Below are 72,089 nucleotides of genomic sequence, written 5' to 3'. Positions count from 1 at the left end.
TGCATGCATTTATAATGGTATCTATTTTTTTCTTATTTACTTATTCTGCAACAAACACCCTCCTGGCACTTGGAAAACTCACAAGAACACTCAGTAGTGCTGGGACATATTTTCACTTCATTTATAGAGTCATGGTTTGCAAGATCTGCTGTATCATCTATTCTGAGTAGACGTACTTTTGGCTCTGTTTAGGAACATTCCACTTGTAAACTCCATCAGATTGTGCTCAACTTGTATTTATTTAGAACACCTGAGATGGTCACCAGCACCTGCACCTGGTCAGAACCACCTGTCCCTGTGGCCATGTCTGTCTAGACTCCCTCGATCCAGCCAGTGGAGAGTGAGGCTCCAGCTTCACATGGCCACACCCCAGCAGGTATGTTCATAGTGATCACCGCCATGAAAAAAACAGAGCCTCAGCTAGCTTCCTGAGTGGATGATGCATTGCTCCACAAGCTACCTTGGTATATTGAAAAGTGATCCACCTAAGTCAGTGACCGGTACTAAATCCCAGCACTGTACCCAACCCAGAAAAGCATATGATGAGATGAGGAATTTGGAATCAGATTTTGCAAAAGGGCAAGGGAAGATGCCCAAGAGCAGTTGGACATCTCCTGCAGTGTTACCAGGTCGCAGCTGTGGCTGGGGAGGCAGGGTTCCACACTAGAGGCTGCAAAGCTTAGGGGCTCAGCTTCCAGGGCATGGTTTTTTGTTTTTATTCCCCCAGACATCACTGATCTTCATGAACTCTCTTCCTGGATTGCTTGGTGAATACAATAAAGCTGTAAATGGAAGACACTTGCAGTTGGAGGAGCAAATGAGTGAATAAAGAGAAGTAATTGGCACCAAGAAAGTGCCCACAAAGTATCTCCCCAAGGCCTGGGGTAAATCCAGGGGAGTCAGGGCCTGCCCTGCACAGAGCAAGTACACTCAACCCACCTCTACCTGTGATTCTTCGTGCCAGCCCACCACTGCCCTCTCCCTAGGCTTCCCTGTCCTGAGCCCCCAAGATATGAAGCCAGAATGAAGGTTGTCACCAAACAAGAGTAGGGGCTCCTGGAAGGGCTTTGCTCTCAGGACTTCTGGTGGCTAGAACCTCTGATGCAGGATGACTGGCTCAGGGAGATGGAGGAGGATTGACTGTCTGGTTTGCTGCTTGTGCATAGTCACAGCTAGACGCCTTGTTCCGTGCTGAATGCTTCACGTATGTTCCTTTTTTTTAAAATTTTTTTAAATGTTTATTTATTTATGATAGTCGAGAGAGAGAGAGAGAGAGAGAGAGAGAGAGGCGCAGAGACACAGGCAGAGGGAGAAGCAGGCTCCATGCACCGGGAGCCCGATGTGGGATTCGATCCCGGGTCTCCAGGATCGCGCCCTGGGCCAAAGGCAGGCGCCAAACCGCTGCGCCCCCCAGGGATCCCTTCACGTATGTTCCTGCATCAGATCCTCACAGCAACACCAGAAAGCAGGCACTATTCTCATCCCGAGTTTACAGGGGAAAACTCAGGTACGAGGAGGTTAAGAAGCTGTCCTGAGTGTGCTTCCCAAGTGCAACAGTCATGCCTGTGCTTTGATTCATCATAGTCACTGCCTCCCAAAATGACATGGAAATTCTGAACCCCCAGCGTCTCAGATCTCCTTGATCTGATAATGTGAGGAGGTTGTTCAGTTGACAGGAGTACCTGGATAATTTGAGAGGTGTAGACATGCTCAGTCACAATAAGTTGTCCTATAATTACTGTCTCCTCAGATCTTCATGCAGCCCAGTGGGCAGAGAGCTGGGGTGAGGAGTCCATGGGGGGCTGGGGTCACCCTAGCTGGGCTGCAAAGGCTGCTCCCCCACTCAACCAGGTGTGTGAATGCAGGCCAGGTCACTTCTCTGAGCCTCTCTTCTCTCCTGGGTAAAGTGGGATAGCGTTTCTGAGAACCTCGTGGTTTGTTAGGAGAAGCCAGTAAGTTGGTGTAGAACAGTGGCTGGCATCCAGAAAGTGCCCGCAAATGTCAGCCGCTGGGGCTGTTTTTGTTGGCTTATCATTACTGCTATTATTCCTTGTGCAACCAACAGTGACCATTACCATTAGCCATTTAAATGGTGTCAGAAGGCCACAAAATATCCCAGCATCCACATCTAGCCCTGCGGTTACTATTTTCTCTTTTTTAGGATTCTTAAAGAAGCACACATTGTTGCAGGTGGAAATCGGGGAGGGAACTTCATTACTCACTTTTTGGGACCAGGAGAAATGAGTGTACCTGGTTAGCCCTTCGCTATTCCCTGCTAGGTGCCAGGCCAGGGGGCTGAGAGATGCAGGAGCAATGCCTGGAGTCTGATGAGGGGCAGGGGAAAGGGCGGGGGCTGGGATGCCAAACAGGAAAGAGCCACTTAGGAGAATGACACCAGAAGCACGTCTGCCAGCACAAGGATGGCGGGAGCATGGGCACTGTGCCCACACTTCCTTTGTATCAGTGCTTCTCAGACTTTATTTACATTGATGTCACCTGCAGGGCTTGTTAAGGTCACCGCTTGCTGGTTTCCACCTGTTTCTGATACTTAGGTCTGGGTAGGGCCCAAGATTTCGCCTGTCTGGCAAATTCCCAGGCGGTGCTGGTGTTGCCGATCTGGGAATGTACCTGGAGAACTACTGCTTCAAACCAATGATCTTCAAATGTTTTAAAGCCAGGGAACCCTTTGATCAAATGAAATCTCTTAGGTGCAAAAATAAGGAGCAAGGTGATGGCATGGGGTCAGGGGTGCCCTGCTAGACACTTTCTAAGGCACGATTCAAACCGACTAGAAATACTCAAATTCACGTTTGGCTTTAGACCAGCCACCAGAGAAGGACCAGTCCAGGCCTCGCGTTGTGAACCCTGAAAATAGCTGGTTACAAATTGCATGGTGCTTGGGGTTGGCTGTCCCAACAACCCTGTGTTTTAACAGCCTTCCAGATGCTTCTGAACTTGTGGAAGTTTGAGAACCACTGGCCCACACCACTTGTGGTGACGTTAGTTACTTGGGGATGGCTCTACCTCTGCGTCATTCTAGAGAAGAGACGCAGCTGTCCTGAGCTCCCTGTCTGCTGCTCCTCCACTTGCCCCTCCCAGAATACTGAAAACACATCCAAACGTATGTCCGAACCCACCACCCTCTCCCCCAGCCTGTCTGCTTCCTGCGCTCCCTACTTTGGGAGCAACATGGTCATATTGATTGCTCACCATGTGCCCAGCTCAGACAGGAGCTCTATGCACATTAACTCCAAACCAAGGTAGATATTAGATTTCTCACTTTATAAGTAAGAAAATAAAGATTCCAGGAAGTGAAGCATCTCACCCAAGGTCACCCAGCCAGCATGAGATTCAAACCTATGTCTGGAGCTGGCATAGCAATCGTTTTACACCACCACACCACCTGTTCTTTTCTGCCAAAACCAATCACCCAGCAGACAAAACTAGACACTCACATCAGGACGCTTTACAAAGGTTTTGGCCTTGATTTATTTTAGTGGGCATTTGACCTCTTTAGAGAAAAGACTTACAGCTTTTATCAGCTGTGAGACAAAAAAAGATCACAAAGGAATTCCAAAATCCCATAACAATGAACATAAAAAAAGAGTAATATTCCACAAGCCTATTTTCTAAACTAAGACTTTAGGAGAGGCTCAAATGTGTCTTGGTCAGCTCAGCTTTGCAGAAAGGGAGCATCTTCATCCCTTCCAAGGGCAGCTCCTTTCTTAAATTCAGCTGTGCCTGACAGGCCCCTCACTGCTGTCCCTTCATTCCTGAGTGTGCAGTGACCCCACGTGGCCATTTCCCAGTGCAACCACTTGCTGATAGTTCATGATTTTAAAAAATCATCAGATTGATGTCTTTTGTTGGAGAAGGCAGGCAAAACAAGCAGCTCTGAGTGATAGGCTGAACTTGTGGGAAAAAATGTCCTTCCAGCCAGCTGACCACAAGATCCTTAGAGCTCAGGAAGTGGGCTCGAGCGTCCCCTTAAGGCAGTATTTGAGGGACAGCAACACAGTGATACAGTGATCAGGACAGCTAACCTCAAGGTCCATTTCCAACCTCTCTGAACCCGCCCCTGGCTCCTTCCTCCACAGCACCACCAGCCCTCTCCTGCTCCCCAGGCCAACCTGCTGCATCCTAGAGGAAGATGAAAGCAGGCAGGCACAACCAGGAAACTGCTCTGGCGTAACCTCCTGACTTAGGAAGTGGAGATGGGGGCCTATGATGTGAGAGTTGGGAAGGCCCGTGGGGGGGATCTAAGCTCCCCTTTATTTAATAAATAAAAGTAAGGGCCAGAAGTCTTAGAAAGTCTCTCCTTAAAGGCACCCAGCAAGGATTTGCATATTGCTGCTACTAACACAGATCAAGTCATGGTGATTTAAAGAAGGTAGGGGTTGTTTTCTCTCATATTGAGGCAGGGAAACAGAAAGGGACTCCATTTTTAGAAAGGCTCAATCTCTGCTGTTTTTCTGCTGGGCCCTATTTACTCATGTTCTATGTTTTGTATCTGAATAAACCAAAGAAGCCATGTTCCCATTTCAAGGGGGAAGCAAGCAAGTTAATCACTTTCTGAGTTTTGTCCTAGGCCCTTCAACATTTGATAACATCTAAGAAGAGCTGGATCCCAAACATTTTCCAGGATACCAGTTTCAAACAAAACTTGGCTGATACTGGCACCCATACCCCCTGCCTTCGATGATTTGTGAAATAACACCTATCATTCACCTGTCACTTGCCTTTGATGGGACCCTACCCTGGATTCCTGAAGGAACACATATCCTGGACCGCTTTCCAAAGTAAACCCCTAACCAGTGACCAGGAGACTCATTCTTCTGAGTCTCCTAGACATTATGTCTGATATATCTTATCACCAAACAATAAATTCTGTTTTCACTTTCTCCAACTTACATCTCATTTCTATCCTGTGCAAAGCCAAGACCCTCTTGGCTGGTCCTTCAGGAACCCCCTCTGGGTCTTCAGACTCAGCCTAAGTCAATATTAACTAAAGTCCCTCTGAGGTAGGTGGCCCAGATGCTATATCATCTGAGACCACAGCTCTTCTACCCTCTGCTTCATCAGCCCTGAAGAATAAATTCCATCCACAAGGTTACATCATGATCACAATATGGTTGCTAGAGACTCACCTGTTGATTCTGAGTTCCATGCAGAAAAAAGAAAAGAGCAAGAGCAAAATCTCTCTTGCCAGAGTTAAAAAGCTCCTTTTAAATAGCTTTTCCCATTTTCCAATAACTTCCCTTATTTCTTATTTGGCCATCCCTCTCTGTAAAAAGAGGTTTGGAATTGTAGTTTTGTAAGCTGGGCACATTGCTAAGAAAGAAAGGGCAGAGGTGCCTGGTGGCTCAGTCAGTTAAGCACCTGACTCTTGATTTCTGTCATGATCCCCGGGTCCTGGGATCCAGTTCTGTGTTGGGCTCCACACTCAGCATGGAGTCGCTTAAGGATTATCCCTCTCCCTCTGCTCCTCCACCTGGTCACTCTCTCTCTTTTTCTATAATAAATAAATAAATCTTTAAGAAAAAAAAAAGGACAGGGAGAATGAAGACACAGACAACTAGAAGCTTCCTCTGTAACTAGTGGTGATTATAATGCCTACTATTTCTTTAGTGTCTACTGCGTTTACACGCACTGTCTCATTTACCCGCAGAATAACCTGCCAGAATCTGTTATTCTACTTCACAGGGGAGAAAATCGAAGCTGAGCGAGGTTGTCACCTGCACTACAGCCAGTGAGAGATGGGACAAAATCTGAACCTGGATCTTACTCCAAATTTCACACTGTTGAAACTGTGCGTCATAGGGTTGATGAGATTGAAACCAGCACAAAGTTTAAAGCTTGTTTTTCAGAGAATTGTTCCCCCTGATCAGCTACATTGTCTTTCCAGACCCCACTAACAAGTCCGCCAGCTGTCTCTGCAGAATCCTAGACTCAAGGTCAGCTGATAATGGTTCCAGCCTGGCAACAGGCAAGGCCCCCGTGTTCCTTACCCAAGATAACAAGCCCAGGATCCCATCGAGGCTATACTGGTCCTTGGAGAATGCCCATGACCTCTGTGCTTGTTCTAAGAGAACCTCTTGATGTCAGCAGTTGAATTCCACCTTATTCTGACTCAAGTCTCCACCCCAAAGTGAACATGGGATGTATGTTGACTATATGTTTGCTCAATGCGCATGCTCCATCCTTCCTCGTGATTAATCATAAGCTTTCCCGTTCTTCTCATCAATACCTATTCAATCTCCTACCCTGAATTTCCCCTTTAAAAAAGCCCACTCCTTAACCCAGAACCCAAGAGATGGTCTTTGGACATCAGTCCGCCATCTCCCCAGTTTGCTGGGCTCCTGAATAAAGCAATTTTCCTCTCAACCAACACTTGTCTCTGGAGTATTGGTTTTAGAGCAGTGAGCAGCTGAACTCGGGTTTCGGTAACAGTCCTAACATTACAGCACCAGGCACAGGGGAAGAACCGCAAGCCTCCCCCAGGTATTTTCCCATAAGGGCTCCATTCCAAAGCTGCTCCCTGAGCATTTATCACTGATCTATGCTTGGGAGTTATCATTGGTCCCTCATGGTAAGTGGTGAGAAACTACACTAAAACATTCTTTTTCAGGAGTAGGACCTTTCTGCGCCACCACCCCTGTTGTAAAGGGCAGAGCATTCAATGCAACAGTCTGGTCTAAATAAACAAGTTTGCCCACATGCATTACTCCCAGACCCTTCCTCTGTTTTCTGCCTGCCTGCTGACCTTGTAATCGCAGTGAAATCTTCCACAGGTCTCTTGGCTATTTCGGTTTGAAGTCTGTCATCTTTTACTATTTGCGTACTTGAGTCCAGAATTGTAAAAAAATCATTTAAATGTAGAAAATAGACCAATCCTTTTGGTTGTAAAAAAAGGCTCTTGGCTTCAGAACAGAACTCCTTCCAGGGTTCCTTTAACTGGAGGTCTCCCGTATTTTTGAGTATACAATATTTTTAGGTATTAACTAGCTGGCAAAATCGCCTACAGAGAAACTTAAAACGAGATTGTGTGACACACTGCCAAGTAACGATCATACGGGAATCACGAGACAGCACAGTATAGATCAGTGGGAAAATGGAGTTGCATTTATAACCAGAATTTTCCCACTAGTCTCTCCTATAAAGCAAAGTCCAACTCTGCCTAGGATTTCTGATAATGAAGAGAAATGTTGACAGTCGGGCCTCTGGAAGCACTCTGCTCCACGATCAATTGCCTGGGCAATGGTGTTTGTGCTTTGTTCTCCTAAAGCCATTTGTCATGGGATCCCACTTTAGACTTTTATTATTTGGGTGAAGTTCTTTGGAAAACCATTAGACACAGGCAGCAGGCCCGTTGGGAATCCCTGCGGGCAGCACACTCAAGCCTTGGCAGGACCGCAGCACGTCCAGCAGATGGCGCAAAACATCTCTTGTCCTTCCGAGGGGATGGTTCCTGAACCTGGCTGCTTCCTCCCTCCTTCCCTCCCTCCTGTTTTCTCCCTCCCTTCTCTGTCCCTCCCTTTCTCCTTTTATTCATTGAGTCATCAAATATCTATGAAAGCTTAAAGCTGGGCTCTGTGCAAGATAGTGGGGAAATGAATTAGGACAAGGTCCTTGTCTTTGAGGAGCCCAGGGCATATGAAGAAAAATACAACAGACAATTGAGGCTGACAGGTTGCTAAGGGAGTAGCGTCATCCTTGAGATTAGCTTATAGGTTTTGCAGTTAGACCTGCCTTGTCTGTCTTCAAGTCCCAACTGCATGCTTACTGTGACTTTGTGCAAGTGCCTTAATCTCTCAAAGCCTCAGTCTCCTTCTCCACAGAATGGGGACACAGTAGATCACCCCATGAGGTTTCCATACCGTTGAAGTACATGAGTTGATATGAAACACTTAACACATAAAAATCCTCAAAATGTTATTTAACACATGTAACTCATTCTTTCATGCACGCATTTATTCCATAGGCATTTGTCATACGTAGCCACATTAAAAAGACCATCCTTGTTTTGAGAGGCACGTTATAGATTGAAGGAACCCTTCGTGCCCTGGGGAGTTGTGCTTATGTGGATACTTGTTCAACATATTTCTGAATTCCTTCCCCAGTGAAAGAGTAAAAATCTGCCAAAACTAAAATTGTAAAATCAGCTTACTGTAAAGAGAAAAAAGCAGCCCCGATGTTAGCTAGGCTGGGAGGACAGACTCAGAGCCAGTGGCAGGGTTCCAGGAAACAGCACTTCTCCCAAAGGTCAGGCTGCAGCAGGAAAATACCACCATGACCGCCTCTTTGAGTGACCAGTGCCTTCTAACCCCTGATGTCACAGACCCATTTTGCTCCTTTTCTCCTTTACTAGGGACACCAAAACACAGAACCACTGTCGCTTGGGAGGGCACCGTACATTGAGCTAACCTAGTCCATATCTCCTCCTCCCGCCCCAGAAGCAGCAGCCAGCGCACCACTGACCCATTTCCAGGAGTATCCTTGGGCTAGTAATTGTGTTTGCTCACAGATGGTGGCACAGATCCCTCAGGCCAGCCCCCATTCCCCCTTCCCTTAGGTTGATGACTATTCCCTCTAGGCCCAGAGACGGTAGGGCAATCCACCAGGGGAATGGGCTCTGGGGCAGATGATACCTGTGCAGTCTTAAACATGGGTTTGAGGGCATGCCAATGTTCCATTTTTGGGACCTGGGCCAACTAGTGAGTCTGGCCCTTTGCAGCCTGTGGGACTGCTAATTCTGGCTCAGTGGCTGGTGGCTCAGTTGTTTGGCCAGGCAGTGCTAACTGCCCTTCTGAGCCACAGAGTGTGTCCCAGTGCCATATTAGGGCATAATGGTCTATGGGATACCAGGGCGCTCAGTCTCCTTGAGTCCACACGGGTGAGAGATGCGGCCCCTTCCTGGCCAGGCAGAACATTGGGGCCTCTGTCTCATCCTCTAGAAGTGAAGCACAGCATGCATGGTGCTGGGGTGAGAGCCCCTACTTCAAGACTAGGAGAAGAAGAAAAGTGGGTCCCAAGAAAGGAAATCTGGCATGAGTATCCAGGAGGACAAGTTGTGAGTGTGATGAAATGTGTGGGCCCCCCACGTGCACAGCCCTGCCCCTCTCCTCCTCCTCCAGGCCTGGCACCGTGTAGACTCCTGAGTGACATCCCTCCCCTGCTGTCCACCCCATTTATTGAGTGCCAACCATATGCCAGGCGCTCATTCCACAGATTCTGTTCTTAGTCTCCTAGATCCTGCCCTGCATGGCATAGCTGGTGCTCCAGCCTTTGGAGACCATGCTTTCTGGCTCTGTGTTAAGAGCAGGGGCTGATGTCAAGTTAATCAGATGAAGTGATCTTGCTGAAACTGAGGTCAGGCCAGAGGCAAGGATCTGGGAGGACTGAATTAGCCTGTGGCCATAGCATTTCACTGTACTACTCTGGGTTGAAGTGTGAGGTTGGGCTCCAGCAAGGAGTTCCAAATATTGAGTTGTAGCTCTCCCCTAGCCATTCAGAACTACCTTTCACATGACAACCTATGCCATGCTGAGAACTATAGCCGAACGTGTTCTTACTGTGTGCAGTGAGTTCTGCAGTTTTCTATTTTATTTCGTTGCTTCGAAATGATGTTCACAACCCACTAAATTGACATCACAACACACTAACGACCCTGGGCTACCTGTCGGTGATGCTCCACAGTGAACTGATGCCTGCCTTGTGCCAATGGCTCCACGTTTCCATTAGCTAAAGTGCCCCAGATCCAATGGAGCTCTAGGAGGGGCATTTTTGGTTACACAGGGGCTTAGGATCCCTTTCTTCCCACTAATCTGGGTGTGGTAATTTCCAGGGAAAAATCAGAATCCTCAAGTGGTTTCAAGAGAGCACTGAGCTGGGGGGCTTTCTGCCCAGCCTAAGGCCTTCTTCCCACCCGCAGGAAATGGGGACCTAGACACTACTGGACCTGGGTTAGTCACTTAGCTGGGGTGAACACCTAAGAGTGACTTGTCCCTGAGCTCCTTTTCCTCTTGGCTTTACTGATGCATCTTGCCCTGACTGGGGTTGAGGCATCACAGTGCGCTTTGCTAGCTCATCTCCTGTGGGCTCTGCAGCTCTCCCCTCACTAATATGCACAGAAATGGCTCAATATGGCACACGTTAAGGAATAGTCCAGTAACATAATTTATTTGGGTGCTATATTTTGCTTTTATGTAACTTGATTCATGTGTTGACTTCAATTGCAGCAGCTACCTAGGGCCTGGGGGCCTCTCAGGGCCTGTTCTCCTGTAAACAGTGGCTAGGGATGGGCAGGGGTCCTACTTTGTCTGGAGGTGGGCTGCAGGAAGAGAGCACCATAGAGCCAGCTCTGGGTACAAACCAGGTATCCCCAATCTAAGTCCCCCCTCCCTTCCTGTAGCTCCAAGGCCTTGACTCCAGTCACATTGGTTGTACTCTTCTGGAAAACAAAACACACACACACACACACACACACACACACACACACAATTACATTCCCCAGCAGCAATCTAATGGCCCTGGGTTGTGAGCTGAGCTTTTAAGGGTCTGCTGTTTCTTTCCAGGGCTTGTTTATGCTAATTGCTAGGCTCTGCTCCTCAGGCTCGTACTGGAAATAAGAACTTTTCACAAAAATGCATTTCTGAAAGTCCTGAAGTGGTGAAGAAGCAAAGGAAGAGTGATCTGGAAACAGAGCCTGGACCTGCTCTCCTGTGCTGCCACTCCTGTGTTGGTTCCATCCCTGGGAAGCCCAAGCATTTAGCATCTACCCATAGCTTTATCATCTGTCTGAGAGGAGTTGCGGACACTGTTGCTGCAAGGGGAAGAAATCTGCTGCCTGTTTCTGTTTCCTGCTCAAGCCTCTCCATTTCTTTTTTTCCCCTTCTTTCTGAAACAATGAACTGTTTGTTTTTTCCAAAGTCAGCTTCTAAGGTTTCATAAGGAATACAGAGCTCCGACAATGCCAGGCAGTGCATCTCTGGGGCAGTCCTAGGTTTGAAGAGCCAAGGAAGTATGAAGTCTCTTTTTCTTTGACAGAGCTGTCTCACCCTTCCTGCAAAAAGGATTGGCAAAGGGGGTGGGCCAGGCACTGGAAAGAGCCATTCTGGAGTATATGGGTTTCCTGCTGCTGGTGGCACAAATGACCACAAGTTAGTTATCTTTTGGTTCTGGAGGTCAAAATCTGACACAGGTCTCACTGGGCCCATATCGAGGTGTCCTCAGGGTTGCCTTCATTCTGGAGCATCTGGGGGGGAAAATCCATTTTTCCAACTTCAGGTTTGCCCTTGCCAGGCTGCCCACATTCTGTGCCTCGATTCTCTTTCATTTTCAACGCCCACAACTTCATCACTCTGACTTCTGCTTCTGTCATCCCATCTCCTCCTGACTTTCCTGCCTCCCTCTCTCACACTTTCAAGGACCCTTATGATTATATTGGGCCCGCTCAGATAAGCCAGATAGTCTCCTATCAGAATCCTTAATTCATTCAAGTCTGCAAAGTCCCTTAGGTATGTAAGTTAACATATGCACGGGTCTTGAAATGAGGACCTGGACATCTACAGGGGCTCATTATTTTGCCTACCTCATGGGGTCTCAACAGCCTGTGGGTACTTAGCCAGGCACTGCCTCTCAGGGTGCCACCAATGAGGAGCATGGGAACCTGAGTAAGGCTTTCTTGCATGGCTCAGTCTGGGTTTGGAGGAATTGTTGTTACCAAGAGAAGTCAATCCAGTCCTTGCCTTGTGCCCTTATTCAGTCCCTCTCTGCTGACAGCCCCATACTTCTGATTTGGTCACAGACACAGGCTTTTGTCCTTAACACATTCTGCAGCCAGTGTGTTTCCCTGTTGGGAGTAATGCTGCAGGCTGGGTTCTGGGAAACAGACTCCAGATGGGCTGTGGTGTGCAGAACGTTTATTAAGGAATGCACCTGGAGTCAACACCTGTGGAAGCAAAGGAAAGCAGACCGAAGTGGGCAGAGAAAAAAGCTGAACCACAGCACAAACCCAATGACAGCCTGGGCTGACTCCCCAAGGAGCCGGAATGATCCTTGAGAGATGTCTAAGTCTAGCAGAGAGGGCCAGGCCTTTGCACCTCCATATTGGTCAGTCATGGGATGTAGGCTCCTTGGGAAGTCTCTGCACCTGAGACAATTCTGGAAGGGTCAGAGGGCTGTAGGCCACATGCTGCCAATGTGCTCAGCCACTACAGTGACTAGTCTCCACAGAAAGGGGTCTGGGCAGCACATCACAGTGCTCACTACAGCCCACACCTAGTGCCTCTCAGACATATTGTGTATGGGAAGCAGATCCTTCAGGATTCTGGTGGGCCTCTTTTCCTGGAGGAAACTTCAAACAAGATCAGTAGGATGCTCTCCAGCTCCTGCCTCTGTTGCTGGTCTCAGGCCTCAGCTGATGAGCACCATCTCCCCACTGCACCATTCATTCCATTCTCCCTCATCTCAGTGAGCACCTCTGCTGGTCTCAGTGTCTTAACCAGACCCTCATCTCTGAGAAGTATGCGCCCCTGCTCTACACACCCTTCTTAGGCTTGGGTTGCTGCACTTTTTCCATCTTCAATTGAAACTGAGCAAAGGAGTGCCAAGGGGCACCTACATGGATCACCCAGGTTTCACACACAGTCCTCCCTTCCCCAGTGTGCAACAGACTTGGCTCCTCCTTCCGAGGTCAACTACCCCCAACAGGATGGGGACTCTCTTCCTACTTGCTAGTCACTTTGACGTGTCTAGATGCAACTGCAGCTTGTAATCCAGCGAGTCTGATCATGTTCCCAGGCAGAAATCTGCCTTTGGGAACCAATATATCTGAACCTACAGAGCTCACAACGAGGCTATGGGAAGTACAGATGCTCCAGGTGGCTCACTGGGAGTCACGGTAAGCAGCCCTTGGTTCCCAGACCTCTGTATTCTTCCTACTGGGAACACAGTCCTGCATAAGGGGGCTGGATCCAATGTGTATCCTGCATCCTGGGGGATGGCATCCCGTTCTTGTAAAGCAGGGCCTCTGAGGTGGCACTATTCCTGTAACAGGCCATAGCAAGTCACCATCAGGGGCTCAGTATGTGATAGGAAACCATGGCCACAGGCCACTCCTGCCTTTTTGCCATGAAGAGGATCTCTTGAGCTTCCATGATATGTGACTACCTATGCTGTGAATCAAACACTCCCTACACACGTTAATAGTGGTTCTGTTAGTGGGAAAGGTAAATTGATACCCAGAGTGTCTATTTCTGTCAGAGAAAATTACTGACCCTTTCAGGGTAAAAGGGGTCTGATGTAGTCAGCGTGCTGCCAAGTCTCCTGGAGGGATGAGGACATGTCACAGACTCGGCTTGTGTCTTGGCTTGTGTCTCTGTAGATGGCAGATTGGACATTTGGTAGCAGCAGTAGCTACATCAGCTTTGATAAGTGGAAGCCCATGCTGCCAGGCCTGTCCACAGCCTCCATCCCTGCCACCGTGTCAGCACTAGGATGATCAGTGTCAGAGCCTGGCTGCATCACTTTGTCCCCCCTGGAAGCTCAGAGCTTCTACTGGGTGAATGCTCTGCAGTTAACAGGTGACATGAGTCTCCTCACCCTCTGCCCACCTTCCCCATATGCCCACCCACATGCCTCTAGCAGACCCTGTCCCACACCTTCCAATCGTCTTCCTTCCAGGATCTTGAAGCGAGACAAGCCACTTGTCACTGCCTGTTGAGTCCATATATATTCCAATTTTGGCCCACTTTTCTTTTCACCCAAAATGGACAACCAGGTGCCCTGCCCCAAATTCTGCCCATTGAGAGGGTTTCCCCTCCCTATGCTTTTTTTTTTCTTAAAGATTTTATTTATTTAATTCATAATGGACAGAGAGAGAGAGAGAGAGAGAGAGAGAGAGAGAGAGAGAGGCAGAGACACAGGCAGAGAGAGAAGAAGGCTCCATGCCAGGAACCCAACATGGGACTCGATCCTGGGACTCCAGGATCGTGCCCTGGGCCAAAGGCAGGCACTAAACCACTGAGCCACCCAGGGATCCCCTCCTCCCTATGCTTTTGAGACCACCCTTGGTTGAGGCTGTAGACAGCTGCCACCTCTCTTCTGCTTATACACCCATATCAAGCCTACCTGACCATGAACTAAGGTTGGACTTTTTCTTTCTCCTTCATCCAGCCAAACCGAATCCCCAAGGCAGATGTAGGTAGGAGCTGTGAAGGTGCACTGATGCAAGACTGGTGGATGGGGAAGAGATCTCAGCTACTGGCTGTCATCTGCTGTGCCCTCTGCTCTTGCTTGTGACTGTAGGTATACCACTTCCATCTTAAAATGGATTCTTGCCAGTGGGCACCTGGATGGCTGAAATGGTTAAGTGTTTGCCTTTGGCTCAGGTCATGATCCCAGGATCCTGGGATAGAGCCCTGCATCAGGCTCCCTACTCAGTGGGGAGCCTACTTCTCCCTCTCCTGCTACCCTTGCTTGTGCTTTCTAATGAATAAATAAAATCTTTTTAAAAAATGGATTCTTGCCAGCCCACCCAACCTTATGATGTGGGTCTGTCAGAACCCAGCTCATTGTGGGCACTTGTGGCTGCATGGTCACCTTATACCCCATGGTAAAGAGTTCTGTCTCTGCCAGGGCCCACTAGCATACCAGGAATGTCTTTTAAAGATACATAAACTGGAAATGGCACAGTCTTGCTCTCCAGAGGCCAAAGGGGTGAATGTGCTACAATTCTCCTACTGTAGTCTGCCATAAATTCTGCTCAACATCTTGCCCACCAATGGTCTATCTGCTGGTTATATGGTCTCAATGTTAGGGATCCTTGCAGGAGCCTTCCCTGTCCCCTTGGGCCCCATCCAAAGCTAGCAGCTCTTGACTCACCTTGCATGTGGGTTAGATATGCAACATGGTGCCTCTAAAATCTAAAGAGGCTTTCAAGATGCCATGCTTTTTTCTTCACTGTGGGAGGTGCAATGATTTGTCCTTTACTTTGGATAGGATATCCTGTATGCTTCTCATTACTGAACTCCCTCCAAATTCCACTGATGTGGCAAGCCCTGAGTCTTTGTAGAGCTTCTTTCTCATGTTTTGGAGTGCATGTGTTTTACCTGGGCCTTCCATGGGCTAGCCACTTCTTGCTCATCCAGTTTGACTGGCATCAGCTCAGTAGTTCAGTGGACTGTTCTGCAGAACTGGATGGTCCAGATCTCCTCAGACTATTATGACAAAGAGCAGAAGGTCAACACTGGTCCAGAGGAAAGACTGTAAATGTATACATGTGAATGCAAAGTGCCTCTTTTCTGATAGGAAACGCATTTGCCGAATCAGTATCTATATACCATTTGCCTCAGCACAAGTCAATATGTCCTAGCAAAGACAGACATCTGGCATCGCAAGCTGCAGTCAGGGCTAATCCTAAATTGAGTTTAGAGGAGTCTGCTCTCATTTGCCAGGCTCCACCAGGATTTTTCAAGGGCTAGACTAGTAAGTTAAATGGAGAAATGATGGAACCACTATCTCTGTATCCTTTTGATATTTAATAGTGGCACAAATTTCTGCCATCCTGCTGGGACTGGATATTGTTTTCATTTGCTATCTTGGCTGAGGGAGTGGGGGAATAGTTTCAGAGGCTTTCGCTTGCCCCTCCTTACTAGGATAGCTCTCACCTCATAGGACAAGGACACTAAAGTGTGTCTATTCTGTTTATACACTCAGCCACCAGAGAAATGGCCACTGGCGGAGGGTGGGGGTGTCTGTGAAGCAACCGACCCACAGTGACTTGGATCCTGACCCACACTGCATTTACTCCTGCTGGTCTTCATATGCTTCACTCCAGAAGGGGTACCACAATGGTGCCTTGTGGACTTGGATAACAATATGGACTTGCATCCTCTGTCCAAGAGTCCTTGATATGTGAACTATTTCTCTTCCCCTGGTGCGTTGTGGGCTGAACGAATGTCCAAAGGTGTCTTTGGAGAAAGGCCAGGAGAGATTTACCAAGGTGTTATAGTCCCCTTCCAATGTGGAGAGCTGGTTATCTTCTTCAATCAATAGATTCCGGGTCTGAAACGGACTCAGATACGGAAGTTGGGCAAAGGACTGTGAATTTGTATTGGGGCAACTCTCCTTCACCTCTGGACTTCTTAATATATATTCTCAGCAGTAGACTGAATAGCTCCCTCATTGGCTATTCATCTATTTTGCCCCGGGATACCTTGTTTTAATATCCATCCTTGTGTGTATGGTCAACAGCATCTCTCCCTTTACAGCTGGGGCATTGCTACACAGTACAATAACTATTCACCTGGCTTCTGGCAGTTCTATGCTGCCATGTTGCTGCTATTGCTTTGGAAGTCCAAAATCCGAAAAACCATCAGTGGACTGGGTTCTGTAACACCCTTCCCCTATCATCAGCTCTGGCTGGATTTTAGGGCTGCTGGGACTCCTTTCACTGGGGGCATTCTCCCATCTCTTGGGGTCCTTGTTAGCATGTTAAAGAAATCCTGAGTCCTAGGAGGCTGCTTCCAAATTGATCAGTTCTCTTTTAAGCAGGTTATATTCCAATCGTGTTGAGAACATCCCAAAATCCTACCCCACAAAGTCTCCTGCCTTCTGCTGGTACAAATGGGGTAGGTCTATTCCTTTGGGATACAATACTCTCCCCAACCCCTTTATCAGGCTCAGAATATCCCCAGGAGAATTTCACTGTGATTTAACCCTATTATAGGCTTAGTAACCAGGAGGATAGGTGGGGTAGATCCTGAGGGGTACAAAGTGTTAGCCCCTATAGGAAAGAGCCTTTGCATTATCTCTATGCTACTTCTGTGGATAGGTCATGTAATTAAAAAATAAATCTTTGCCATTTGAAGACCATGAGATAGAGAGGATGCTTGTTACTGTAGCATCATATAGCCTATCCTGACTGATACATCTGATTGCATTCTGAAAGAAGGGAAAGACATCTTTCAAGTCTCAAGGACATAAAAAGGAACGTTTTTCCCAGAATAGTATGCCTTTTCTTTTTAAAAACATGTTGATTCAATAATCATTCTGAGCACTTGTAAGTAGATGAGACAGACAATTTTTTTCGTATCTCCATGTCCTTGGTTAGTTTCACCAAATTCACTGGCTTGGGCCCTGATTTGCTAACATGGTCACTGGGCCTGGAGGGAATCCCAGAAGAGGGTACTGAGGTGGGCCACAGGGCTGGGAGTGAGCAGATTTCTGGGCAAAAAGCCAAATTTAAAACTGAGTTAAATAAAAAAATTAGCTTCTCAGCCACATCAAGACACAGCTTAAGTGCTTAACAGCCACCTATGGGTACTGGTGACCATACTGGACTGCACAAACAGACATTCCCATCATTTCAGATAATTCTGTGATGTAGGGCTAAAGGATTTAAGGTTAGGCACTCCATAAAATACCTTGAAAATGCTCATGTATAAAAGAATACCAGTTTAGGTTTTCCCAAATTTAGCAACAATCCTCATAAATGGTAAAACCAACAACTTGTGGAAACTAAAAGAAACTTCTAAATCATAAAGTTCTTTCAACAACCACAAAAGAGAAGTAGAATTTAAATATCATTCTCTCTTGAGAAACTAATACAAAATTATCATAGGAAGAGGCGATCAAAGTGAATGCAACCAAAAAAAAAAAAAAAAAAGAGGAGGAAATGTATCATAAAGGTGTCAGGCTATTAATAAAAATAGTTTTTAGTATCTTGCAATGAGTGTGGTATATCCATTTTCAAAATTTTTAACTTATTCCTTTTAAAATTCTAAATATACATTTTTATAACCTAACTCTGTATTTACAATTTTATATTCCTTTTCTCATGAAGTCCTACTCCACTCACTTATTCCCCAAAAACTGCGTAAGCCTCAGTTCTTATAAAATCTTATATGCCTTGGATAAAACTATTCTTAAAAAGTAATTTTTGTTTTTAAGGCAAAGCCACTGACAGCCTCTTCCCTTATTTTTCTAATACTGAATTAAGCTGGAATAGTTCTACATCTGTACTGGGTTAAATGGTGTTCCTCCAAAATTCATATCCAACTAGAACTGTGAATATGACTTTCTTTGGGGATAGTTTTTGCAGAGGTAATCACGATCATGCTGGATTAGGGTGGGCTCTAAATCCAATGACTGGTGTTCTTACACAGGAGGAGGGAGACATGGACACACACAGGGAAGAAGGCCACGTGATGACAGAGACAGATTTGCTGTTAAGTTGCCACAAGCCAAGGACTGCTGGCAACCACCATGAGGTAGAAGAGCCAGGGAAGAATTCTTCTTAGGGCCTTTGGAGGAAGTGTAGCCATGCTGATGCCGTGATTTGGGGCTTCTAATCTCCAGAGCTGTGAAAGAATAGATGTCTGTTGCTTTAAGCCACTAAGTTCGTGGTAATTGGTTGGAGCAGCCATAGGAAATGAACACAATATTCTATGCATTAAACTGATCTAAATTCCAGTCGTTGTACCCTATTATTTGGGTGCAATTATTTATTAAAGAGCATTTACAACACTGTATGTTTTATTTACTCCAAATATCACATCTTAGATATAGAATTCCAATGAATGAAAATGAACAGTACAAGAATACATGAAGTAAATACTGCAACGTTTAAGACTGGCCTCACTTAAGCAACAGGAAATGCCAAATACTTATTACATCTTTAACCCTGACTTGATCTTAAAAAATAGAAGGCCAGAATAATCTACATTAATGAATGTGATAACACATTGCCTATCTCTAAACAGATAAAAGCATAATTTTTAAGTTTATCTACTTTGACTTAATAGTTCAAACCTGCTCTTCTAATTAAGAAAAAAATACACGTTAAATTTTTAACTGGTAAAATCATTTCACAGCTATAAAAGATGCTAATGACACCATCCTCTACTAGCAAAGAACAATATACAAATAGAGCTTTCCGACCTATTAACAATTTTTTTCCAGAGTTCAGTGGAAAACTGTGTGTATGGGTTGGGGGGATAGAGGGTGAGTAGTATGAGAGGTAAGATAAGCCAGTCACTGATCAAACTGTTAGCTTACAAAACTTGACCAAACCATTCAAGCTAAAAGACAAATAAATGACAAAGGTCCCAATGCAACGTTTCAAATGATCTCAAGAGTAAAAGGTTAGAGATAATCCATGTTGCAAATGCTGTTTTTGTCCTCAAGAGCGACACAGACCAACTCAGCTTTATGACTTGGGCAGACTCCCTCAATGGATTCTGTTGTTACCTGGGCTCACGCTCTTTCCCCGGGGACTGTCTTACGCTGAGAGGCCTCCCTGCTCTGCAGAGCTACCCCTCTGCCGCACAACTACAACAGTGGTTCTGCTGCTGAGCTCTGCACACACGAAGGCCTGTACCCATGGGCCCAGGCCCCACTTCTGTAGAGAAATGCCTACTCGTCGGAGAATACATCTACCTCTCTTTTACGGGGACTGTAGTCAGAAATGCTAGTAGAGCTTCTTTAACCATTTTTTAAAAGATTTTGTGACATTTCAGCAATGTGGGGGCCTCCCTGATTATGAAGAAACTGCTCTTCCTGGTCTGGCCAATTCTTAGAGACAACAAAAGACCCACCACTGAGCACACCCTTCCTATGAAAACCAGCCAATCCACAGCCCACACTCTCAGCTGCTTTCTCTATCTGGCTCTTATGCTTTGGAAGGCAATATTCCTCTGCCCTAATCACCCAGAGTCAGCACCATACAAATAGAGGTCAATCTGGCTTATAGCCCAGAGCCCTCTGACATTATCCAAGCTAGCCAATCCTAAGATGTTCCTCTGCCCTGCCTGGCCTTTCCTGCAAAAACACTCCATTCTTTCCCAGCCCTCCTGCTTCTTCGTCCTCAGTGGCTCTGGTGTGTTTTCCTGTGGCTTTTGGCATGGCATTAGCTTTTCCATGTTGTCACTCAGTTGCCTCCATAAATAAAATCCTCTGGGTATATTTTAACACAACTGATGCAGCAAGAAGGCTGACAGTTTTGTCAGAGGGGCAAGCCTCTTCACTGCTCCTGACTTGCTATATAGATTCACTAAGTAGCCTGCACTGCCTATGAAAGCACAGCCAGCTGTTGGCATGCTTGTACTCTGGCAGCTACACTTATGCTGCACCTGCCATATGGTGACATAGTGTTCCAGCCTAACTTGTAGGAAGACCTCAAAGGCGTGTGTGTCTATGGTCCTCATTTACTCTTAAGTGCTGTAGCCTAGGCTGATGGGAATCCAAGTTCCCTACCGGGATAAATAACTGGACTCATGGCTCCCACATGATTGCTTACCCTGATATGCCTAATTTCTGGACTAATGACCCTCATGGACTAGGATAACTGGAAAACACACAAGGCACACGTGGACTTGCTGTAGCTGTGACACCTATGTCTGAGCTACTGGCATTTGCAGAGCTCCCATAGGCAAGAGGCTTTTCCCGACCAGGACCGAGAGTGGCTTCCTCTAACAGACTGTTGAGATGTAAGCCTGACTGACTAAGCCAGCAATGCCAAAGCCAGTCAGGCCTGCTCAACTGAGTTAGCTCTCTCCTCATTCTGTGACCAACTTATCCCATCACACTGATGCCAACTTCCTCCAGAATACATTCCTTTTAGAAAGTGTCTCTGGCAGAAGTCCAAGTGTTAGTCCCCAGGACACTACAGGGATCCATCAGTAACATGATGTGAGAGCCCTCCTCATGGAAATCACGGATCCCAAAAGGCTTAACATGTTGCTTCAAGGGGTGCCTGGGTGGCTCAGTTGGTTAAGGCTTTGACTCTTGGCTTTAGGTCAGGTCATGATCTCTGGGTCATGACATCAAGCCCCGCTTTGTGCTTTGCCTGGGTCCTCTGTAGCAAAGGCTGTAAATGTCCATTGCTGGGGGGCCCTGCTCTCCTTTCTCTGTGGGATACAATCCCTCTGAGGGGATCCCTCTTGGTACTGAGCTCCCCTGGCCTGAGGGTTGGGGCTAATGTGCCTCAGGACCCAGGATGATGGCAGTTCTGCATGCAACCCATCCCTGGAGCACAGCTCCACTGAGGATCAGTGTACAGACTTGGTGCCAGCAGGGATGCTCTCAGCTAGAACTTCCTCCCATGGACAACAAAGGAGAACAAGAACACCTCAGCACCTTCACCACCAAGGACTGCAGTAGCCCTAGTCAATTACTGCCACCAGCAAGCCCTCCATCGTTTGGGCCACCAAAGATCTCCACAGACTTTACTGACACTGAGCTCATCTAACAGGCCTGCGTGGAAACTGTGTCACTGTACTCTCCCCACAAGAAATGTACCCTACTCAGACAGTGCCCTCACAGCCCACCTTGAGATAAAAGTCTTTCTCCATTAAAGCCAGTCTGAAAAGGCTGGAGGTGGTAAATTCTCCCTCAAATGCTCAGACATCAATATAAACCCACTAGAAACACACAAAAAAGCAAGGACACATGACATGACAAAAGGGAACACAATAACTTCCAGCAACTGACCCCAAAGAATTGGAACTCTGTTTGAGTTACCCGAAAAAGAATTCAAAATAATTATTTCAAGGAAGCTCAGTGAAATTTAAGAAAACACAAGTCAGTGAATTCAGGAAAATAATGCATGAATAAAACAAAAAATTCAGCAAAAAAAATTAGAAATCATAAAAAGAACCACACAGAGGGATCCCTGGGTGGCGCAGTGGTTTGGTGCCTGCCTTTGGCCCAGGGCGCGATCCTGGAGCCCCGGGATCGAATCCCACGTCGGGCTCCCGGTGCATGGAGCCTGCTTCTCCCTCTGCCTATGTCTCTCTCTCTCTCTCTCTCTCTCTCTCTGTGTGTGACTATCATAAATAAATAAAAATTTTAAAAAAAAAGAACCACACAGAAATGCTAGAGGTGAAAAATACAATAAATTAGATGAAAAATGCAACAAAAAGTTTCAGTGAAGCTGGCTCAACAAGCTGAAGAAAGAATCTTCATGGGGTAGGTGAACGTAAAGACAGAGAACTGGTATTATCTAATCAGAGGCCAAAAAAGAAAAAGAGTGGAGAAAACCTATGTGAGTTACTGGACACCAGCAAGCAAAAAAATATTCATATCATGAATGTCATAGAAGGAGAAGAGAGAGAGAGAGATAGAAAACCAATTAAAGAAATAATGGAAGAAAATCCCCAAACTGGGGAGAGATATGGATCATCCAGGCATATGAAGCTCAAAGTTTCCCAAACAGATTCATCTTGGACAGATCTTCACCAAGACACAGTATAGGGAAACTCTCAAAACTCAAAGACAAAGATGGGATCCTGGGTAGCTCTGTCAGTTAAGCATCTGACTCCTGATTTCGGCTCAGGTCATGATCTCAGGGTTGTAAGACTGAGCCCCATGTCACAATCCATGCTCAGCAGGGAGTTCCCTTAAGATTCTCTCTCCTGGGGTGCCAGGGTGGCTCAGCTGGTTATACCTCCAACTCATGATTTCAGCTCAGGTCATGATCTCATGGGTCCTAAAATGAAGCTCCATGTGGGGCTCCACATTCAGTGGGGAGTTTTCTTGAGATTCTCTCTCTCTGCTCCTCCCCAACACCCGTGCATGTGTACATGCTCTAAAATAAATAAATCTTAACAAAAAAAATATTTTCTCTCCCTTTCCTCCATACCTCTTGCTCTCTTTCCCTCTCTAAAACAACCAATCAATCAATCAAAACGAGAAGTTTGAAAACAGCCAAAGAGAAAAAAGACATCACATACAAGGAAACCTCAGAAGCCTATCAGCACATTTCTCTGCAGAAACCCTGCAGACCAGGAGAAAATGGGATGAAGAAAAAAAACTGCCAACCAAAAATGTTTTGCCCAGCAAAGTTGTCCTTCCGAAGGAAATAAGAAATAAAGACTTTCCCAGATACACAAAAGCTGAGGGAATTAATCACCACTAGACATGCCTTACAAGAAATGCTAAAAGAAGTTCAAACTAAAACTAAAGGATGCTAATTAGTAAATTAAAGCATAGAATATAAAATTCACTGGTAAAGATAAATATATAGTCAAATTCAAAATACTCTAATCAAATAGCTTTGAACTCTAGCATCTAGGTTAAAAGACAAAAGTGTTAAAAAGAACTATAGCTACAATATTTTGTTAATGGACACACAATATAAAAACAGGGAAACTGACAGCAGCAACATAAAATGTATGGGACAAGTAAATGTGTAGAACTTTTAATGCAAATTAAAGTTAACTTGTTATTAGCTTAAATAGACTATTAAAACTGTAAGATAGGGATCCCTGGGTGGCGCAGCAGTTTAGCACCTGCCTTTGGCCCAGGGTGCGATCCTGGAGACCTGGGATCGAATCCCATGTCAGGCTCCCGGTGCATGGAGCCTGCTTCTCCCTCTGCCTGTGTCTCTGCCTCTCTCTCTCTCTGTGTGACTATCATAAAGAAATAAAAATTTAAAAAACAAAACAAAAAAAAACTGTAAGATATGTTATGAAAGACTCATGGAAATCATACAGCAAAAACCTATTAACAGATATATCTATGATAAAGAGAAAAAAATTCAAAGCATACCACTATAAAAACTCACTAATTCAGAAAGACAGACAGTAATAGAAAAAAAAAAGGAACACATTAACTATAAAATAATAATAATTCACAAAATGGTGATAGTTACTGCCTATTAATAATTACTCTAAGGTAAATGGTTTAAATTCTTCAATTAAATGACATAAAGTGGCTAAGGATAAAAAAAATTAAGACTCAACTATATGCTGCCCACGGGGACTCAATTAAGCTTTAATGACATTCGCGGGCTAAAAGTAAAGACACAGAACAAGATATTCCATGCAAATGAAAACCAAAAGAAAGCAGAGGTAGCTATACTTAATGTCAGATAAAACAGACTTTTAGTCAAAAGCTGTAACAAGAGGGCACCCAGTTGGCTCAGTGGTTTAGCGCCGCCTTCAGCCCAGGATGTAATCCTGGAGACCCAGGATTGACTCCCATGTTGGGCTCCCTGCATGGAGCCTGCTTCTCCCTCTGCCTCTTTCTCTCTCTCTCTCTCTCCCCCCCTTCTCTATCTCTGTCATGAATAAATAAATAAACAAATAAATAATCTTAAAAAAAAAGCTGTAACAAGAGACAAGGTCATTATACAAAGACAAAGGGATCATCAATTCATCAAGAGGATATAACAACTGTATATATAGATACCACATATCAGGTACCACATACCTGAATATTTAAAAAAATTATTACCAGATCTGAAACTAGAAACAGACAGCAATGCAAGAGGGGACTCTAATCCCATTTTCAGCAAAGATTTCATCTAGAGGAAAATCAACTAGAAAATAATGGGCTTGAACTATACTTTATACCAAATGGGTCTAACAGACATACTGAATATTCTACCCAACATCAGCATAACATACTTTCTTCTCAAGTGTATATGAAATATTTTCCAGGACAGATCATGTATAGGTCACAAAACCAGTCTTAAGAAACTTAAAAGATGAAATGTTATGAATTATCTTTTCCTAACACAATGATAGGAAGCTAGAAATCAATAACAGGAAGAAAGTTACAATATTCACAAATATGGAGAAATTAACATACTTTTGAACAATCAATGTATCAAAAAAGAAATCAAAAAGGTTTATCTTGAGACAAATGAAATGGAAACATAGCATATTAAAACTTACAGAATGTAGCAAAAGCAGTTCTAAAATGGAAGTTTATAGCAATAAATGCCTACATTAAGAATAAAGAAAGATATCAAATAAACCTAATCTTAAACTTTAAAGAACTAGGAAAAGAAGAAACTATGTCCAAAGTTTTCAGAAGGAAGGAAATAATAAAAATAAGAGAAGTAAATGAAATAGACACTAGAAAGACAATGGAAAGGATCAATTAATAGTTGTTTTTTTTTTAAAGATAAAACTGACAATTCATTAACCAGATTAAGAAAAAAGTGAGAAGATTCAAGTAGGTGATAAACGAAAGAGGAAACACCATATATAATACTACAGACATACAAAGGACCGTAGGGGAGACTACTGTGCTGTGAGCATTTATGTCAAATGACAGGACTTAGAAGAAATGGATAAATTCAAAGAAATATACAAATTACCAATACCAAATCATGAAGTAATAGAAAATCTGAGTATGTCAATAACAAACAAGGAGATTAAACATGTAATCAAAAATTTCCTAAAAGGAAAAGCCTAGAATCAGATGGCTTCACTTGCAAATTATATCAATTATTTAAATAATACCAATCCTTCTCAAACCATCTCAAAGAAATGGAAAAGTGCATATTTCCAAACTTACTTTACAAGGTCATTATTGCCCTGATACAAAACCAGGTAATGGACACTACAAGAAAAGAAAATTACAGACCAATATCCCTGATGAAGATAGACTTACAAAATCCTCAACTAAATACCAGTCAGCCAAATTCAAGAGCATATAGAAAAGATTTACCCATTATTTACATCATAATTTACATCATGATCAAGAGGGATTTACCCTTGGGATGCAAGGAAGGTTCAACATATGCAAATCAACCAATATAACATCCACATTATCAGAATGAGCTTTTCAATAATGAAGAAAAATATATGACAAAATTCAACAACTTTTCATGATAAAAACTCTCAATAAGTTAAGTGTAGAATGAATGTTAATGTCATAAAGGCTATGTATGATAAGCCCATAGCTAACATCATACTTAACAGTAATAAGTTAAAAGTCTTTCCTCTAAGGTCATGAGTAAGACAAAGATGTCCACATTCACCACTTTTATTAAAGATGGTACTGGAAATCCTAGCCACAGCAATGGAGCAATAAAAAGAAATAAAAAGCATTCAAACGGGACAAGAAGTCAAATTATCTCTTATAAATAGAAAACCCCAAAGGTCCCACCAAAAAACTGTTAGAACTAATCAATGAATTCAGTAATGATACATGATACAAAATCAATTGTATTTCTATACACTAACAACAAATTATCAGAAAGAGGAATTAAGAAAACAATCCCATTTACAATTGCATCAAAAAACAATAAAATACATAGAAATAAGTTTATTCCAGGAGATGAAAGACCTGTACATTGAAAACTATGAGACACGAATGAAAGAAAATGAAGACACAAATAAATGGAAAGATATCTTATGTTCTTAGATTGGAAGAATTGATATTGTTACAATGCCTGTATTACCCAAAGTAATCTACAGATTCAATGTGATCTCTATCAAGATTCCAATGGAATTTTTCACAGAAATAGAAAAAAGTCCTAAAATTCTTATGGAAGCACAAAAGACCCTAATAGCAAAAGCAATATTAAGAAAGATGAATAAAGTTGGTAGCATCACATTTCCTGATTTCAAACAAAATTATCAAGTTCCAGTAATTAAAACAGTGTCATGCTGGCATAAATAGACACACAGACCAGTAGAACAGAACAGACAGCACCAAAATAAACCCATGCAGATATGGTCAAGTAACCCTGACAAGGGAGCCAAGAAAACACAATGGGAAAAAGATAGTCTCTTCAATAAATGGTATTAGGAAAGCTGGGTATCCACATGCAAAAGAATGAAAATGGACATCTATCTTATACCTATAAAAATTAACTCAAAATTGGTTGAAGACTTAAATGTAAGACTTGAAACTGTAAAACTCCTAGAAGAAAATGAAGAAAGGAAACTCCTTGATACTGGTATTAGCAATGATTTCTTTTGGGGTAAGATGCCCAAAGCACGGGCAAGAAAAGCTAAAATAAACAAGGAGGACCACAAAGTACTAAAGTACTTTTGTACAACAAAGAAAATGATTAATAAATTGAAAAGGCAATCTATAGAATGGGAAAAAATATTTGAACCATACAGGAAATGAAATGAACTCATATAAGGAATGAAATTAGGATTTCGAAATCTCTGCACCCTCTGTTCACTGCAGCTTCTTCACAATAGTCAAGATAGGGAAATCTTAAGGTGTTTCAATGGATGACTGGATAAAGAAAATCTCTCTCTCTCTCTCTCTCTCTCTCTCTCTCACAGTGGAATATTATTCTGTCTTAAAAAGAAGGAAATCTTATCATTTGTGACAACAGGGATAAATTATGCTAAGTGAAGTAAGCCAGACACAGAAAGACAAATACCATATGGTAACACTACATACGGAATCTTTAAAAAAAAAAAAAAGCTGATTTGATAGAAATAAGGAATAGAATGGTGGTTGCTAGGGGCTGGACAGAGGGGAAAATGGGAGATGTAGGTCAGAAGGTACAAACTTTCAGTTATAAGAAGAGTTGGTTCTGAGGATCTAATGCACAGCATAGGAACTAGAGTTAATTATAGAGTATCATGTTCTTAAAAGCTGCTGAGAATAGATTTTATACATTCTCATTACACATACACTGTAAAGTGACGGCTGCGTTATCTCAATGTACATGTACATCAAATCATCATGTTGTACACTTTGAATATACATAATTATATTCATTCATTTTTAATAAAGCTGGGGAGAAATTTCTGATTGCACTTTCCTCTATTTAAAGGGAGATATGTGTTCAGATGGCTAACAGATACATGAAAAGATGCTCAACATCACCCATCAGGGAAATACAAATCAAAATCATGATGAGATACCATCTCACACCTGTAAAGATGGCTAAAATTAACAACACAAGAAATAACAGGTGTTGGTGAAGATGTGGAGAAAGGGAATCCTCCTGTATTGTTGGTGGGAATGCAAACTGGTGCAGCTACTCCGAAGAACAGTACCGAGGTGCCTCAAAATGTTAAAAATAGAAACTACACTACAATCCAGCAATTACACTATTAGGATTTACCCAAAGGATATAAAAATACAGATTTGTAGGGGTACATGCACCCCAGTGTTTATAGCAGCATTATCTACAATAGCCAAACTATCTATGGAGAGAGTCTAAATGTCCATCAACTGATGAATGGATAAGAAAGATGTGATATACACACACACACATACAGGATGGATATTATTCAGCCATCAAAAAGAATGAAACCTGTCATTTGCAATGACATGGATGGAGCTAGAGTGTATTATGCCAAGTGAAATAAGTCACTCAGAGAAAGACAAATACCATATGATTTCACTGATGTGAAATTTAATAACTAAAACAGATGAATATATGGGAAGGGGGAAAAGAAAAAAGGAGAGAGGAAAACAAGCTATAAGAAACTCTTAATGATAGAATAAACTGAGGGTTGATGGAAGGAGGTGGGTAGAGGATGGGCTAGATGGGTGATAGGGTAACAAGGAGGTCACTTGTGGGGATGAGCACTGGGTATTGTATATAAGTGATGAATCACTGAATTCTATTCCAGAAACCAATATCACACTATATGTTAGGTACCTAAAATTTAAATAAAAAAATAAAGGGGGGTATGTTGCCCTCATGTACATTAAAAATTCATTACATGTTAGGCCCTTTAACAAGTTTTCCCCCTCCCTTTATAAATTTTTCTATCTTGCCCTCATCCCACAAGGGATATAGGCCAGATTGAGGGCACATACTTTCTTGGGACCCATTAATCACAGACATTCCCACAGGCCAGGCGGTGTAAGAGACCCAAGTGAACCTAAACCAAAAATCAAAAGCAAAAACTGCGCAGTGTAGCTGCCCACCGTTCCATTGACCGTTGGTCTTATTACTGCTGGTCTGGTTGCTTTCATTGGTTTGCAAACACCTCAAGTAAACCACTGTTTCAAGCAAACATATCAAACCCACACCAACCTGAGTGGGTACCCACTTAAAATGGATACTCCATGTCTCACACCCCAGACAACATTACTCTGGTCACTACTCAAATAACATCTCCCAGACCATAAGCTTGCCACTGGAGATAACTCTACCTTGGACACTAGAATTTATGCCCATGGACTACCTTTGCTAAGTCACAAATTAGACACAGGGCATTTTTAGTTCTCTTCCTTCTATATTAAGAATTCTATTATGTTTCTGAGCTTCCTGCCTGTTTAGTGCATTGCCCTGGTACATTCCTTGCTCTCTGCCAAAACACACACTCCTACACTCTCATGCCTAAAGTGAAATCTGATAGAAGTTACTATCTGTACAGTATTCCAAAAAATGAATGGTGATTATTACTTTCCCCAGGAACTCTCAGTCAACCCCTGAAGTCTCTGGGAGAGGACCACTCACTCACTGTCCACTGCCTTCTCCTACTGCCCTCTCCAGCTTTCCACCAGAACCTCCTGCCCCATGTCTCCAATCATAATACTCCTTTCCCTTGGTTACACATACTCACTGCTTAATCATTAATGTATTTACTAAATTATCACAGGTTCCAATAGCATAACTGCTGGACCTGCCATCTTGACTCAAGAAACATATCAAGATATTATTACCACACTCACACTTTTCATATAGTTTACAACTCCACCCAGATAGTGTTGAAGACCCCCCAAGATTCCAGACCCCCCAAGATTATAATGTGTATAAATGGGAACCTTAGTTATAGACCAGCCTCAAGGACTCCCTACACCCCTGCCTGTGCTTCTCCTTTATACTCTCATAATAAAATGCTTTCTGTTCTGTTTAAGCTAACATATGCCTTACTCTTTTATGTCTCCATTCTCATCACTCCAAAGATTCCTTAATATGATGTCACATCAGAGGGCCAATTGTATTAATCATGTGTTTAAGAAGTAGGATATTTTGACACCTTGGGGGCCTCACTGGCTGAGGAGACCAAGGGCTGGTCTTGGGCTGGTCTTGGTCTTGGGCTGGTCATTCAGAAGCAGCAAAGGGCCCACAAGGAAGCATACCTTTCATATGAGAATTAACCAGTCCAGAGCCTAAACTCTGAGCCACCTTCTTTGTCTGGCTCTTACAGTCTAGGAGAAAAGAGTCCTTGGCCTTAATCACCCAGGGCTCACTACCAGACAAGTAGATCCCACCCTTATAATCCAGAGTCCACCACCATCATCCAAACTAGACAGTCCTAAGCTGTTTCCGCTGCCCTGCCTGGTGTTTCCTACCAGAACACAGTAAGGGCTCTTCCCCTCGCTCCTGCTTCTGCCTTGTGGCTCTGGTGCTTCCCCATGCGGCCCTAAGTGCATGCCTGTCATTTCTAGGGGAAATAGGAGTAGCAATGAATTTTCCTTTCAATGCCATGGACCTCTCTGGCAACTTTAGAAGTTAAGTCTTGGGCACAAATCAGAGCTAATGTTCCCAACTAGTCCACCCACCATGGGGACACTTGAATTTCTTCAGTAGTTTATGCTACTGCAATATTCTAATTCAATATGCTAATGTTCACCCAAAAGCCGATACACTACTAAAAGCTGTTTGACTAAAAGCAGATTTGGGTACATTTTTTTAGCAGTTGAAAGGCCAAAGTTAAGGTGAAGTTAAGGCGAGGAGCTGCAAAGAGGAAAGATCTCCCACAAGTCAGAAGGCAATGCCTCAGAATGAAACATTAGTCCTAGTAGGGATGAGGTGATACTGGGCAACAATCAGGGTTCAATTTTTCCCACATGACTTGCATAGCTCACCCTACTCATTCAGATCTAGCCTCCCTGGTTTTTAGTTTTTATGAACTATAGAATCAGAACAGGGACTTTTAGTAGGGGCAGAGCTACAGACAAATAACTTTTTTCTGCAAGCTGCCACTGGCATCCATGCTGAGAATGAAGATGGGGACCTCTCTACCCTATTCCGTAGGGGTATTTAGAAAAAATAAAAACCCATGCCTTAAACAAACAAAAACCAATCACATTTATTTTCCCTCCTAATGCTTTTTCTTCCTCATATCTGTCACATTATTTGACAGATAGCATCTAAATTTTAAGGAGTGGTATCTACCAAAGTAGATACATAAAAGGAGAAAGGAAGAAGAAACAGATGAGTACTTTTAAAAAGCAATGTAAAAGCCATAATGACTTCTATGTAATACAGTCAGGTCAGGCAATGGAGTATTTTGATTATAACAACTGCCAGTTTTCAAATAATTTTAGGACAAAATGATAATATCACAGTTCATGGTAATTCTACCATCTATAATCTTGTTCCCTGATGATTCAAAAGTCCTGTAGTAAGACTTGATATGTGTTACTAGTTGAGATACAATTTACTAAACAATCTTGGTGTCTTTTGATATGGGAGGTAGGGGGGTGATGCTTAAGAGAAGAAAGGACACCATTAGGGTTATAAAATGGGATAACACTTCCAAAAGTTGGCACACGAACTGGTTATGAACCACTTATTGTGGTTGCATGGATAAATCTTAAAATTTAAAAAAAAATTAATTCAGAACTTTAAAAAGTATTCTAACATTCTGAAGATGAGCACACACAGAGAATGTGATACCCTAAAAATCTCATGAGCTTTCAGCATACTGCCCATCAGGATATCAGCTGTATTTCAGAGACGTAGGCAGGGATGGAATTATGAGTCAAGCCACTTAGGAGAGTGAAATGGAAAAATACCTAACAGAGTGTACAGAATGTACTTCAAGTACTATACTTAAAGAAGAAAAATTACTCCTCCACACTGTTATTATTACTCTAAGTAGATTCTGTTTTTATTCTGATGCAACTAGACCGTTAGTGTTGGAACATTTTCAGTAAAATTAAACTTGAATGTTCTGACTCTGAATGAGACCTTATTTTCTGAGAAATATTAGACATGACATCTCCATGATAGAAAAGAGGTGTGTGTGTGGAGGGGAGCTGTTCTACTGCTTTAGCTAAATTAGTAGCAAAATGAGCAAACTAGAGTTTAGGCTTCTTTAAATTTGTAAAAGGAAGCTTCTCTCATAATATGACTTGAGATATTATTTCCCTGGTCCAACTTCCCGAGAAAGAATGTCATCTGAGAGGTACCTGGGTGGCTCAGTCAGTTAAGTGTCTGCCTTAGGCTCAGGCCATAATCCCAGGGTCCTGGGATCGAGCCCTACAATGGGCTCCCTGTTCAGGGAGAGTCTGCTTCTCCCTCTCTCTCTCCTTATCTCCCTGCTCACGCTCTCGTGCACACATATTCTCTCTCAAAGAAATAAATAAAATATTTTTTAAAAAGAATGCCATCTAAGTGCTCACGAAGTGGCCATCTGCTCCTGCTCTGCTTTAGGTAGACACTAGATGCTCAACAGAGCATGAAGTAGTCACAGTCCATTCCCTTGGGTGTCAAAAGACAAAGACAACAGAAAGTTTTGCTGCTCTATTTACATCATTACTGACAAACAGGCTTTTATACCAGAATACTCAGAATGAGAAGACAACTCAGAAAGAGGCAGACATAATTAGGAAGAGATACGTTATAGCTCTGGTCAGAGATCTGTGCCAGTTATGACATTTCAGGAGTAAGACTGAGAAAGCAACAGCATCCAATGGGTACAGGAGAACCCCTGGTACTCTGAGCACAGAGACTTAACTTCAGGAAAGCTCCTGGAGAAACTATGATCACAATGTGGTTATTTTACACATTCCCAGATGGAAACAGCAATGATATGGTTTCAGGGTAGGAAAGATTCTCCAAAAGAAAAAGAAAGAGAATGGTCAGTACATACCTATTTTCATGAACCATTCCTAAGAAAGGTCCTCTCACATATTAGATACAGTTCTGCTTTCTTTTAGATGATCAGCTTAGGATACACAGCCTAAAACTGCTGGATATTGTCATTAACACATGAATCAATAAAATAGTTTAAAAATCACTTGGCCAAACAGCCTTTAAACCATGTTCAAGATGAAATTTGAGATTTGCAATAAGTGAGGCACTAGAAACATCTGACTGGAAATACTTTCACATTTTCTCTTTATGACTAAGTTACACAAGAATAGTATTTTCTCACTCCCATAATGGAACTGAGCTTTAGCTTGAAAACTCCAATGAAAACAAAATACAGTCATAGGGTCTTTCTAATAAAATGCTTGATGGATTGATAAACAACCAACTTTTGACATTATGAAATGTATTTGTTAAAATTCAAATATCATATACCTTGAATAGATAAAGCAAAACTTAAAACTGTGATTTATTCCCTGGTCTGGTTCTCATCATCTTTTAGTTAAGAACATCCACAGCATATACCAAGAAGCCAACTCAACACACCAGCTAGTTAGGCCAGTGAGGACAATTCAGTATCTCAGATTCAAGTGGTTATTTCAATTAATACTACCAACATCTGTTAGAGGTTGAAGTTGTCATTATATGGTTCTTTAACAGATAACACCAGGTCTTATCACTTCTACAACTTCTTTTCAAAAGACACAAAGCCAATTTTTAGGTTGAGGATGGAGGAAAAACTTGCCAAATATTTACATCCCATAACCATCTCCCTCTTCTTGCATATTGTCCTGATAGGTTTTCCTGGAATAGATAAATTCCCATTCCACAGGAGCTTTTTAATATCTTCATATATGAGTGGGTGGATGGTAAACTCAAATTACTGATGGGCCTAATTTCCAATGCAAATCCATTAGAAAGAGGGCTATTTTCTCAATGCTTTGTATCTACCAATTTAATGAGATAGGGTTATGCTTTCAAGGAGGTTTTTATATTTTCTTTGCACTAATTTGACTATGTTTGACATCCCAATGCATGTACAGTTTTAGCTAACTTTTGCTCACTCTTCATTGAGTGTGTATAAATATGTATCCTTAAGTCACCATACTGTTCTCAGGTTTTCTATATCCAAGGTACACCTTTGTGTATTCTGATATTCATTTGATTACAACATGCAATGTACAACACCTGAACTACTGCAGGACACAAAACACAGTTCTATCCAGCAGCTACTACTTCTTGGGTGAGGACTAATTTTGGCTCCGGCACTGGACAACAGTTTGATTCCTCAATTTCACAGACAACTTCACAGTGACACACAAAGCCTAAGTGCATTTTCAGTTAGCCTGTGCGCTGAGAAATCTGCTTCTAGATAAAAATGTGGTTTCCCCCTTACTGTCTAGCCACTAAAGCATGCTGTTTCCATCTGGTGTAGCAAAATACTTTACTGGGGAGGGAGTCCTTCTTTCTTGCAAAACCTAAACCACTCCTCAACCATCTGTGGTGTTCCCTGCTGTTAGCGAACTACAAAGTAGAGCATCTGCTTCAAAGAGATTCTCTTAGGTTCTTTTCCAACCATAGGCTCTGTTCAAACTTCACACTAACCTTGTACACAGTCAGGTTCCACCAGGCACAGACTTTTAACATTTCAGTAGGAGTCAATGTTTGCTAAATGTTCCATTTTGTAACCCTATCAACAAGCACATTACAAAGCATGATGAATGGGATGCTACTCGTCCATGGCTAGCACTCCTCAAAAATGTACAAGGGCTCCCAGAAAAAATCAATTATTTCTCTCCCTGCTATTAACCAGCTCCTGCCGACTATTCATCTTACGAGTGATGATGACCAATATTCGTCGAATGGCAAGCAGACGCTCTTTAAGTGAGATCATGCCAAGAATAGCCAGCTGAGCCTTGCGCTCCAATGGCAACACTGCCAGGATCCACCAGGACCATGCAGGACCACTAGGGTTACTCTGAAAAAGAAATGAAAGCAAAACAAAATTATCATCTAAAATACAAGTCTCTTCCCCGATACTGTCCTTGTGTTTCACCAACAAGTCATGAGGAAGAATTAAATGCCACCTTGACTTTTAGGTCTACTTTCCATCCATTCAGCCCTTGACATACAAAGTTTACATTCCTGTTACACATTTAAATATGGGAGAACTCAAAAAATAGAGCTTGCAATGAGAAGAATCTTCCACAGGGAAATTCCACAAATTATTTGCTTCTGTTCTCTCAAAGCTCTAGTTGTGAGTATATATCAGTCAGAAGAGGAGACCATACATTTTTACCTCTATTTCCAATGTTCTGTGTTATTGTTTCTTAAGTCTTAAATACACTTTAGAAAGTTCAATATTAGGAAGGCAAAAAATATGTGTCTAAGTCTGGGTATTATAATGCTTCTAATATCTATGTGATGAATGTACACATATAGATGCAACATCTATATATGAATTATTGTTAATCACCATGAATTAACTATATAAGAGTTATTAAGCTGACAGCCTTTATTTCACACACCAAAACACACAATTCTGGATTGAGCTCTAAACAAAGTTGGTCATAAAGTTGTTCTCAGTATTCCTGGCATTAAGAACCACAATATCCAGGCCTCCCTGTTTCCTGTCTTGGATTCTCCTCCAATTCCACCCCAAAGGTATACAGAATCCCACTGGGAACTACAGAGGGTGGACTCTGGAGTCACCTTAGCTTAAGAGAGAAAGATTCTACTGAAAGATTGGGAGTATCATATTTGGGACAATTTTTGGCTTCAAGGACAGGACAGTCATGAGTTTGGAAGATACATAATTCGGATGGGGGGGGGGGACAAGACAGAAGTCCTCAAGAGACAGAAAAAGAACCTAAAAATGGATGGGAGAAATATAAAGGACACATCACCTTCCCCCGATCTGCTGAAAGCTGGTCCTCCAGCTCTGCTTTCTCTATGAGACAGGTAAGCACGTACAGTAGAAGGAACTACATACTCTCAGCTATGAGCCTAAGCCATTCCTGCCTGGCGGTCATCCGGTCATCTGGAGGAGGAGGGGATTCATTTGCACTTAGAACCGCTTCACAGCCTGAAGCCACACTCTGCCTGAAGAGCCAGCTTCACTAAAAGCATCCTTGCAGAGCACCCAAGGTGGCCACATTGGACAGAGGGCAGGAAGGCTTCTCGTTTACCCAGAGCTAGATTTTTCTCTTCATTTATTCAACACCTGTTTCTTAGGCACAAGGCAATATTATGTGTAAAACGTGGAGCATTCATGCTAATGTACAAAGATTATTACTCTCTAAATCAGAAGATTTATTTTATTACGATTTTATTTATTTATTCATGAGAGACACAGAGAAAGAGACTGAGACACAGGGAGAAGCAGGGAGCCTGATGCAGGACTAGATCCCAGGACCTCCAGGATCACGACTGAGCCGAAGGCAGATGCTCAACCACTAAGCCACCCAGGCATCCCTAAATTATAAGATTTAAACAGCTGACTGAAATAGTTGGTGAGAGAAGTGAAAGTACTAAAGGTAACAGCCAATCAGAACAAATTCATTTCCAATAGAAAAGAAATTACTTTTATGCAGTATATTAATCAGAAAGCACTGACTGTTTTGCTCCAAAAGGCACATGCTACTCTGTTAGGTGCTTCTCTGGGCTCTCGATGAATGAATCGGTTCATAAGTGAGCATAATAGAGTATGCAGCATAGTACTGCCTAATTTTCCAGCAGAATAGTATGTCTTAACACATTACGGCAGCAAATAAGAGCATTATAAAAGAAATAAGGAGAATATACCTGAGGTTCAGATTCCCTGTCTGGCATTAACCCAAAATGGCTTAAAATTTGTTCTTTCATGTGATCCTGAAGTGAAGTAAACCAGGAAACTGACTGTTGGTAAACAGAATCGTGAAGACTGGTGAGTTCTTCATATGCTGGTCCTTCCACCTGATCAAGGAGAAAGGAATCCACTCTTACATGTGAACGTACTGATGTCTGCTGCATTTGCTATGTGAACTCGTGGCATTTAGATGATTCATTTGTGTTTTAGAACATACTATATGCCCAACCACACAAATCTCTACTTCTCTTACGTAGGGAAGATCTATCTACCCTGTCTATATCACCCTGATTTTTCTCTTAACCACGTATACATAAATCCCATGTTACTATGAATAATTTTCACTGGCTACATGCAAATCTATATTTGAGAATTTACTTCACCATTCAGATAAGATCTATTTAAAAATAACACAGCAATATAAGTATTTATGCAAAAGTGAGTGTTTTTTAAGAAATTTTGTTGGTGGTGGTAAGAGAAGGGGCTATCATTCCCTCAGGATAGTTTCCTAGAAGAAGAATTGCCAAATTAAAGAGTGAGACATTTAAAATATTGTATTCCATATCATCAAACTATATTCCAAAAAACGTTACCGTCACCACACATTCCCTGCATTAGCCTTATGTAGCAGGAAGCCCTGTCGCTTTAGATTTACCATGCTTTGCTTCTGGGTGCCAAGTCACTCAGTTTAAGTATGTTCCAGTCCTACTCAGGAACACCGAGTGGGAAAAGCACTGGGTTGGGGAAGCCAGGGATCCAGGTGTGTTCTGGCTTCACTGCTGATTCTCATAAGCCAGTCACACAGCCCCCTGAGGGTAGAGTTTTTTCATCTATAAAATGGGGATAAACCATTCTGGTCCTTTCTGGTTATAAAATTCCAGGATCTCTGAAAACTAGGGTAAACTGAGGAATTAGATGATAATGCATACAACCATTCTCAATTTGACTTATACAAATTAAATGCTCACAAGTAGTAGAGAATTTTCTGTTTTTAAAGAAACACAAAAATTATTTCATATTGTAGCCATGTAAGCTCTCATTTTAAACATATATACCACTAACAATCACCATCCACATCAAGAGTCAGTAAACCCTCTTATCAGCAGAGAGACCCTGAGAACAATCCCATTCTGTCACACTCTTTCCACTCCCCTCCCTGGTCCTGAGGATGACCAGGAGCCAGAACCAGCAGCCAGAAAAGAGACAGTGCTGGCGCTGCTGCGGGGTAGCTCTCCTCAGGGGCATCACGAATGGACATCACTGTCCCCACAGCGACTTCCGGTGTGATGTCAGACAGCTGAAGACTCACTTTCCATCTTTCTAAATATGAACCAAAGAATTCAAAAGAGGGATACAGTAATTCCAAGGATTTCCTCTTTCTAAATGGTGGTAATGTTTTTCTTGCAAGATAATTTACATACAGAAAATGCATAGATCTTAATGGTTGGCTTAAAGTATTGTCAGCCATACACACTAGTGGGATCACGATCCTAAACAGGATAGAGAATATTTCCATCACCCACAATAGCCCTCCCATCCCCTCTCTAGTCAGTTACAACATCCCCACTCCCAGCCAGTGTCTGCCCTCCAACACCATAGACAAGTGATGCCTGGTCCTGGAGTATATAAATGGAGCCACATATCATGTGAGGTTGTGAGTCTGGCTCCCTTGGCTTGGCATCACGCTAAGACAGGTGTTCACTGAGAGACCTAGAAGATTGTTCCACGGTGTTCTATGTCAGCAGTTCCTTCGTTTTTACTGCCAAGTAGTATTCCATTGTATAAATACACTACAGTTTGTTTATCCATTCCTCTGCTGATGAGCATCTGCACTATTTCTTGGTCTTGGCCACTAATGAATATGTCTGCTAGGGACATCTTTGTACACGTCTTTTCAAGAATCCCTTGAAAACATTTTGTTAATCTGCCAAAATATGGATTCTGATATTTCTATTAGGCATATCAATATTTCTTAAGGGGTAAGAGATCCAAACCTTTTATATTGGGCTTAAGAAGCTATTTTTTAAGCACCATTTTTTTGTACTATATCTCATTCTGCACTAATACGAGTATCTAGAACAGGGATGGACTACTACCCACAAGTCAAATCCTGTTCATTGTATGTTTATGTAAGTAGCATTTCACTGGAAACCAATTATGCCAACTAATTTACATAATGCCTATGGCTGCTTCAGTGCTACAATGGCAGGGCTGAGTAGTTGCAACAGGGGCTGTACGACCTGCAAAGTCTATAGTATTGACTGTATGGCCCTCTGCAGATAGTTTGCCAAGTCCTGAACTAGAACACCAAGACAACAAATCACAAAGGCATTTCAAATGTGCAGCAGTAAGGTAATTTTTTTTTAGGAGATGTTTCCACCAGCTCCAACTCAGGTGAAAAATCCACTGAGGTAATAAGTAACAAAAGGCTGAATTAGGGAGGATGTAAGTAATCCTGTCAATAAAAATCTGACCAAGTTTTTCCACTACGCAGAGGGAACCAAGGTGAGTTACCTCTAAACAATGCAACAGTAAAATAAACCTCACCTTTTCATCTTCAAGATATTCAATGTCGGCTGTGTTATAGCCATCTCTGTGACGGTGGCTTAGGACTCTGAATCGACTTATTCCGATGGCATCCACAACCGAACTCCCATCAGGAAATGTTCTGACATCTTTAATCTCCAGCATGCAGCCATACTCTGAAATTCTGACAGGACAGTTGGGAGAAAGGACTGATTTGAAAAATGCAGAAGATCCAAAAAAAAAAACAAATGGTTGTCTCCACATGAGACCAGCAAGCTTATTTTGTCTAAGAGACACTGGCAGAGATTCCTTCTGTTAATGTGAAACATAGGGTGTGCAAGGGCTGCAGAGGGAGGGCTGGACGGGAAAGGCCCTTGTGCCTTGGTTGCTCAAACAAGCTAGTGGTTTGGAAAGACTCAAGAGGTGGAGAAAGAATCATCGTGGTCTGGGCACCAGCAGGGGGTACACACAGCACAAGGTATGTCCAAGCCCCCATACCATTCACAGATTCTGCTCCCTCCTCCCCCATTTCCACTGCTGCTGGCCAACTCTGTTCTCCCTAGCAACCGCTATGGAAAGTCATCTACAGTCACTCCTTCATCTTCTGCTTCCCATCAGGGCTCTGACTCTACCACTGGAAGTCACAAATAACCCTGCCATGAGCCTGCTGATTGTCACTGAGCCAACCCCCACTGCTGCTCTCTGCCGTTCTCTCTGATCAGCTGTGACCAGCCCTTCACAGCTTGCCTCCCTCCTCCACATGTCCCTCACACACAGAGGTCACCCAGGGTGGCATCCTCACTCCCAAACTCTTCCACGTGATCTTACCCACTCTTGCTCTTTGAACTCTTGTCTGCTTCCTGAGGACACTGATCGTGCCTATTACATGTCAAGCACCACGTGGAGTTTATAGTATGTACTCAGTCAAGCTCCTCCAAAACAGGAAGGTTTAAAAAAAGTCAAATAACTTATGTAAGGCCACAGTAAGATTTCAAGCTGAGACCTGAGCCTAACCCTATCTAATTTTAAAGTGAATGAACAACTTCATTACATACCTTCAAGCTAACTTTAAGTGACAGTTCTCAAGTCACACACAGGCCTGTAAGGCTGGACACCTCTACCTGGATCTCTCCGAAAACTCTTTCTGCTTACTGAACGGGGCTATCTTATCCATAGCCAGGGCATGGGCGGAGGTACCCTGAAGATCTTCAAAGGAAGACTTACTGCCCCAGCTATCGGCAGACAAATGCCTTCAAATGGTTGCTCCTCCAAAGCCTGGCTCAGCTGTGGAAACTGTCTTTCCAATGAGCATACTGTCCTGTCTGTGGACAAGAACTTGTGAATGAATGCAAATTTCCTTTATAGCTATAACTCTCAGGACATCTGGACTCTCATGAGGCCATCAGAACATGGCCCCAAAAAACTTAGCTGAATTCTTCCTACACACTTGCATGTCTCCTTCTCCTGGCCTCTGCCACAGGTGAGCCACGCTTTTGTCTACTGTTCTCCATGGTAGGACTTGCCTTTCCTCACTTACTCTGAGCAACCTTTGCTCACCAACAAGTTGAAGAGACTTATGTTCTATAGTTTATCTGGATAATGCCCTTCTTAGTGTTCTGTATCCTTCATGGAAGCAGAATTTCTGGAACTTGGTTTTTCACTCTGCTTTTGATGAATCAAATTTTAATACATTAAAATTTATTGATCTCTTCCTCTATGTGAGGCACTCTCAGAATCTTGTATTTAAAAAAATCTTTTCCGGGCAGCCCTGGTGGCTCAGCAGTTTAGCGCCGCCTACAGCTCAGGGTGTGATCCTGGAGACCCGGGATTGAGTCCCACATCAGGCTCCCTGCATGGAGCCTGCTTCTCCCTCTGCCTGTGTCTCTGCCTCAATCTCTCTCTCCTCTCTGTGTATTCTCATGAATAAATAAATAAAATCTTAAAAAAAAAAAACTTTTCCTTTTCCTAATTATATTTTCCAGTGTTTTCTCATAAAAATTTTATAGGTTGTTTTTCACATAGAGAATGTAATTAACGTGTTAATTTGTGTATATGGTACAAGGCAGAGAAAATATTGTATCACTTGGGCTGCCCACAAATTTTCTAAGTACCTTTAAAGTGAGCAGCTTGCTTTTTCTCACAAACTTGTATGTAAATATGGATCCATATATGAGTGGTTCTGTTTTGTATCTCCCTATTCTGTTTCAGTGGTCTACTTATTAGGGCTTCTGAGTTTATTACAGCAGTGTTCTCCCATCTTACTGCTGATTTTTTTCAAAACTATCGTGACCTCGGTCTTTTGTTTTTCCGTAATTATAAAGTCAGCTTAAACAATTCCATGAAAAAACCCTCTTGTAATGTTGACTGAAAACTACTTTAGATTTGTAGATGTATTTGGGTAAAACTGACATTTCTGTGACATGGAAGTTAATGCATCCATCCATGGATATGGTATTTCTCTCCATTTATTTAGATCTTCCTGAATATTTTTCAATAAAGCTGTAGAATTTTTTCCATGAAGGTCCTGCACATATCTTTAAAAAGATGTGTTCCTAAGTATATATGGTAGAAACTAGTGGATGGTCCCACATGTCCATTCTCCCTTCCTTCCTGGGCACATCCGTGGGCTACAATTTCCAGCCTTCTTTGCAGTAGGTGTGAGCAATAGTGATGTGTATCTGTTTTTCCAGAATCCTTTTAGAGCATTTGTGCCTCTTCCACCAGCTAGAACTTGCATGTAGTGACCTCATCATAACCAAGCAGTAATGACAGCCCTAGAGGATAAGGAAGCCCACAGATGGGAAGGACCCAGAGTCCCCAGAGTCCCCAGAGCAGTCATGGAGGGGAGCCACCTGCCAATCTGATGTAAAATGAAAAGAGGTAAAAACTTAGGGCTGTGGTTTTTATAAGACTGAAATTTGGCTGTGTAGATGGAGGTTTTTTTATTTTTTTAGCAAATTTTTTAGACTTTAAAAGTTAGACTAGATTTGTTTGTATGATGATGAACTAGAAAGGAATTATAGGCAGAGAGAAGCATGGAAGTATGAATATGAATTGTATTTAGAGAAAGGCAAATAATATGGTATGGGCTAGCAAGTATAATGTCTGAAACAAAGGAACAGGAGGTGAGACTAGAAAGAAGTCTGGAGTCACATCAAGGATGGCCTCAGACTTATACCTTGTCATGTAATGGGAGCCACTGGAAGTTTTCAACATCATCTTAAATTATTTTTTGAGAAAAGTAACAAGTCGTGTATTTACTTAGGACCCTCTGAATGCTGACAATTCTTACCCTGTATGCTCAGCAGAGAGACACATGCCAAACCGTTTGGTGCCAGTTTCCATGCATCTTCTTATCATAAGCCGATAGCGGGGCTCAAAGACATGAAGTGGACACGGGACGGTAGGGAAGGCCATGGCACACACAAAGATGGGGACATCTCTGGTCAGACTGTTGGGTGAAGGAAAATGTAAACTTAGGAGGAGGAGCAGTTAGAAGCAGAGAGCAATATTAGTCCCTATAAAATAGCAAAAGCTAGCCAACCTCAATTCTGTCATTTACAAAATAAAACCCTCAGGCCTGTCTTGGTCTTTAGTGGGAAAAGGAAACCAAGGACCACCTTAAGAAAAAGTTCTCAGCTCACCAGGTTTCCTGCCAAGCCTGTCTTATTTAATTTGATGAAACAGAACTGCTGAATTGTATTCATGGACTTAGAAAAAGTGATAGTTTAGGACCATGCTAAGAAAAAATTCTGATGACCCTGAGGGCACTATGCTAAGTGAGATAAAAAGACTGTTGGTTGCCAGAGGCTGAGGTGGGGGTGGTGGTGGATGAATTGAGTGAAGGGGGTGGAAAGTACAAGCTTCCAGCTGCAAAATAAATATAAGTCCTGGGGATGTAACACACAGCATGGTGACAATAGTTAATAATACTGCATTGCATATTTGAAAGATGCTAAGAGAACAGATCTTAAAAGTTCTTTTTCTAACAAAAGAAAATAATTGTTAACTATGTATAGTAATGGATGTTAAGACTTATTGTGGTGATCATTTTGCAATATATAGAAATATCAAATATAATGTTATGCATCAATTTTACCTCAAAAAATATAAAAGGAAAAGGAGAAAAAGGTTCTGACAAAAGCAAAAATTACACAGTAATCAAAGGAAATGAGAGGAAAAGAGTGGAAGAATTATAAGACCTCAATAGTTAAAGGTTGCTACAACACACAACTTTGCTCATTTTAAAAGATAAAAGCAACTGTCAAGCCTACCTCCAGTGGTAAACCTGTTCTCCCTCCTGTTTCCATATACTGTGCCTTTTCAACTCTGAAAAATTTAGTACCACTTATTCAGATACAAAAAGCAACTACCTAATCTTCTGAAGACACATTTTTTTTAAAGTGGTCTCCATACTCAGCATGGGGCCCAACATGGGGATTGAACTCATGACCCCAAGATCTAGACCCAAGCTGAGATCAAGAGTCAGACACTTAACCAACCGAGCCACCCAAGGGCCCCATGAAGACACACTTTTGAAATATTTCTTATCACCCCTTTCAATTAAATTTCCATAAACTCCACAATTAATTTTTTTTCTTTTTTAAGTACTAATTTCTCTGCCAAGGGGGGAAAAACCTGAGATAAAGCTATGAATGCAAGGATTTCCTTCTTTAATCTGAACTTAAGACCAGGTACGTACCACATGAGGACTTACTTTGACAGTTCTGTCATTTCTTCATCATAAATTCTCTTCCTATCAGAGAGCTCATCAGACAAATATCGAAATATTAACTCTTCAGCCAGAATAGTTATATTAAAATTTCTGCTTGCCAACAACTGTAAACAAAGGGAAATGTTAAGTAATACCACGTGGTAATTAATTCTAGAGGACAAAATACTCTCTCCCCAGTAGAAAAGGCCAACAAGGAGGGTGAAGGGTGGGGATGGAAAGCTCAGAGGTCAGCCAGCCTGGCATAGGGACAAGATCAGGGCAGCTCCTTCCCTCTGAGAAAAGGCACGAGAAGGTGTTCACCTAGAGGAAGGATGAATGAATTCCAGCCTTTTCGGCCTCTGTATTTGCAATCAAGTGTCATAAGGTCAGGGAGATGAGAGGGAGTAGGATATGTTGCAAAAGAGAAATATGAAGTAATCATCCAGAAAAGTGGATAATGGAAGCTACTAAAGAAGCACAGTGAGAATGACTGTGCCTACTAGAGTTTCAAGTCTAAGATTTAAGACTATGAATTTAAACTGAAACCAATCTTCCCAATTTTGTGGCTTTTCTCTAGCTTTGCTTCATTACTTATACGGACATGTGCAAGAGGCAGCGTTGACTTTATCTGGATTGGGAAAGGGACTGAGGAACCAAGGAATTACAGTTGGATGTGAAGGGAAGGAAACAGGTGAAAACTGCATTAAAATGTGTTAGGATTAGTATGAGTGGAAGGGTCCTATGTAGCTGAAGATCCACTATTCTGTGTGTGTGCACTGCTTTTATCTTAGGCATGTGAATTTGCAAATAACAGTTGTTTTTCACTAATATCCTAACATGTATCAGGAACCAATTGCAGATGCTTCATGTAAATTAAGTTAGGTCTTAAAATAGCACTATCCCATAGTTATTCTCTACAATGCACTCATAAGGAAGATGGGACTCAGAAAGGTTAAAGGGTGAGTGTAGAGCCACCATGGCACAGCAAGGACCTCAGGGCTGGTAGGTTTCAATGGGCTGCTGCTTCTTTGTTAACTTGCTGCATTTCTGGGCTTAGGCTGCTTTACCTATTTCTAACAGTTACATCTGGGTGAGTCCTAGACATACAGCCAAGTTTCCCTTTAGCTTCTATGAAACAAGCTACATGTGTTGCTGTAATTGACTAAGAACTAGGAATTCAACCTCAAGGACATGACTGTGTTTGAGACCCTCAGTAACAGAATAACTAGCAGAAACAAGTTTAACTTAATTCACAATTAGCATTATTAATGACATCAGTATTTTATACTGCTATGGCACCATCTTGTTGAAGAGTAATACCATAAAATTTGCTTTACTTGGCATTACGTTAAAAAGACTTCTGTGCATACATAGATAATTGATGATTCATGTTTATACTAATGTATGTGACAAAGTCAAAGCTCATGAAGGGATTTCTGAATTAAAGAAAGATCAAATTGTGGTTTTTAAATTTTAATTGGTTTTGTTATAATTTCTAATTTCTGCAACACTGGCAGTCTATGCAGAGCTTACACTTTACCATTCACTCATTTAATCATTCATTCATTTAATCACTCATTCAACACGGATTTCCTGAACCTCTAGAGTATGTTCTGGCCTCTGGAGATAGAGTGAAAACAAGACAGAAGTCTTCTCTATCCCTATGGAGCTTATATTACTGTGCTAACCTCAGCATACTGCTTCATCACACAGCCCCCTACCAGACAGCACTGAACAAAAGTGAACAAACAGTGGTCACAAAGACATGCGTTTCACTGTCTTAGAATAAACAAGCTGCCTCCAGACCCACTGGCCCCAACAAGCATAGGCCCAACAGGGCAGCAGGCCAGATGCTGTGTCACTGTTAGCAAGCAAAGAAAGCAAACACAGTGCAGTAGACCCGCACAGGAACTGCCAAAGAGAAGTGCTACACAGACTCAAGAAGCATCCACTGTCATGACACATGGTGCACAGTACAATGAGCAGTATTCATGAGGAGAACCCTAAATAACCTAGATTCAGGATGTATGCAATTTAAAAAAGCAAGTATGAACATATAATGATATAGAAAAGTCTAATTATAATAACTTAGTTCAACAAGTTTTAGCAGTAAACTAAGTTATAATTATTCAAAAATTCATGTAAGTATAGTATCTCCTTTACCATATCAAATTCAAAAATAAATTTGAATTTTTAAAATTTTACCAGACATCTGTTTTAAAGAACCACTTTATCCTGGGATGCCTAGGTGGCTCAGTCAGTTACTTGTCTGACTCTGATTTCAGCTCAGGTCATGATCTCAGGGTCTTGAGATCAAGCCCAGCATCTGGCTCCACCCTCAGCAAAGAGTTTGCTTGAGATTCTCTCCCTCTCCCTCTCTCTCGCTCTGTCCTCCTCCCCCTGGCTCACACATGCCCACACACAAACACACACACACACACACACACATATATACACATGCCTTCTTTCTCTCTAAAAAACAGATAAATCTGGGCAGCCCAGGTGGCTCAGCGGTTTAGCGCAGCCTTCAGCCTAGGGCCTAATCCTGGAGACCCGGGATCGAGTCCCACATCGGGCTTCCTGCATGGAGCCTGCTTCTCCCTCTGCCTGTATCTCTGCCTCTCTCTCTCTCTCTCTCTCTCTCTCTCTCTCTCTCTGTGTGTGTGTCTCTCATGAATAAATAATAAATAAAATCTGAAAAAATAAAGAAATAAAAATAAAAAATAGATAAATCTTTAAAAAAAAACTTTATCCTACTTAAAATGCATTAAGTATGCTTAATCCCCAGAAGTAATTAAGGCAAATATTATTAGTATTATTTTAATGATTTAAAAAACCCCTCCTTTTCCTACCCCAGGAAGTTAAATAGTTTGCTTCATGGAAGGTTAGTGGCACCAGAGCCCAAGAGAATTGATACATATTCACAATTTGAAAAGTTCATCAGAAAGCCTTTAAAAGCTTTTAAGTGGTGTTTATTATATTTACCATACCCAATATATAGACTTAACGCTTTATTTTTGAGTTAGACATAATTAAATAGCTTCCCTTCATGAAGTTTTAAATATTACTGGCTTTGATTACAGACAGAAGACACAACTGACAGCACACCAAAGGGATTTCCAGTAGTCAAAAATGATCAAATCTTCAATCCTATGCAAAACTGAGTATTACAATGTGACTTCACCTTGAGATGGGGAAAAGGACAGAATTCTTGGCACATATTAAGTGCACCATAATGTTATCTCAACCCTTTATAATTAACATATGGTGAGGACTCAGTACTGTTATCTCAACTATTTATAATAAACACATAGTAAGAGCTCCAATTACATTACCTGTTTTCAGTATACCTCGACTATAATTTATGCCTAAAAATTTTCCTGAAGTTTGTTTCTGTATCTAAATTTCTCTTGTGTATTTTTTGAGAAATCATATAAGAAAAAGACCTACCTTTGACTAGAGAAATCCAACTTTCTTTAATAAATGGGTAGTAGAAGCAAAGCCAACCCAAGAAATGGGCGTCTACTGAGGGATGAGAAGAGGAGCTGAATAATCTTGTTTCAGAAGAGATACTTACTTCTGACAGTTTTTCTTTACACAGCGGACAATGAGGGGCATGGTCGAGGCAGCGCTCAAGGCATTTCAGGCAAAATGTATGTCCACATGGTGTAGTGACAGGCTCAAAGAGCAACCTGGAAAAAATATCTGAGCTTTTAGCCAAAAATATCCAGAAGAGATTTTCAAATAAACTATTTATTTTCTAAGAATTGCTTACAATTCCCTTACGGCTGCAGAAATCCCTGATATCCATTCCCATTGAGATCTTCTTTATCAAAGTTTTAGAAAATAAATCACTTATTACTAAGGTATACATAATTTCTCTGGTAATAAAAAGCCCATTATATTTAGGATATTAAATTCAGAAACGATGAGTTTTTCAGAGAGTTGCACAGATTCTCTGTCATCCTACCTCATGCAAAGGGCACACTCGAAGTCAGTTACATCTATGGAGAGCTCTGAACTTTCTCCTGTGTTGGAGGTCATGTTCCTTTGAGGTGAGGAATCCACCTCTGAAAAAAGGTTACAATGCTATAATTAAAATTGCTCATTTGGACAAAAGCATGCAGTAACTGCACTTATTCTGGCTAAAGTGTGTTTTGCCAATTTCACAAACCATGCTGGGCAGGAATAGTTCCTATCAGATTGACGATAGATAGCAATAATTTATCTGGACAGTGAGCACAAATGGGAGTTAAAGTTATAACAAAATCTTCCCTATTTCTGACAATGAAGTCTTCATAGGATTAACTACTTAAACTATTCTATAACAGTAAAGCTAATATATTCTTTTATTAATAATTTTTAAAAACCATGTAAAAAATTTTTTTAAAATATCTTGAATATAGCTAACTTCCTATCACTCTGGAGTCACATAGCTCCATGACAAAAGGGCTTACTGACCTTTCTTGGGAATTTTCCCAGGGCCATTCAGGTCATGCACATCCTCCAAATCATTTGGAAATTGTCTCTTTAAACCAGTGCTGGGTGCCACTGGAAGGATACTCTCTAACACTTCTTTATCCTCTTCAAAGTGCAGACCCAGTATAAAATACAAAACGGAAGAACTGGTATTTCTAAACACATCAGATTTCTCAGATGGATTCTGGTCAAGTAGGAAAAAAGAATCCTGAATATTAAAGAAATCATGGCATAAGAGAAAACAATATTCATGCAGTGGTCTTTCTTAGAAAACTCTGGAAAAAAGGACTTATACTCTTCCTTCACAACTGGTTTCATCTAACAACTTCTAGATGAACTTTATGCTTTCCATGGTAAAATACAGAATAATTATTTTTGAGACAGATCAATGGAACATCAACCTGCATATATTCAAATCATCCCTATCTTTCTTTTCTCCAAGCCAAAACCAATTCAAGTTTCCTGATACTTGGGATGTGATGTGTGAAGTTCTAAATGTTTCTATATGATGTCCTAAATGTTTCTATATGTTTTTTTTTTTTTTGATCATGTTCATTACTTCCACCAACTTCCTTTAAAAGGATCAACTTTCAGTTTGAGGAGCTGGAACCAGTCTTGAGAAGTATTTCCAACTAACATAATGCCACAGTCTGAATAACTTATGTTCAAATTTTAAAGAATTACATAAAGCTTAATCAAGATAACACTGACAAACACATGCACTTCATACCTTAGAACTCCCTGCACTGTCCCCTTCTTCCAGAGGCTCGGTGTTCACATGGCTAGCACATTGAGCCTTCAACCTGCTGTTTAATATCCTGCTTTGGTTGGAAGATGTCAAATTCTGATGCACATTTTCTGAAGCTGGAAAAAACACCTCACACATTACCTACAAAATTTCCGAGAAGAAAAAAAATTTTTTTAAACACTCTTGAAAAATAAATAATATGCCTGAAAGATCCAAAGGAAACTATAAGGCCAAATAGGCATAAAAGATTGAAAAGAATAATTATCGTATTTCAATTGCCACTATTTCGAAACTCAAGTTTCTGAAACCAAAATCAATGCTTTAGGCATTTTAGCTACCAGTCCCTTTCCAGCTTGGTCTCATCAATTACAAAATATGAGTATTACCATTTTTTTTCTGTCTGGTCCTTAGACATCTGTTACAAAAGATCACCCCTAAAAGTCTCATGATTAAGAGAGCAAAGTAGGGTGTAGAGGTTGCAGGGACCCTAAATTAAATCCAAGCTGTGATCACCCACAGGACTGAGATATTTCTAGAGGACTACTCAACATACAAGAGAACCAGAAAGAGCTGCCTTGTATGGAATTTTAAAGGAAAACCAAGGGAATGGCCATAATTCTATTTCAAAAGCCATGGACCAGCCTTTGTTGATGGTGGGAAGTGACTGGCAGTCACTCGATGGTCCTGCCAAACCTCATGGACTCAGCTGAATTCAAGGGCTTAAAGAGAGGTACAAAGGAGTGACCAAGACCCAATAAAGAACCCATCACTGTTCCTCATGTGACAGGTCAATGCACCAGAACCAATGACCCTTCTATCAAGAAGGAGCAGCACTTGGCAGGGACACTGGTATCCTCTGAGCTGGCTCTGAGAGGCTTCAGTAAAGCAGCAGAAGGCTGCCCAGTAGATTACTACATTTCACGGGCATTGACAGGCTGGCACTGTTTTGACCCTGAGACAGAAGACATCTACCTCTCATAGAATGCTACAGGGAAAAGCATCATAATTTAAATAGCACCTGACAGACATGAAGCACCACAAGTAACACAAGACCTAGATGCTGGTCCTTGGACCTTTGTAAATATGCTTAATTTTGAGCTCAGGCTAAATTTCTTACGATGCTGTTGTAAAGAGCAGTTGAGTTATGTTTTAAGGTTCTTGTGAAATTTGCAGGTGGGACAGAGCAGGCAGGGATAGTTAGAAGAGCCAATGTTAAGATTCACTATTATTTTGAGAAGTTGAAACAATGGCCAAAACCTGTAAGTGATATTTGACAGCATTAATGAAGACCAATCCACTGCACAATAAAAGGACGAAAAATATTGCTAGAAGGTTCTCACTAAAAAAAAAGATCTAGGTATTTGGGCTAACTATGGTTCTAATAGGAGCCAACAGTGTGATGGTATTAGGCTAAAAATAAACAAACATGCCTCATGATATGAACACAAGGGAAGGTCAAAGTTCCCCACCTGTAGCTGTCAGATATGGAGGTACACTAGAATGCATCCAGAGGAGGAAACCCTACAACCTTATTCCACGAGAAAAGGATGTTGTTGGGTCCAAAGACATAAGGCAAAGTTAACAGCCAATCTCAAATATCTAAGGTAGTTTAAAATGGAAGAGGAAGAATGGATTCATTTTCTCTTGCTCCAGAAAATAAAACTAGACTCTAAAGTCAAAATTACAAGGTAAATGTATGATAGAAGTCAGCAATGAATAGTGCTAAAATAGGGAAACACTGACATAAAAACAAGAACTGTGGTCACTGGAAGTGCTAAGATTGTAACAATTGCACAGGCTCTTATAGGGTGGATTCCCACAGTAACTGTGACTCAGTGACCTCTAAACAAGATTGGGCTAAGGACCCCATAAGAGAAAAGATCTTTCTGCATTGTGCCAGTAAAGCTTTTCTAAAAATTTTAAGTTAACACCAGCTGAACCTGTATATTTTATATATTATCACAATGTCTTTCATAGAATTCCTATACAAACTATAATGCTTGAAATTACAACTCTAAGAAAATTTGCTTTGCCTCCCCAGTCTCACACACCGACCCTGCCTCCCTAGCCCTTGTCACTATCCCAGCAGAACTGAGTCGCGCAAATGCCATCTCATGAAACATTGTGCTTTATCGTTGGATAAAAGGTGTCAAACATGTGAAACTAATTATTATTCCTGTATTTTTAACTATATTGTCATGAATACTCAGGATTATATTTCTTCTTTATGCTCCATGTAGGAGCTACTCAGCATGGACATAAAGGCTATAAATGAGACCTAAAAAAGAAAGTTGTTTAAAGAAAATCACACCTTCTGTACTTCTTTCTTCACTGAGTTACATTCCGGATTTAAAGCAAGGCAGTAGAGAAACTCCTTTAACACTTCCTTACTTCTTCCCAATGCAGAAAGAGCCTGAGCCTTCACATGATGCCCCTGGATTCATCAAAAGACAAGATATGCATTTTAAAAAGTGTGATCATATACTTGCATACAAAGAGCCTTGATAAAAAAAATCATTAGAACTACTTAATTTTCATATTAGCTAGAATAAACAAAACCCCACCTAGGATGACACTAGCTCTACTACCGGAACCTGAGCAAATCTGAATACCTCATAAACACAATCTACAATCAGAATACAGCAGTCACCAGACTAGGAATATGAACCCAAGGTGGGTTTCAAGGGACATGCTAAGTAAGAGAGAAGTGGTATCTACCAAGTTTAAATACATTCAGTCATCACAGATCATAACTATGTTCCTGTCTTTAAGGAGCATACAATCTTGGGAGAGAAGACAGATATGACCAGAAATACCTAGAACACAAAGCAAAACATACAAAATACTACAACAGAAATAAACAAAGTGCAATATGAATCAGTATTTTCACTAGCATTTTTTTTTTGTGCCTGTAGTATTTTCTCAAATCATAGTAAACACTGTAATTTGTTTTATCAGTTCACATATTATGTTTCCATTGGGGTCAGGTGTCCTGATCATTCATATTAGTCTTTTTCTTCTTTATTTCATTGAATTTTTTCTTGTTAATCCCTGTTTCTTCATTCATATTTTAAAACGATGTACTAGGGGTGTCTCGGTGGCTCAGTTAAGTGTTTGTCTTCACCTCAGGTCATGATTTCAGGGTCTTGGGATCCAGCCATGCCTTGGGCTCTCTGCTCAGCGGGGAGTCTGCTTCTCCCTTTCCCTCTGCCCCTCCCCCTGCATGCTCTTTCTCTGTCTCATAAATAAAAAATCTAAAAAAAAATAATAAAAATAAAAAAGATGTACTGTTTCAACTGATTTTCATCCATGTTGAGTCAGACTCCTGACTTCATAGACTTCACTGCTGAATGGAAGGCTCTTTGGGTCCTTCATCTACATGTGGGAGATCTATTTGAGATGTTTTATTTTCAGGTGTGTGTGGTAGAGAAGCCAGGCCTTAGGCTAGGAACCTCATGTACCAGGATTTAGAGGGGTTTACTCAGGGGTGGGGGGCCCTGTTGGCAGCCACAACTTTCCCCAAGCAGTCTGTCCAAATTCTTTGCAGGAGGTGGGGGTGGGGGGCTAGGATTTTTTCCCCTACCACTACTCTGCATGGTGGAGTGAACTGTACCATCAAACAAACCTTTCTTACTCCTTTCCTAAGAGCTTAAATTGAATCTTCTCTGGAGTTTGTATTATGACATGAGCTCAGCTCCCATTTGAACTATCATGATCTCTGCTTTTTCATCCATTCACCTGCATTTTAAAAATTTGCTGAGATTCCCTTCAGTGATGGACTTATACTTGTTTATGCTTTCTTGCTGCTACAGTTCTATGGAGGTATAACTTATACCTAGTAAAATTCATCAATTGTAAATGTATAATATAGGGCTTTTGACAAATGTATGCAGTGTGTAACTGCAACCACAATCGTGATGTAGCACATTTCCATGACCCCAGAGAGTTCTCTCATGCCCCTTCAAAGTCAATCCTCTCCTCTCTCCTAGTCCAGGAACCACTGATCTGCCACTAGTGTTTTGCCTCTTTGAGAATTTCATATAAATGAAATCACACATTTATTTGTGTGCCTTCCTTCACTTTAATGTGATGCTTCTGAGGTTCATCCACATTACTGAATGGATCAATTGACACTCCATTACTCCCTATCACCAGGTTGGGTTCATTCCACTGAGTGTTTAGTTATTTACATTTTTTAACTTTTAAAAAGAAATGTTATTAGTTTCACAGTATTTCATTTAGGCAAGTAAATCATACAATGACCCTGTGTCTGCCTGTGTCTCTCCCTCTCTTTCTCTCTGTCTCTCATGAATAAATAAAATATTTAAATATATATATATATATATATATATATGCCTTTTATTTGTTTCTTTCTTTTCTTTTTTTTTTTTTTTTTTTTTTTTTTTTTTTTTGCCTTACCAGACTGGCTAGGACCTCCAATACCATACTGGTAAGTGCTAAAAGCAAACACCTTTTATTTTTCTTGGTCTTAGCAGAAGGGCATTCCATTTCCCCCCAGTAAGTATGATAGTCATTATCAGATTGAGGAAATACCTTGCTATTCCTAGTTCATTCAAAGTTTTTAACACGAAGAGTGTTCAATTTTATCAAGTGCTTTATCTCCATTTATTGCATTTTTTTTCAGTCTGTCAATACAAATTAATTTTCAAATGAGATAGAGATACTAGTTTGAAGTTTGTTTTTTACTGTTTTTACCTAGTTTTGTTATCAATAATAATACTGTTCTCATAAAATAAGTATTCCCTCCTTTTCTGTTTTCCAAAAGAATCTTGAAGGATTGGCATTATTTCTTCCTTAAATTTATGATAGAATTCACCAGTAATTCTATCAGGTCCTGATAAATTGGGGGGAGGGGTTAACTATAATTCCAATTTCACTAAATAGAGATAGGGCTATTGAGGCTCTCTATTTTTCCTTGAATGAACATTGGTAGTTTGTGTTTTTTAAGGAGTTAACTTCTAGGTTGTTGAATATATTGGTATAACTTTGTTCATAAAATTGCTCTTTTTTTATCCTTTTTTTTTTTAAAAGATTTTCTTTATTCATGAGAGACACACACACACACACACACACACACACACACACAGAGGCACAGACACAGGCAGAGGGAGAAGCAGGCTCCACGCAGGGAGCCCAATGTGGGACTCAATCCTAGGTCCCCAGGATCACACCCTGGGCCGAAGGCAGGCGCCAAACCGCTGAGCCACCTGGGCTGCCCCTTTTTTATCCTTTCAATGTCTGTGGGATCTATAGTGGTATCAACTCTTTCATTCCTGCTATCAATAATCTGTACCTTTTCTCTTTTTTCCTGATTAGTCTGCTGAGGTATATCAATTTCATTCATCCTTGCAATACAACAAGTTTTGTTTCATCAACTTTTCTCTATTGTTTTTTTCTATTTTATTGACTCCCTGTTTCTTATAGTTCTTCTTTCTTTCTGCTTATCTTTGTTTTAATTTGCTCTTCTTGTCTTAGTATTTTAAGGAGGAAACATCACTCTTCTGAGACCTTATTTCTTTAATAATTTACTAATATTATAAATTTCCCTCAAAGAATAGCTTTAGTTGCATATGATGAATTAGATGTAATATGCTTTTATTATCAACGATTTAAAAATAGTTCCTAATTTCCTTTGTGATATCATCTTTGTTCCACGGACTGTTCAGAAGTAATATAATTAAATAAGAGATATTTAAGGATTTCCTGGATATTTTATTATCGTCGATTACTCTTTTCATTCTATTGTCAGAGAGCAGACTCTTCAAGATTTCAGCAATTTGAAATTTATTGAGATTTAATTTACCAGCATAGGAATCTATGAGCATTAAAAAGCACAAGTATGCTTACCCATTTCATAAGGTCAAACTTTCACATGCCTATTTATAGTTCTGTATATGGACAAATATTTTGTTTGCATTGGCTTATCTCCATTTGCACCAAAAATTGTGAATCAGCATCAGCCATGACAGATGGCTTGAAAGGATAGTTTTGCCTGGAAAAAACACACTGGTATAGTAGTCCCCAACTGAAAACTCGAAGTTGGTTCTAAAGTGCTTCCATCTCATCTCAGCCACAGTTGGACAACATCATCCTTCCCTCAGTCCTTTCAACTTTCCAATATTGCTTCTGCCCTAATCCTTTAGTTATAATATTAACCTGGAAATACATTTCTATCCTTCATTATCTTAAACTGATTTATCAGGGTATACTTCCACTAAAGCTGTTCTTCTCTAGTCATTTATCGAAAATTGAGGTCCACAGATTTGCAATAAACCCTAAAGATATAACCCAAATCCCAAAAGCTAATGATTCATTTGCTGGCTCTCTTACAGTTAAAATTATCTCCATAACTTTGTAGTAACTAAGTCTGTCCTTCTTCAAAGACACACTGCCAACTTACCAAGTTTTTAGCTCAAAAATCAATACTGTAGAGAAGAAACTAGCTTCACAGGACAACACAGGTCTACTGTCATTCAGAAATCCTAAACTTGGGATCCCTGGATGGCTCAGTGATTTGGCGCCTGCCTTCAGCCCAGGGCATGATCTTGGAGTCCTGGGATCGAGTCCCACATCGGGCTCCCTGAGTGGAGCCTGCTTCTCCCTCTGCCTGTGGCTCTGCCTCTGTCTCTCATGAATAAATAAAAATAAATAAAATCTTTAAAAAAAAAAAAGAAATCCTAAACTTATAATTCATAACAATCAAGGCTCAATCATTACTGACAGAAATTCCCTCAGAAGATTAAGAGATCTAGGGATAGGAGAAAAGTCATCAGAAAAAGGAGGAGAAAATGTTTTTAGTGAAGCAAGCAAGCAAAAAAATAGATTTCTGGGCTTAGTCCAACAAACATTTGTTTCCCACCCTTAACATTTTGTTTTAAAGAATGGAAGGTTGAATGGAAGAAAGGAAAGAAGGGCATCTTTTCTATTAACATGGGTTAATGCCTCTTCAATGCTTCTAAAACAAAAATGATAAAAAGTCATATAGAAGGACAAAAATATTTGCATTTACTAGCTATAGAGCATGTGATCCATGTTAATTTCATTACAAGTTCTTTAAAACTTTAAAATCTCTTTTGGGTTTTAAAATCCAGAGATTCATGAAAAAGCTACAACTTTTGTTGTCTGGCTTCTTAATCTTCAAGGATAACTTAAGCTATTATTTTTAATTAACAAAGCTTATTTTGTATCATCACAGGAAGAAATATTAGACCTTTACAACACAGACTAAAATTATTCCAAAATAAATAGAAAACATTCGTCCTTTCACTAACAAAGGCATATAACATTTATATGCTACACGCATATTAGGGTACAACTGTTAATCATGAATATTTTATAATCTTCCTATTTAAAGTGTGGTTTTAAACATTTTCCCTTTACTCACAAATTTATATAACTTTATCATTATGTTTATATATTTATTTAGTATATAAGGCATATTATATAAGGCAGCTGAATATCTCCTAAAAGTAATCTGAATTAGTGTTTCTTAACTAAATCCAGTTGGGAGACTTTTTGGTCTTTTAAACTGAGTTGGTTTATTATGAAGTGGATTGCTACATTTAGACTACTATCATGAGGAAAATGTATGCTGTGTTAGGCACCTAATCACAATCATCTTAGTTTATTCTTAAGGAAGTGAACTTAACATTTATTATCTCCAAAGACAACCAATACATTAGTCAAATACCTTAGTCAAGAGAGGTTCATTCTGACAAACTGCATTGGCATCCTGTAGAGCCTGCTCATAGTTCTTCAGAGTTAAATATAACTCTGCTCGCAGCAGCAATAACGAGTTATCTCTAGGAGCTGAAAGACATGGAGAATAGAAAAAAAAATTAAATGACTACATTTAAAAATCAATCTTCAAGTCACTAAAAACATTAAATTGGAAAATAAACATAAAGGCAAAATAAACACTTCCTCCCTCAAATCACATGTGGTTTGGTAGCTTGGTAAGTATATTTTAAAAGACCTCTCTCAGGAAAACAGAAAGAAAATTAACAAGACTTCAAAATCAAGAAAAACAGACTGCTGAATACACACTAGGTTTAACATAATCTGCAATAATAATGAGTAAATGCTGAATCATCTTAATGCTGTAACTAGGTATTAAAAATGAAAAGATTTAAAATAACTTTCTTGAAGTACACAAGGAGATTCATCCTCAAGGAACAAAAGAATGCATAACTTGTCCTCTAATACAACTGCATGGATGTGAACTTATCATCATAATTGTACCTACAATAGTATATTCTCTTAAGTGAGAAAAGAAGGGGGAAAAAATCTTTCTCAAACAGAAGAAAGGTTGAGAACTGCTCATATTAGACTATGGACATAAGCCTAGCTACGCAGAAGCCAAGATAGACTCTCTAATGTGTAGTATGTTTAGTCCTTGACCTGGCAAGGTACCATGGAAAAGTGACAGAACCATCACAGCCATTTTCATACTTCTGGACCTGGTTCACTCTACCTATACTCATTGCAGGATCTTTGAAAGAGAGCTACAGTATGCATTTTAATTGATAATAAATATTGTAAGTACCTAAAATGTGGTCTCATTTCTCTACCCAATACCCATTTAAGTTTGCTCCAAATCCTAGACTTTGACTCTCAAGCTAGCCACCTTTCCACCTTTTCTACATCTCCTCTTAGCTAATGTAGGTAACTGAGCAAGAGTGCATAATAGAACTCATGCAGAAAGACATCATATCAAGATGATGAGGCTACTTATAACTGTGTTACTGCTACATATGTTTAATGTAGAGAAGGTATGACAAGGAAAAAAAGTGTGGAAAAGAGGAAAGAAATGGCAGGAATGGAGAAATCTAACAATAAAAGCAGTAACAAAACAATGTCTTTTAAAATGACATTGACTGGTTAGATTAGGAATCAACAACTTTTTTCTGTAAAAAGCTGAAGAGTAAATATTTTAGGTTTTGCGGGCCAGGAAGAAATTTGAGAATATTGTACAGGTACTTAAATAACAAGAGAGAAAACAAACTTTCAGATTTTTTTTGATAAAATTTTAAAAAACTAATAATTTAGTACTTTTTTGTGACAAAGGTCTACTAATTCGAAGAATGGAATTCTTTGGGGGAAGGGATAACATTTTCCTTAAAGTTCAAAGTTAATGTTCCCTATCATCAAAATAAACTGAAAATGTTCGTGTTGGTTATGATCTGTAATGAAACTTTGTTTTTCATCTTGGAATATGAAATACAGTTGTCAATCCACTAGGGTAGGATTTTAAATTGAGCATTTTATTGCTTAGAAGTTCTTTATTGAATCCTATCAGATCCTCCTGTCTCCATAGTGTGTCATACAGGAAATATAATTACAGATTAATCATTTCCAACTGAAGATTAAGTGAAAATTCCTCAACTGCACAATTAAATACATTTTCAAATACAGAAATAACCTTTGGAGATTTTGGAAATCTCAAAAAGAAAATGCCACTGAAACTATAGCTGGAGCTTGAGAAATACACCTTTTGCAAATGTGGGTGAGAATGAAGATCTCCCACTTTGTTCCCACTTTGCCAGAGTTGATTCTCTTGAATCTTCTAAGCAGCCATATCATGTGCAATCAGCTTTGATTCTGGAAAGCTAGTTTTTATTCCTTGTGTTTCTTTTTACTCCACATTGCCGTAACAGTGGTGATAGCAGACATTTTCCTCTTATTTTTGAACTTAAAGAGGGATATATGGAATGCTTTAACATGAACTATTACTATAAGCTCCTGACAGAGAATATTTATCAAATTAGTCAAGCTTCTTTCTATTCCTCGTTTTCTATGAAGACATTATAAGAAGTGGGTGAATTTTATAATATGCTCTTTCAGCATGTGAAAGATTACATGGAGTATATCTCCTTAAATCTGTCCTTATAGTAACTACTTTGAACAATTTGTCTAATACTTAATTATCCTTATTTTCTTGGGATAATCTCATCTTGGCCTTGAGTCTTACTATATTGCTAGATTCAAATACTAAGAGATTTAACTAAGATTTTGGCAGCTATGTACATATATAAGCCTATAAACTTTTTCCTAAGCTTTACTTGATTGTAGTATCAACACTAATCTCCTAAAATTAAATGAAAAATTTCTCATATCGCTGCATGATCTGAAATAAGATGAAAGTTAATATTCCTTCAAAGTTTGTTAAAACTTGCTTGACCTTTGTGTCTTTTTCAAAAGAAAAGCCCTGAGTAGCACTTCTGTTTTATGATTATTGGTCAGTGTCAAGTTTTTACCTCTTCTTGGGTTAATTTTGATGATTTATAATTTCCTTAAAATTGTCCTTTTTATATAGGCTTTAAAATCTGTTATGTTCCTTTATATCTGCAATTATGCTGCCTTTTTCATTCCTGATCCTGTGTTTTGCTTTTTCTTCATCACATTTGCCGAACATTTGTTTCTTTTATTAGTCTCTGTAATGAACCTGCTTCTGACTTAACGAAATCAATTTTTTTTTCTGTTTCATTAATGTTTTCTTCATTATCTCTTTGCTTACACTTGTGTTAGTTTCATTATCTTGACAAAGTTTTTGGAGTTAAAAATACTCTCATTTACATTTATTTTTAATCATTCTTTTCTAATGAATGCATTTAAGCTTCTACTCCTCACAGTCTAAGAGCTTTTACTGCAGTCCAAAAAAGTCATTTCTTATCCAAGACACTGAGTGAATCAAACGGTTTTCTTTGTTGACTTCCACCATTTGTAATCCACTTATGAAGCCAGAACTTCAAAATTTAATCTTTTAAAACATTTCAAATAAATCTCTACACATTTCCTAAGTATTAAGCCTTAAGCTTAATAAAACTGAGAGAATTTATGGAGGAATCACTAAAAAAATCAAAGAGGAAAAGCAACTTAAAAATTCTTTGTGTGAAGACAGCTTATGGAAGAAAAAGACATGTGTGCACCTTCCAAGAAATTGACACAAATATGCAAACAGTTTATAAATTAACCCTTGTACGGGGAAATGAGCCAAAAAGAGTATAGTCTGAGAATCAGGCTTTGTGAGGAAGAGACAGTCTACTCTCTACATTTGCATTTAGGGTTAATCAAAGACTGTTCTTTTCCCCTGGAACCCAGAGTTGTCATTGTGCTGGGAGCTAGTGTTACCACCATAAGATCTGTCAAATGAGTGGGCAGTGGGGAGAAGTAGAGAACTGTACAAGTGTTATTTAGGAAGAGCTGAATGAATTGATACATAAAGCAATGACAGCCAAGTAGTGGTCCTGGTGAATATAAAGAATCAACAGCAATACTCCTCATGGGTTATTTGTTTGAAGTGATGTAAGGACTTATAAAGTGAAGTCTACAAATTTTAAGTGTGTATCTTGAACTTTTATATACTATACACCTAAGTCATCGTGACCCAGATCAGGACCTAAGAAGGCTCCTTTGTGCACTTTCTCAGGTAGTACACCTTTTCTAAAGGTAACCAGCATTCTGACTTCTATCACCATGGATTACTTTCACCTGTTTCTGAACTTATACATGGGGCTATATGAATAGAATGTACTCTTGTATCTGTCACAATCATTCTGTGAAATTCCTTCATACTGCTGTATGTCTGTTTCCTTAAGAGAATAAAAGACCTGCTGCATACTACACTGTATGATTTGATTTATATACTCATCCTACTGGTGGGTTGTTATCCAAATGTTCTTGGCACTTATTTATATAAATAAATAGAGCTGCTATGAACATTCTTGTATAGGTCTTTTGTTGGGCAAAAGCATTATTTTTTTTGTATATATTATTTTTATTGGAGTTTGATTTGCCAACATATAGCATAGCACCCAGTGCTCATCCCGTCAAGTAAAAGCATTAATTTCTATTTGGCATAGTCAAAAGTGTGAATACTGTGCCAGAAGTTATGTTACGTTTGGCTTTAGTAAGTACTCCTAAGTATATTTAACTTATACCAATTTCCACTTCAACTAGCAATGTAAGAGTTCCGATTGCTTCCAGTACTTGCCAAAACCAGGTACTGTTACTTGTTTTCATTTTCAGGTATGTTCTAATATCTTACTTTGATTTTAAATTTGCATTTGATCAGTAATTACATCGGGCACCCCTTCATATATTTATTTTCCATTCTGAGATCTAGTTTTACAAAGCATCTGTTCAACTCTGCCTATTATTTAGACAGACTTCCTTTTTGGTTCTTGAGCTATAAGCATTATTTTCAATAGTCTGAATTAGCATTCTCATTTAGATACATATTACCAATACACATCATCTTTTCAGTCTTTTGTGGAGGTCTCTGAGGAACAAAAGTTATTAATTTTAATTGAATTTATCTATCTTTTCCTGCATGGTTATGCTTTTTGTGCCTTAAAAAGGATCACCTCCCCTAAATTCATGAAAATATTCTATGATTTCTTTTAGATATCTGATTATAATTTCCATGTATGATGTATGATGGGCATCTAGGTTCATTTTTTTTTTCCAAATGGATAAGCAACAGACTTTGACTATTTAAAACAATCCCCCCTCCCCAACCATTTAACTCTATTGGCATCTTTGTAGCAAATCAAGTGACTATACGTGAGAGTCTGTTTCTATGTGTCTATATTTGGGCCAGTACAACTCTGTGCTAATTACTGCAGCTGTATTATAATAAGTCTTGGGTCTTGGTATCTTGCAAGTATCAGTTCTCCACTTTCATTATTTTTCTCCAGTATTGCTTTGGCCATTCATCAACTTCCACCAAAATCATTAGCTGAGATTTTGACTGAGAATGCACTGAATCTATAGTTCAATATGCACAGAACTGACATCAATACTGAGTTTTACAATCTGTGAAAATCACGTACCTTTCCACTTACTCAATTTCTCCCAGAAATGTTTCGTATTTCAGTGAAGAGGTCTTGAACTTTCAGGTATGTCAAGATTTACTCCAAAGAAGTTTTTTGTTACTTAAATGGGTTTTCTATTTTTTTTTTGTTTTTACTAAGTATATATAATCATCACTGATCTTGCTGTATTAATCTTATAGTCAACAATCTTGATAATTCACTTATAATTTCCAATAGTTCAAATATTCCTCTGGACTTCCTATGTACTCCACCATGCCATCTACAAATGTTTTATTTTTCCAATCTTAGTACTTTTTATTCTCTCCTCATTGCAGCACCTAGAATCTTAATATGATACAAAATGGCAGTAACGGCAGTGAACAGCCTTGTCACTTTTTCCCTCAATGGTAATACATTCAATATTTCATTATGATGATTGCTACAGATTTTTTTAAAATTTAAATTCAATGTAGTTAACATATAGTGTATTATTAGTTTCAGGGGTAGAATGTAGTGATTCATCAGTTGCAATATAACACCCAGTGCTCATTCCATCAAGTGTCCTCCTTAATGCCCATCACCCAGTTACCCCATCCCCCACTCACATCCCCTCCAGCAACTGTTTCCTAGAGTTAAATGAATCTCTTATGGTTTGCTTTACTGTTTTTATCTTACTTTTCCTTCTCTTCCCTACCTTTAACAGATAAACAGAACATAATTTCTTGAATTCCACATGAGTGAAATCCTATGGTACTTGTATTTCTCAGACTTATTTTGCTTAGCATAATACCCTCTATTGCCATCCAGGTCATTATAAATAGGGAGATTTCATTCTTTCTGATGCCTTAGTACTGCATTGTGTGTGTGTGTGTGTGTGTGTGTGTGTGTGTGTGTGTGTGTGTGTATACATGACCACATTTTTATCCATTCATCTGTCGATGGACGATGGATGTCTGGGCTCTTTCCAGAGTTTTGCTATTGTGGATATTGCTGCTATAAACATTGGGGTGCATGTGCCCTTTCGGATCACTATTTTTGTATCCTCTGGATACATACATAGTAGTGCAGTTGCTGGGTCATAAGGTGGTCCTATTTTTAACTTTTTGAGGAAGTTTTCCATGCTGTCTTCCAAAGTGGCTGCATCAATTTGCATTCCCACCCACAGTGCAACAGTGCTTCCTCGCCAATATCTATTGTTTCCTGTGTTAATTTTAGCCATTCTCACAGGTGAGAGATGGTTATCTTATTGTGGTTTTAATTTGTATTTCCCTGCTACAGATTTTTGTAGGTACTCTTTAACATATTAAGAAAGTTCTCTTGTACTCCTACTTCCCTGAAAGATTTTAACACAGCTTATATGATTTTTCTCTATTCTACAGATGTAGTGAATTACATTAGTTGATACACAATGATTAAATGAAATAACATTTTACTTGATTGTGACCCGTTTTAAGTGTATCACTGGATTCAATCTGCTAATATTTTGTTTCCCAAAGGTAACCACTGCCCTTACCTACAACATGCTATAGTGATTTTGTCTGTTTGGATTTATAGATAAATAGAATCATATGGTAAAAATGCTTTTGAGTCTGACTTCTTTCACCCAACATTATGTTTGTGATTTGTCCATGTTGTAGTGTGTAGTTGTAGCTGGTTTACTTTCTTTTTGTACAGTATTCCAAAAGGCATAATATATTTAGTCATTCATTCCATTTATTGGACATGTGTGTTGTCTCCACTTCAGGGGTATCTCTGCATAAGGATATAAGCTCTTGCACATTCTTGTACATTCTTTCAGTGCACATATATATGTACCTTATTGAAACTGCTTGGCCAATATTATATTTAACACTTCAGATACTACCAATTTTCCCGGTGTATGATCTGCAGACCCATCTGCAACATATGATGGTTCTCATTTCCTCCATCTTCTCCAACAGCTGGTATTGTGATCTTCTACACTTCCAGCAGCTGTTTTTATTTCTGATTTATTTATTTGAAAGAAAGCATAAGCAGGGAGAGGGAGGGTGTGACAGAGGGAGGGGGAAAGGGAGGGGGAGACTCCTGCTGAGCAGGGAGCCTGAAGCTGGGCTTGATCTCACAACCCCAGAGCTCATGACTTGAGTCAAAATCAAGAGTTAGATGCTTAATGGACTGGGCCACCCAGGCACCCCAGCAACTGTTTCTATATGTTCTATACTTACTGAGACAATAGCGACTAGGGCAAATGAAATGGGGTTGGAACGACAAAGGAACTGAGATTACGGACTTTTTAAATTTAACTAACTGAAAGTTAATTTTAAAAGCTGATATTCTATTGACTAGTGGAAAGCTTTTAAGTTAATTTGGAACAATTTCAACATGCCAATCTACTTTTTCAACACTAAGTTTTATGAAACTGAAATATAAAGGAGGGATTTCTGATGAAAATTTTGTATCCAAATTGAAGTTGGCAGTACATGTAAAAATCACAATGCATTTGGAAGATCTGTTTGAAAAAAAGTAAAATCTCCATATTTTACATTGAAGATATGTTGAATAGTATTTTCGATATATAGGTTTAAAAATATTAAGATAAATGTTACCTGCTTCTGTTCATCTTTTACACGTGGCTACCAGAAATTTAAAAATTACACATGTGGCTTACACAATTTTTCCTCTGGATAGTGTTGCTCAACACTACATATATAAAACATGACAGATGAAAATACGAAAATATACAGCCTGTTAAAATATGGATACAAGCTGCAAAAATGGTACAGGATATTTGTTATGTAATACAGTTTAACTGCTCTATCCAACAAAGAATCCCCCAAATTAAATACAAGTGTATCTTCTAAAAGGGAAAACCTTAACTCTAAATTTAAAATAAAATGCATAATGAATACAGCACACAAGATTCTTTTAGTAACAAAAAAAAAAAAATAAGCGAAATCTTCTTGGCTAGTGACTTAACTCACACATAACCTGTAGCAAAACCAGGGAATCCGAATCACCCTCCACATAGACTTCACCACCCCCCAAAAATTGTCAATGGAGTATATGCAGTGGGAATCAAGTACAATGACAGGAAGTTTGGTCTTTTTTTTTTTTTTTTAGATTTTATTTATTCATTTATGAGAGACAGAGAGAGGCAGAGGCAGAAGCAGGCTCCATGCAGGGAGCCTGATGTGGGCCTCGATCTCAGGTCCCCAGGATCACGCCCTGGGCTGACGCCAGCGCTAAACCGCTGAGCCACCAGGGGGTTCCCCAAGTTTGGTCTTTTTAAATGACATATTCTTAACAGGTGGGAAGAAAATCAGAGAGCCTGGTGCTGGCCACGAATTTCAGTAACCTCTTAAAAATTAAAGACACAACACTAGTTAATATAACCATCTAATAAACCCTAACAACATCTAATGCCCTTTGAGAGAGAATGTGCAAATAATTAAAAGCACAACGGAAAAGGATCCTTCCTGGATTCTTTACTTGAAACCCCCGGAGCAAGTCCTGCCGCAGCACAAGGCACTCCCCCGTTCGTGTGCCTCTGGGGTGTTGCATCTTCCTGCAGGTCAAGTAAAAACACCCGGTCATCCCGCCACTCCTGGACGGCTGAGACCGGGTGGAAGGCGGTGCTGGCCTCACGGCCCCTGAGGAAGGGGGCGGAGGTCCGGCAAAGGGCGGCCCGGTGGGCGCACCTGCCTCTGCCACTAGCCCCCTCGGGCGCCGGCCCGCCTTACCCGGTTCGGAAGGGGGTCGGTCACCGCGCGGGCCGGCGGGCAGCTCCGCAGGCCGCGACTTACCGAGCTCCAGCGCCTGCTCGCACCTGAGCAGCGCGGCGTCGGGCTGCTGCTGGCGCTGCAGGCTCCGCGCCTGGCCGGCCAGCCTGCGCGCGCGGACCTCGGCCGGGAAGCACTTCTCCAGCAGGCCGCTCAGCACCACGTTGACTCGCCGCGCCTGCGGCCGCGCCGGCCCCGGCTCCACGCAGCGCTTGCACACCGTCAGCCCGCACGGCAGGGTCACCGGCTTGTGCAGCAGCCGCCGGCAGCGCGGGCAGCCCAGCAGCTCCCGCGCCTCCCCACGCGCCTCCCCACGCGCCTCCCCACGCGCCTCCCCGGGGGCGCCGCCCGGCCTCCGCGCCGGCAGCCGCCCCTCGCCCCGGCCCAGGGCGCGCGCGAGGCCGCCCGCCAGCTCCCCCAGCTCCTCGGGCCGCAGCGCGCCCAGCCGCGCGGCGCCGCGGAAGGCGCCCAGGGCCTCGGGGAGACGGCCCGCGCGGGCCAGCGCGTCCCCCAGCCGCAGGCACAGGCCGCGCTCGGGCTGCGCCGGCCCCGCCGGCCCCGCCGGCCCCGCCAGCGCGGAGCGGAGGAGCTCCGCCGCCGCCCCGTACTCGCCGGCGCGGAAGGCCTCGTCGGCCCTCTCCAAGCGCTGGGCGAGCGGCTCCCCGCAGGCGCAGCCGGGGCGCGGGGGCGGCGGCGGCGGCGGCGGCGGGACCCGCTCGGGACTCATCGCCGCGGGCTGTGGCGCCGCAGGCCGGACGCGGGAGGAGGCTCCGCCGCCGGCCGCCTTCCCCGAGAGCCCCGCGCCTGGGGGCGGGGCGGGACGGGGCGGGGCCCCCCGCGGCGCGGGCGGCAGGTGCCGCGGGCCCACACCCCGGGCCGGGCGGGCGCACGCCGCAGGCCGCGGCCCGAGCCCCGAGCCCCGAGCCCCGCGCGCGAGGCGCCCCCGTCGCCGGCTCGCTCCCGTAGGCCAGGCGGCCCGCGAGAGCCCCGCGACCCTCCGCGGCCCGGCGCCTGCGTGCGTGCGCGTCCGCCTCCGCGTCCGCCTCCGCCTCCGCCTCCACGCGCCCCTCGCCGCGCGCTCCCTTCCCGCCGCCGCCGCCGCCGCCGCCGCAGCCCAGACCTGGCCGCCCCCACAGCCCGCGGCCGCGGTTACAAAGGGAACCGGGGCGGTAGCCCAGCTCGCCGCGAATCTGACTTAGGAAATTGTCTCAAGTGACGGGGGAGCCCGAAGTAGGCACTGAGCCATCTCCCGCCAGCCTCCTAATGGGCCTCTTAAATTTTAGAGCCAAACATCTTAGAACTCTAATTTAGAGCAGGAGTTTTAATAGAGAACGTAACGAGAGACCACGCTGGGTGCCGGGAGGAGGACGGATCTGAGAAATGGGCAGTTGTGCTGTGCTCTCGATTTAGAGAGCAGAAATCGAAGTTTTTTAAAATGTCTCCTAACGTGGGGTTCTGCAGACAGAAGTTGCTGGAAGGAGGGAGTTAAAAGCTACATTGGTGTATAAGCAAGGACTAAATGTTCCCTTCTGTGCTCATTAACCAGCTTTTAGGATTCTTCACTACATAAGGCCCATTGTCTCCCCGTTTATTTTATTCTGTGAATGCAATGAAATGCAATATTCCAGAATCTGCATGTTCATTGTGTCAAGTCCGAATGTCTCTATTCTAAATTGGTGAGGTTTAACGTTAAGACCGATGACTAAAGAAAATATAAAAGAATCATATCTGGCTTTGGGGAAGAGGAAATACCTCCTCATTAGGTAAGGAGAGAAAAATTAGACTAATTAGCAATAGAAAAAAAGAGACAACTTTGGCGAACCTTCTAGTCCTGTGATCAATGTAGGGCAATCCCACCACCTCCCATCCCACCACCAGCCCTTTCCATGAATGATTTCCACCCCAGCTCTCTATTTTGACTGATAACATTTGTAGTCGAAGTAGGTTTTGATCTGTTTCTCATTACTGAATTATTCCAAACTCTCTCTTTAATCACTTTTGAGGGTTTTTTTTAAAAATATTTTACTTATTTGTGTGTGTGTGTGTGTGTGTGTGTGTGAGAGAGAGAGAGAGAGAGAGAGAGAGAGCACAAGCCAAGGGAAGGAACAGAGAAAGAGGGAGAAGCAAACTCCCCTCTGAGCAGGGAGCCTGTCCCATGGCTCCATTCTAGATCCCTGGGATTATGACCCCAGCCGAGCAGACAAGCAGACGCAGACGCTTAACTGACTGAGCCACCTAGGTGCCCCTCCTTTTGAATTTTTATCTACTTTCTCTATACAGTAATAATTCACTTACCCAAAGATTGCTTATTCAACAAATTCACAACCAGAAAGCTAGGAGAAAAAAGCTGAGTAAATTAGAGCTACAAAGACGATACACTAAAGATTAACACGTGTCCCTCCATTTGTTTAGGTCTTCTCTGATTTCTCTCAACGCTGTGCTTTTTTTCACACTTATCCCTAAGTTTTTCATAATTTTTGACATAGTATAAATAGTATTGTCTTTAGATTTCAATTTTCACTTGTTGCTAGTATATAGAAATCTAATTATTCATTCCAATTATTCATTCTGTGGGTTACTTAGAGGTATGTTCTTCAGTTTCCAAATATTTGAGGATTTTCTAGATACTTTTCTATTACTGATTCCTATTCTCAATCCATTGTAGTCAAAGAACATACTTCGTATGACTTCTTGAATCTCTTAAAATTTATTGAGACTTGTTTGATGGTTCAAATATGTAGTATATTAGTAAATGTCCATGTGCACTTGAGAAGAATACGTATTCTGTTGACAGGTGAAATGTTCTACAATAAGGATATAGAAGACCTGACCAGTATTACCAATCAGCTTGATTGGTAATATTCTCTTTTCAGCATACATATTCTTTTGATTTTTGGGAGAAGGATATTGAAATCTCCAGCTATAATTATGAGTTTATTTCACCTTATGATTTTGTCAATTTTTGCTTCAAATATTTTGAAGGATCTCCCCCAAATTGATCTATAAACCCAAAACTATCTAAATCAAAATCCCAGCATGGCTTTTTGTAGAAATTAGCAAGCTACATCTGAAACTCACATGAAAATGCACAATACCTAAAATATCCAAAATTACTTTTAAAAAAATGAACAAAGCAGAGTCTTCAAGACTCTACAATAAAAAGCAACAATAACCAACAGAGTATGGTTTTGGTTTCAAAATAAACAAGTAGATCCATGGAATAAGTTAGAGATTCCAAAAACAGACCTCCATATATATATATTGGTAATTGATTCTTGGCAAAGCCTATACAGTGGAGAAGGGATAGTCTTTTCAACAAATACTGCTGGACTAATTGGTTATTTATAGGCAAAAAAAGAGGAAGAAAAGGAGGAGGAGAGGGAGAAATAGAAGAAGAAAAAACTTTGATCTATACCAAGCATCATATATGAAAATCAACTCAAAGATTATTGACCTGAGGGGATCCCTGGGTGGCTCAGCGATTTGGCGCCTGCCTTTGGCCCAGGGCGTGATCCTGGAGTCCCGGGATCAAGTTTCGCGTTGGGCTCCTGGCATGGAGCCTGCTTCTCCCTCCTCCTGTGTCTCTGCCTCTCTCTCTCTCTCTCTCTCTCTCTCTCTCTCATAAATAAATAAATCTTTTTTTTTTTAAAAAAAGATTATTGACCTGAAAGTAAAACTACAGAACTTATAGGGGGAAAAATGCATAGAAGAGAACCTTTGTGACTCTGGGCATTATATTTAACAGCAAAATCATGATCCATAAAAGAAAGGAGTTTCTTATATCTGGTCTGACAGTGAGGCCTCAGTATTATTACAAAGCTAGCCTGGTGCACACAACTAGTTAATGTTGCTCTCCTAATGGACATGAACAATCTCATAAAACACCAACATCAGACAAAGTCATCCTGAGACCATGATAAAGTGAAACAAAAACAAAGTCACTATTGGGTCACTATTGAATCATAGGGTGGCTCAGTTAGGCAGCCAGCTCTTGATTTCAGCTCAGGTCATTATCTCAGGGTCCTAGGATCAACCCCTGCGTCAAGCTCTGTGCTCAGTGGGGAGTGCTTGAGGATTGTCTATCCTTCTTCCTTTGCCCCTTCCCCACCCTGGTCACTTGCTCTAAAATAAGTAAATAAATCTTTAAAAAAAAAAAACCACAATAACAAGGTTACTATGTAACTCACAAAATATTGACCATTCCCCTCTCCCAGCTAAAATGAATGACAACTACTTCTTTAGCAAGTGCAGCTTCATCCTCATTCTGGTGTGCTCTCCTTTTAAATAAGATTTAGTAAAACACAAATTACAGAATTTCACCTGCCAAAGCTAATATTACCCAACCAAACCCCAAGTCCCATAACAGATTCTTTCTAACATTCTTTCACCAAGACTACCTATGATTCCCCACAGTAAGTGTTCTCCCTCACTGCGATGAATAATAAACCAAAATATAAATTATAAAAATATAAGACACAGTGTGCCTAGTGGTTTGGGGCATTGATGAATTGATAAATTGGATGTATGAAAATTGAGATCTTCTATTCTTTGAAAGAGACTGTTAAGGTATGCCCCCACACTTCCTGAAATCAATACTATACTATATGTTAACTAACTTGAATTAAAAAAAAATATGCCCCAGACTTGAAGAAAAATTTTAAATCATGTGTCTGATCAAGGACTTTAATCAAGTATATACAAAGAACACAGGAAACTCAATAATAGGAAAACATATAACTGACTTAAAAAGTAGACCAAAGATTTGAACAGTCAGCTACAGAAGATATATTGATAGCAAATAGATACATGAAAAGATGCTCAGATTATAGCTGCCTGACACAGGTTATAAAATTCAGACAACTCAAAATTATTACAGAAGTGCAGTGTCTTGGCAGCTGCTCAAGTCTGCTCAAGTAGAATGTGATTTTAAGGTATTTTGTTTCTATTTGTTTCTATTCTAAAATCATTTAGAAAATTAAGGCGATAAGCAGGAACCTCTGCTCCGACCTCAGTTCTAGGAGGGACTATTTGGCAAAAGGGGAGTGATGTGAACTTGAAAGAAATTGTTTGCTATGTTAGAGTGCATTATAGGTGAGGAATAAGAGGCTGGCATTACTTGGCATGTGCCCTAAATCTTAAAAAGTGTATTTCATAATTTCCAGAGAAAAGATAATCATGAATTATGATGAAACTTTATTAAAGAAAGAAGACTCACAAACATGAATTTCTGTCAATATATTATTAATTGTGGTCACAGTAGTAGTGGGCATTAGGAGTAATTTCTACCCAACTACACAGGATGTTGTAGACCTTAGTTTTCATTTTGAGTGAAGTGGGATGCTATTAGAGGGTTTTGAGCAGAGGGATGACATGATTTGATTTACATTTCAAAATGTTCACACTGGTTGTTATGTTAACCTATAGCAGATTATTATGTAATCTCAATAATAACTCAAGAAACTTACAACATACTTCTATTCTCCACCCCACCCTTGTGCTCTTCTGTCCTAGATATTTTATTCTGGAAAAAAAATCTTCAATTCTTTTTAATTTTGAAAATTACTGTTGGTGATCACAGAATTCTAAGTTGAAAGTTACTTTCTTTCTGCAATTTAAAGATGCCATTCCATTGCTCTGGTTTGCATAGTTTCTGATAAGAAGTCCATGATTATTCTTTGTTGCTCTTTAGGTTATATGTCTTTTTTCTTCTGATTGCTCTTAAGGTTTTCTGTTTAACACTTTTTTGACACTGAGGTGTCTTAATGGGTTTTGTTTTCACTTCTTGGGCTCATTGAGCTTCTTAGACTCAATGAATGTAAATAGTTTAGATCAAATTTGGGGATTTGGGGGCCATTATTCTTTCAAATATGTTTCTATCCCTCCTGTTATCCTTTGGGTAGTTCAATAACAGGTACACTAGTCTTCTTGATATTGTCCCATGGATCACTGAGGTCCTGGTCATTTATTTTCAATCTTGTGTATCTCTGTGCTTCAGTTTGGATAGTTTCTATTACTATCTATTGCTATGTCTTCACATTCACTAATCTGTTCTTTTGCAGGATCTAATCTATACATTTTTTCCTATACAGTGAATTTTTTAATTTTCAGAGATTTTTTTTTTACCCTTTAAAGGAATGTTATGCACTTATTAGAAATAAGAATTACAAAAGACTTTTTCGTGACATAGATAACTGCTTATGAGATGATACACAATGAAATCTATTCATTAAATGCATAAATTTAAAAAATAAAACCAAAATTATGGGGCATCTGGGTTGCTTAGTGGTTGAGTATCTGCCTTTGACTCAGATCATGATCCCAAGGTCCTGGGATCAAGTCCCACGCTGGCCTCCCCACAGGGAGCCTGCTTCTTCCTCTGCCTATGTCTGCCTCTCTGTCTCTCATGAATAAATAAATAAAATCTTTTAAAAATAAATAAAAAATAAAAACAAAATTACGCAGTATGACCTCAAAATTTAATATGCATAGAAAAATGACCAGGAGAAAATATTTCAAATATTAAGAATAGTGTTGCTCCCAGGGAACGAGATCATCTAAGTAACTTTAATTGGTTGTTTGTTTGTTTGTTTGTTTGTCTCCTTATACTGTTATTACTTCCAAAACTTCTATAGA

At 41.0% G+C, this 72,089-nt stretch overlaps 1 protein-coding gene across 1 annotated transcript; it reads right to left on the bottom strand.

Annotated features, from left to right (window-relative positions):
• Positions 1–24,810: 24,810 nt before the first annotated feature.
• On the bottom strand, positions 24,811–66,183 carry LONRF2 (LON peptidase N-terminal domain and ring finger 2). The gene is made up of 12 exons (XM_055328600.1): positions 65,481–66,183; positions 56,574–56,692; positions 51,174–51,296; positions 48,845–49,003; positions 48,097–48,298; positions 47,606–47,705; positions 47,213–47,327; positions 43,639–43,760; positions 42,214–42,372; positions 38,943–39,105; positions 36,353–36,502; positions 24,811–34,526 (listed from the first exon to the last, which is right to left on the bottom strand). Exons 1-12 carry the CDS (start codon positions 66,181–66,183, stop codon positions 34,332–34,334), a joined length of 2,310 nt encoding a protein of 769 aa, XP_055184575.1. The 3' UTR covers positions 24,811–34,331.
• Positions 66,184–72,089: the final 5,906 nt, after the last annotated feature.

Source organism: Nyctereutes procyonoides, unplaced genomic scaffold, assembly GCF_905146905.1.
Source record: "Nyctereutes procyonoides isolate TBG_1078 unplaced genomic scaffold, NYPRO_anot_genome, whole genome shotgun sequence".
NCBI lineage: Eukaryota > Metazoa > Chordata > Mammalia > Carnivora > Canidae > Nyctereutes > Nyctereutes procyonoides.
This window is presented reverse-complemented; position numbering and strand designations above follow the sequence as displayed.

Bases quoted from the DNA above. Each gene is read 5' to 3' on its own strand.
- LONRF2 (XM_055328600.1), bottom strand. From the start codon at position 66,183: ATGAGTCCCGAGCGGGTCCCGCCGCCGCCGCCGCCGCCGCCCCCGCGC. The intron at 51,297-56,573 runs GTATTTGACTAA...TGATGAATCCAG, and splicing joins ATGAACCTCTCTTGACTAAG to GGGCATCATGTGAAGGCTCA. The intron at 42,373-43,638 runs GTAAGTCCTCAT...TTCACCCAACAG, and splicing joins GAAATGACAGAACTGTCAAA to TCTGACCAGAGATGTCCCCA.